Source organism: Salvelinus namaycush, chromosome 29 (genome assembly GCF_016432855.1).
Source record: "Salvelinus namaycush isolate Seneca chromosome 29, SaNama_1.0, whole genome shotgun sequence".
Lineage (NCBI taxonomy): Eukaryota > Metazoa > Chordata > Actinopteri > Salmoniformes > Salmonidae > Salvelinus > Salvelinus namaycush.
In genome coordinates, this window is record NC_052335.1 from 12,271,056 (window position 1) to 12,343,144 (window position 72,089).

At 43.2% G+C, this 72,089-nt stretch overlaps 1 protein-coding gene and 1 pseudogene across 1 annotated transcript in view; both read left to right on the forward strand.

Moving 5' to 3' along the window:
- Positions 1-873, forward strand: part of nrxn3b (neurexin 3b) — a 379,196-nt gene extending 378,323 nt beyond the window's left edge. The window contains exon 19 of the mRNA XM_038968054.1: positions 658-873. Coding sequence (XP_038823982.1) covers positions 658-873 — 216 coding nt within the window. The remainder of the gene's footprint in view (positions 1-657) is intronic.
- Positions 874-10,239: 9,366 nt separating this feature from the next.
- Positions 10,240-58,395, forward strand: LOC120023955 (annotated as a pseudogene).
- The last annotated feature ends 13,694 nt before the right edge of the window (positions 58,396-72,089 follow it).

The following is a 72,089-nucleotide window of genomic DNA, read 5'->3' on the forward strand; positions in this document are numbered from 1 at the left end:
ACCTACAGTAGAATACATGTCCAATAGATGGCTCCATTGTGATTAGTATTAGCTCAGGAAGAGGATAGGGGGAGACCTGGGTTAACAAAGTAATGTGTAACTCTGTTGTTCAACTGTTTCAGTTACTGTTGTATAGTCCAGGCTTTATAATGTTGGCCAAGCCTTATTGAATCAAACCCTGCAATCAGTTTACAGCTTCTGCAAACATCTCGATTCTTGGTCTTGGTATCACTGCATTACAAATGCCATGAAGATGATTTGATTGAAGCTCATCGTGGAATTGGTTCTAAGCCAGGAATTGAAGATGGTACGGTTCTGCACATCTCTGCTGTTGAATATGTGGCACATCATATTGAAATGTTTTACCAATGGGAAAATATCAATTATAAATCAACCTGAAGACTGCCTGTGGAAGGAAAGTGGTTGATACTGGTTAATAAATGCCTGTTTGTTGTGTGTGTTTGCAATCAGACTACACTGATCTACAAATCAACTTGCATCCCAAATATCTACTCATTATTATGTGATCAAGAGTAATGATTCTCCACCCTCTTCCTTAGACTGATCTCAAACCTGCTGCTTGTTCCTCTTCCGGGTTGCCTGCAAGTTGTTGATGTCTTTTAATACATTTCTGTTTCTTCTTCCCTTTTCTTTCAGACGGAAGGCAAGGTGGGCGTGACCTTCAACATTGGTACGTCAGACATCAGTGTGAAGGAGGTAACCATGACGATCAACGACGGGAAGTACCACCTGGTGCGCTTCACCAGGAATGGGGGCAACGCCACTCTGCAGGTGGACAACTGGCCAATCAACGAACACTTCCCCACAGGTACCCACCAATCACCATCTGGCGTCTGTTACACTCACGTTTGACCTAGGACCTCTGACCGTTGAACCTGTTGGCTTGTGTTGATGAGAAAGTCAGTCCCAATTCCCTCACTACCCTTTCCTCTTGGCCCAAACTCTTTGATGTTTGAAGATCTGAAGGTTCTGAATAGGTTTAAGCAGTGTTGGTGGAGATTCCACCATATTGCGTATACCTTACAGACCTGCAAATATCACAGGGTTAGAGCCAATGAGAAGGGGTAGGGAGTGAATTGGGAATGGGTGGTAATGTGAAGGGTAGACCTCTGTTAGACCCACTGGACATCACCTGTTTACAAAGGCCAACTGACAAGGATGTTAAGTCAGAATAACAGCATGAGTATGCAGGCCAAGCAAGCCTCCCCCTCGGGGGGCCGATGGACACTTTACTATCCTGCCAAGCACTACAATTTACTGAAGTGTGAACAGATGTGAACTGTTTATTCGCTCTGCCCCTTGCTCCAGTCTATTTCCCCAGTCTTAAGGGTATGCACCACACATGCATGCACACACACTCACACACCATGCACGCATACCAGTGGTGGTTGGTGAGGGAGGACGATTATTATTATTTATGAGCAGGGTCTTATTTATCTTATAGCATATTGGATGACTGTCATTCATATTCCATTCACCCAGCTCAATGTAACATTGATCTGATACAGGGTGTAATCATTAGTTCAACCGCTGCAAACGAGAGTTTCTATTGGACAAATTCAGGTATGATTATCCCCTTTTCGTTCAGGTTGCTTCTGTTTAAGAAACTTTTTTAACAGAATCGGCGGAATGAATACACCCCTGATCACACGCAAACACAGTTCACTTTCATAGCAGCCACATACAAATAGCATGATCCCTTTGATCGTTGTATAATTACTCTCCTCCTCTCACCTTTTCCCTTTGCTTGTGGACTTCAGTTCACAACACAGCAGCTGTCTGTGACCAGGCGAAAAAACCTTTTCAAGCCAAATCTTCATATCATAACCGTTAACCGCTACACGCAGCCTACATCATTGTCACCATATTAACATCATAATTAACATAGCTACTAGAACTATCGCATTAGTAAACCCGCTAAACCTACAATAATGCAATACAGTCAGCAGCAAGCAGTTTAGCAGCGATTATAGATTAAATAAATCAAAAACTAACCCTGACTTCGAAGAGTTCCAGTGTCGGATAGCCATAGCCAGCTAGCTAACATAGCATCTGTCTTTGTTTGAGCCAGGTGTTTGCGTAGGCTAAACTAGCTAGCGGCATTCTCTTGCTAAGTGAAAGTGATAAAAGATACTATGAACGAAATATAGCTCTCTCTCTCTCCTTCATTTTTGAAAAAATGTATTTGTTCAAAACTGTTCAACTATTCAACTATTGTCCTTCTCTCTCGTTGAGTCAACTACTCACCAAGGTTAATGCACTGCAGTTCTAGCTAGCTGTAGCTTATGCTTTCAGTAGTAGATTCATTCTCTGATCTTTTGCTTGAGTAGACAACAGTCAGTTCATGCTGCAAGAGGTCTGATAGGTTGGAGGATGTCCTCCGGAAGTTGTCATAATTACTGTGTCGTCAATGGAAGGGGATGAGAACCACGAGCCTCTTAGGTTTTGTATTAAAGTCAATGTACCCAGAGGAGGACGGAAGCTAGCTGTCCTCCGGCTACACCATGGTGCTACCCTACGGAGTGCTGTGGAAGTTACTGTAGACCTTCTTTGCAAAACAGTGTGTTTTAATAAATTATTTGGTGACGTGAATATATTAGGATGGCTTTTTCTAAAAAGGATAACTTGTTTAATGTTTCACTATTTTGATTCTGCTGAAATTCACTGAGGAGGATGGTCCTCCCCTTCCTCCTGAGGAGCCTCCACTGATGCATACACACACAGACACACTCACACACCTCGGAATAAAACACCTCTGAAACTGAGACTGGACGAGAGCTAAGCCAGCAATCAACCACAACCACAATCAACCCTAATCGTCCTCTGAAAGTCCGCTGACCACCACAGCCATGGTACTTCACTGGGCATATGAATGAATGAAAACAACCTTCCAATCGAGCGCAGACACCTAGGCCGTGGGTGAGAAAGTGGGCCAAGCCGAGTCTGCCGGCAGCCTTTTTGTCTTATGAGGGACATTAGCTGTGAGTGTGACATCTGGTTAGCTCATTTTAGGAGGGGAATGAAAGTCAAGGTAGAAGGGGGTGGGCAGGAGGTGAATGAGGGAGGATGGAGAGGTGGGAGGGGAAAATTGAGGTGGTGGTGAGAGAGAGAGACAGATTCTGTCAGACCTGGACCCTGACGGTAAATCTCAGTAAGACAAAAATAATGGTGTTCCAAAAAAGGTCCAGTTCCCAGGACCACGAAAACAAATTCCATCTAGACACCGTTGCCCTAGAGCACACACAAAACTATTCATACCTCGGTCTAAACATCAGCGCCACAGGTAACTTCCACAAAGATGTGAAGGATCTGAGAGACAAGGCAAGAAGTGCCTTCTATGCCATCAAAAGGAAACTAACATTTGACATAACAATTTTTTTCCCCTTTATTTAACTAGGCAAGTCAGTTAAGAACAAATTCTTATTTTCAGTGACGGCCTAGGAACAGTGGGTTAACTGCCTTGTTCAGAATTAGGCCGATACCGGCTAATTATCAAAATCCAGAAAGAGCCATTAAATTCTACAACCACGTAAAAGGAAGCAATTCCCAAACCTTCCATAACAAAGCCATCACTTACAGAGAAATAAACCTGGAGAAGAGCCCCCTAAGCAAGCTGGTCCTGAGGCTCTGTTCAGAAACACAAACAGACCCCACAGAGCCCCAGGACAGCAACACAATTAGACCCAACCAAATCTTGAGAAAACAAAAAGATAATTACTTGACACATTGGAAAGAATTTACCAAAAAATAGAGCAAACTAGAATGCTTGACCACTGTGACTGACCCAAAATGAAGGAAAGCTTTGACTATGTACAGACTCAGTGAGCATAGCTGTAACGATTCTCGTCCTCTTCGTCTGAGGAGTATGAAGGATCGGACCAATATGCAGCGTGGTAAGTGTTCGTCATATTTTAATAATAAACTGAACACTACAAAATACAAAAATAACAAAGTGAATGATAATGAAAACCGAAACAGTCCTGAATGGTGACACAAAAACAGGAAACAACCACCCACAACACACAATGGAAAACAGGCTACCTAAATATGGCTCCCAATCAGAGTCAACGATAAACAGCTGCCTCTGATTGGGAATCACACCAGGCCAAACACATAGAAAACAAACAACCTAGAAAAAAGAACATAGACTGCCCACCCCAACTCACGCCCTGACCAACCTAACACAAAGACATAAAAAGAAACTAAGGTCAGAACGTGACAATAGCTTTGCTATTGAGAAAGGCCACAGAAGGCAGACCTGGCTCTCAAGAGAAGACAGGCTATGTGCACACTGCCCACAAAACGAGGTAGAAACTGAGCTGCACTTCCTAACCTCCTGCCAAGTGTATGACCATATTAGAGAGACATATTTCACTCATATTACACAGATCCAAAAAGAATTTGAAAACAAATCCCATTTTAATAAACTCCCATATCTATTGAGTGAAATACCACAGTGTGCCATCACATCAGTAAGATTTGTGACCTGTTACCACAAGAAAAGGGCAACCAGTGAAGAACAAACACCATTGTAAATACAACCTATATTTATGTTTATTTATTTTCCCTTTCGTACTTCAACTATTTGCACATCATTACAACACTGTATATATCCATAATATGACATTTGTAATGTCTTTATTCTTTTGGAACTTTTGTGAGTGTAATGTTTATTGTTAATTTTGATAGTTTATTTCACTTTTGTATATTATCTACTTCACTTGCTTAGGCAATGTTAACATATGTGTTCGAGAGAGAGAGAGAGAGAGAGAGAGAGAGAGAGAGAGAGAGAGAGAGAGAGAGAGAGAGAGAGAGAGAGAGAGAGAGAGAGAGAGAGAGAGAGAGAGAGAGAGAGAGAGAGAGAGAGAGAGAGAGAGAGAGAGAGAGAGAGAGGCGGGATGGAGCGGTAAGGAGGTAAGGTGTTCAGTCCTCTGTCACATCAGCCTTCAAAGTTATCTGCCTGTCTGCCTGCTGCTGCCAGCCTAAGGAGAGCTGTGCTGCTGGGGAGATAGAGGATAGAGGTTCTGCCTCCCTGTATCTCTCTCTCCCAGGTCGAGGTGGAGGCTACACAGGCTGAATACAAATGAGGTCATCAAACACAGCCGGCTCCTTTTGGTGGATCAGGCCGTCACCTCATTTGGAACCTGGGGCGTGCTGGCGGTACCGAGCTGAGGGAGGGAGAGACGGAGAGATAGAGAGAGAGGGGGAGAGAAAGGGAGATTCAGAGAGAGAGAGAGAGAGGAAAAAATCCTCCACTGTGCTTCACACTCCATTCATTCGGGTTTGCTGTCCTCCCCTTTGATGTCTCTGTCCTGTCGCCTCCCGCCCGGGGCTGGCCTGGCCCTGATTCTCTCCCCTTATTAGCCACCAGGTGTGTGAGAGCAACGAATCACTCCTCTCACTCAGGTTAGCTAAGCAGAAAAGCCCTTAGGACCTGGACGAAGGCTAGAGGTTCAAAATGGCTGCGGTACCTGAAGACAGGCAGGCCTCGAATGATGACATATCTAGTGGTTTATTTGAAACAGCTTCCCCAAAGGTGTCTTAGACATTTTTATTAGACCTCTTCATTAAATCTCTTTCTCATCTCTGGTGAATTTTGACTGCGTTCATCATTTTGGATGTATAAAATATGCATTCAAGACAGCTGAATTAAAACAAATGTCTTATCTGATTGCCGATTAACAAGGATTTGACTTTCCTTCAGACACTTAAAACAAACCCACGTAACTCTCTACAGGGAATCAAAACGGAGAGGGTCACAATACAAAAAGGCCTAGTTGTCAGAACAGAGCTGGCTAATTTAGAGTTGGCCCAAGTCTCCTCAACCCTGTGAAATACATGCCCAGTGGCACGCTAGCTGATAGCGACCTCCCATCATTGAAGTAAGATTACTTCAGAACCCCAGAGAGCTCGGGGGACCATCATCCTCTTGTCTGCCCATTTGTTTGTGTCGGGGTCAGTGAAAGTGCAGGTCGAGTTAACCTTTTTCATCACTTTCTCGCTCTCTCTCTTCCCTTCTTTCTTTCTTTCCCTCCTTCTTTCTTTCCTCTTTTTCTTTCCTACCACCAGAAGCAAGGATGCGTTCAATTCTACCTCAGTAGCACCAAAAGCAATCCGTGTTCCACACCAACACAGTGAATGAAATGTTGTGTGATGCAGAGACTGCACCTTTATCTATCTTGCCTCGCACGAGTTTTTGTCATTTTCGTGCAGAATTAGGCTTTAGTAATTTGCACGTTGAGGACTTGTACTTGTAGAACAAGTGTACTCTCTTGTCCTCTCTTTGTTTTCCTTCCCAGTACCTCTTAATGACATCTGACCCATTAGACCCGTATAACAGGCACAGCATTATCAATACCAGCTGCAGTTTGTAGCAGTGCTCTCTCACCCTTCCTGAAGAGCTAGTTCCCATGCAGTCAATGCCTTTGATCAAGGCTAACCAGAAAAGTTGTTAAATGCTTGATTAAATACTTTTTGTGTTTGAACATAGTTACAAAACAGAGAGACTTTTCTAATTTAATCCATGAATTCTTCCAAGTGATAGAATCAAGTTATGTTCTATTCAGTGTGCATTCCTTTGTCCAGGTAAGAGATCGAATATGTGGTCATGTATTTTTCTTCTCCCGCTTGTAATTTGCAGGACACTCGGTGATAGTAATTCAACAATGATTGATTTTTTTTGCCCCCTCACTTGTAAAGGCATTGTCATTTCTCGGGTAATTACAGGTTAGGGTGCACCCTTATCGACTGCCTCCCTCGTACTCCGAATGCGTAACGGTGAAAGCCTGTGTGTGTGTGCGTGCGTGCATGCGTGCGTGTGTGAAAGGCTGTAGCTAGCTGCTCCTGGCTCTTGCTGCCCGTTCAATAAACAGTTACCAGATCCATGGCTGATGGTGAATAGGGAGTAGAAGATGTGTCTGTGATTTGACTAGTCAGTCAATGTACCTTACAGAGAACCTTAGGGCGTGAAAATCAGATGTCTGAACACCAACCTGTATTTGTGGTAGACGGCCAAAAGGCACACGTGACAGACCCAAAGGCTTTGAGGCAGAGCCATTGACTAGGAAGCTGGTGTGATTGTACATGGCACTAAACGTACCGTTCAACTGTTTACACGTTTACCACGATGATGATACACTGATACACGTATGAATAAATAAACATCACAACCTATTGTTGTCCTTTGATATCCTGAAAAGCCTTTTGTGTTTACACCCCCTCTACCTTTTTCTAAGAGGTTAAAACAGACAGAGTAAAAACGATCCCAATCAAGGTAAATGTTGACGGTCAAGAGGCAGTCGAAACCTCTCAGACCCCTGTCCCTGCCGTTAAACAGAGCGAGAGTTTTTGATCCAATGATCCCGTCTGAAATCCCATCATCCTTCGGTGTGCTGTGTCTAGCTCTGTACCGGTCGGTTTAGGGTGACATCCAGCCAGGCATGATGGACGCTGGAGCAGGGGCCAAGCACAGAGGGAGAGATGGGGGAAAAAAGGGAATGGGATGGAGGGATAGAGAGGGGAAGAGAGAGAAAGGGATGGAGGGAGATTAGATTTTATTGGCCCAATAGTTACATCATTAAAGGCACAATCTTTACTTCATCGTAACGGGCCTAAAAAGTTAAAACCAAGCCCTCCTCCTCGTCCACTGTACATAAAACCCCCTGACACCCCACACATTTGCCGACTCCCTCAGGCGGTTCACAAGTTTACAGTAGGTATGCTCCAGTGTCAGCCCAGCCCGTACCAACCCCAGCAGCATAGCTCTGGGGTCCATACATCTCGCCCCCAGCCAGGTATGATGTGCACTGGAGCAAGTCCAAACACAGAGAGAGTGAGAGAGAGAGAGTGGGAGAGAGAGAGTGAGAGAGAGAGAGTGAGAGAGAGAGTGAGAGAGAGGGAGCGATAGAGGGAGAGATAGAGGGAGAGATGGTGAAAGGGAGGGGAATGGAGGGATAGAGAGAGAGACAGAGAGAGAGAGAGAGAGAGAGAGAGAGAGACAGAGAGAGAGAGAGAGAGAGCAGAAGAAAGGTGTAAGTGCATCGCTCTTTATTAGCTAGTGTTCAGAGATGGTTAGACACTCCCTAATCCGTTTACCCAAAAGGCCTCAGTCAGCTGCTGCCTGCCGCCCACAAAGTCACTAGTTATTACAGGATGTGAAACCATTCATAATAGGGACGCAAAACATGTCACTGCACCTGTTTATCCCATTGGACACCAGTTATTACAGGGATACAACACGTGTCACAACACCTGACACCAGTTAAGACAGGGTGACAGAACCTTTCACTGGCTCACAGAGTCACTGCTGATCCCAGAGGAAACTAGTTATTACAGGGATGCAGAACATGTCACTCTACCTGAGTGATAACCTTGAAACACTGATCAGTGTTCACTCACGTAGAAAGAAAAGAGCAGCAACATGTGGAGCGATTCAGGTACAACCTCCATGTCTCAGTGGTCAAGTGTGGAAATGTGGAGTCCCTCACTCCCATAGGAGTGATCTGCTCTAACGCATTACAATGTAGGTCAAGGACAAGCACAGGCCCTGCTACACCTAGTCTGTTGTGGTCTGTTACAGTGCATTGGGCCATGCAGGAGTAGGAAGTAACATCATATGAATTTGATTGACTCTGCGGGAGTTGGTATTCAGAAAATAACATCAGCAATGACTTTTGCTGCAGGCCTACAGTAGCCCCTTATCCACCAGTGAGAAGAAGCCTTATAGCATTTTCTCCACTCAAGCTAGGCTACCCTTCTGGTGGTTCTGACATATCTAATCATATACATTTGATCTGTCAGCTCATTTACAGATTGATGTGAAACGATACTACAGCGTCAATGCTGTACTCACACACATTCACACACACAGCGTAAATGCTGCACACCCAGCCCAACGACCGACGCCCTGACATCAGGGGAGAGAGGGATCATGGTGGAGGAGAGGAGAGGGAGCTGTAGCTAATTTCACGCCCAGTATTTTCCTGTCATGCACTGCTAATTTCCCGTTCAGCCTTCGTGATGAAATATATGCCCTGTGATCCCTGGTGGCCGCCAAGGCCCAGATCACATCCCAAATGGCAACCTATCCCCTATATAGTGCACTACTACCATAGGGCCCTGGTCCAAATAAGTGCACTATATAGGGAATAGGGTCCCATTAGGGACGCACACACCCTGAGTGCTTGCTGAGCTATATCTTTATACGGGGAGGCCTTCCTCGCAAATCCATATTAGTGCCCTTTTCATACGGGCTTCCTAATTCATACAGAGCCAGATAAAACCATGCGGGAGACAGTGGTGGCAGTTTCATTTGCTCGCTCTCAATTTCTCCCTATCCCTGAGTGACACTGCGATGAAAATGGCTATAGCATCACATTCCCCAGCTCTGCTCTGCTCTGTTCTTCACCCAGTCTCCATGTGTAATTAAACACTTTTGAGAGGCTGCAGTGGTTTAATATTGTTCAATAAGTCCTGAAACACAGTATAGTACAGTACAGGATAGGATAGGATAGGATAGGATAGGGTAGGATAGGATAGGGTAGGATAGGCCAACAGATCCACGGACGATGACAGTTACACCTCTACTCACACGGCCGTAACACAGCTGGACAAGAGGAGCACCTATGTGCGTATGCTGTTCATTGACTACAGTTCAGCATTCAACAATATTGTTACCTCCAAGCTCGACACCAAGCTCAGAGCCCTGGGTCTGTACACCACCCTCTGCAACTGGATCCTGGACTTCCTGATGGGCAGACCACAGAATGTGAGGATTGGCAACAACACTTCCTCCACACTGACTTAACACAGGGCCCCCCCAGGGGTGTGTCCTCTGTCCTCTGCTGTACTCCCTGTTCACCCACGACTGTGTTGCTTTGCACGACACCAACTCCATTATCAAGTTTGCTGACGACACCACAGTTGTAGGCCTGATAACCAACAACAACGAGTCAGCCTATAGAGAGGAGGTAAGTGAACTGGCATTGTGGTGTCATGACAACATCCTCTCCCTCAACATCAGCAAAACAAAGGAGTTGATTGTTGACTTCAGGAAGCAGAGGAGGGAACATGCCCCCGAACCACATCAACTGGACTGCAGTAGTGAGAGTCACGAGATTTAAGTTCTTCAGCGTCCACTTCACCGTGGACTTGAAATGGACCAACAACACCACCACTCTTGTCAAGACGGCGTAACACCGTCTCTACTTCTTAAAGCGGATGAAGAAATTTGGCGTGCCACCCTGGGTCCTCTCCAAGTACTACCGCTGCACCATCGAGAGTGTCCTGACCAGTTGCATCATGGCCTGGTACGGGAATTGCTCCCTCCACGACCGCAAGGCCCTCCACCTGAGGAACGCCACGCATCATCAAGGACCCCACACACCCCAGCCACGAGCTGTTCTCTCCCTTACTGTCGGGCAGACAGTATCACAGCATGAGGTCTGATACCAACAGGCTCAGAGATAGTTTCTATCTACAGGACATCAGACTGCTGAACACTTGAACTGGACTGACCACCTGCTCTGATTCTCTGCTCCTTAGCACACATGCACTCACTCACACAAACACACAGACATACTGTACTTAAACACACATATACATTCATGCTACACACACATCACAACTGCTGCTACTAGACTCTTATTCCTGCTCAAATGAAACACTTGCCCCTAATCCCCCCTTCCCCAATACATGTGTAAATATTGGACTATAAATTGTGCCTTCCAGTATAATACTTATGCTAAAATGTTTTCTATTCTACTGAGCCATTGACTTTATTTTCATATTCTTATATTTTCTTATTGTTGTTGCGTTGAAGAGAAGGAACGTGCAAGTAAGCATTTCATTGGACGATGTACCCCATACATACGACTAATAATACTTGAAACTATATTACATACATGCGAAGCTACTTTTCAAAAAACCCAAATATCAAGTATTCGGGGATATATAACCTGCTTTTTGAAAATACAAGGTAGGACTACATATCAGTAATTGATGCTGCCAGGTACACAAACATGAAGTAGTGCAAGTGTGACATCTTTGTCCTCAGGGACAGAAAATAACAAAACATCCCAAGCCCTCCCAAACAACTAAACCTAAGCCGATGCGGTCACAGCTGTGCTCTCATCTCTTCCCCCTCCTCTCTCCTCTCCCCTCCTCACCTGTCAGAAGTAGTTACGGCGGAAGCAGCCCCCCTTCGCTTCGGTCAGTCCGACAGCTCCTCTAGTTGCCGTGGAGCCGAGCGATGTCCCCAGGTGAACCAATGGCAGCGGTCGCTATGAAGATGAGCTCCGTTTCAGAGAGGTGGGCGCCACGTGGGAGAAGGGTTGAGGGGGGATATAGGGAGAGGTGAGTGAGAATGAGGAGAGATGATGGGAAGGAGAGATGGTCCTGTGTGGCTCAGTTGGTAGATCACAGTGTTAGCAATGCCAGGGTTGTGGGTTTGATTCCTGGGGCCACCCATATCTAAAATATATTCATGCATGACTGTAAGTCACTTTGGATAAAAGTGTCTGCTAAATGGCATATATTATGGTAAAGAGGGGAGGTGTGAGGATGGTGAGGGAGTGCTGAACTCAAGTACTACAACACTGGTGCTGAGCTCCAGGAGCGAGGGGTGAGGAGGAGGTTAGGGAGGTTGATTGTGGGTGAGGAGGGGGTAAGCTCCAGGGGCCACCTCCACGCTATGCTTAAAGATGAAAGCAGAGAGGCTGTGCTGCTCCAACAAATCGATCAGACAGTGGTTAGCGGGGCTGGCTGGCTGGCTGGACTGTGTGTGCGTGCGTGCGTGCACGTGTCTGCATGTGCGCACTTGTGTACTTTTCCGTGCATACGCTTTCTAAGTATTCCTGTGTCTTCTCCTACATTACATTGCATGTACAGAACGTGTATGTGTGAACGTACGTGTGTGTGTGTGTGTGTGTGTGTGTGTGTGTGTGTGTGTGTGTGTGTGTGTGTGTGTGTGTGTGTGTGTGTGTGTGTGTGTGTGTGTGTGTGTGTGTGTGTGTGTGTGTGTGTGTGTCAGATCCTCCGCACACCCTCAAGTCAGTCTCAAGAGGTCCCCTGGAGAGGAGAGAAAATAGGTGAAATGAGAGAAGAGTTGAGACACAGAGAAGGAAGCACGGACAAATCAGATGTCTTCCAAAACAGGTTAAAGAGACACACTTTGAAACTGTTCCCTCATGACTGGATTCCATTAATACAGTTGGCATACTACCACTCGTCTTGTGTTTTGACATTCTGGAATGGATAGGTGTGCTCATTTTGCATCAGCGTTGTTTTGTAACTAAACTATTATCATGTATTTTGCAACGATAATTACACAGACATGAAACTATATGCACTGATGTTGACTATTGTGACATTTCCATGAAGATCGTTAAAAAAGTGTCACTGTCAGGTGTTACTTTTCTCGACTACATATACAAGGAGGGGATCCTCACGTCATTGCTTGAAGCCGTCCTGAGAAGGTTGCCCGCCCTAGATAATGCCCACAGTGCTCTCTCACACTATAGTTTTATGGGTGAGCGCTCTGAGCAGTGATGGAAAAGAGTTGGGGCTTATCTTTGCCTGTGTGAGTTCCTTAGGGAAGGACGAGAGGAGGAGAGGAGAAGAGAGAAGATTAGCTACTAAGGCTCTCTCTCTCTCTCTCTCTCTCTCTCTCTCTCTCTCTCTCTCTCTCTCTCTCTCTCTCTCTCTCTCTCTCTCTCTCTCTCTCTCTCTCTCTCTCTCTCTCTCTCTCTCTCTCTCTCTCTCTCTCTCTCTCTCTCTCTCTCTCTCTCTCTCTCTCTCTCTCTCTCTCTCTCTCTCTCTCTGCTACAACCGACACTGGGAAGAGAGAGAGAAAGAGAGAGAGAGACATAGAGAGAGAGAGAGAGAGACATAGAGAGAGAGAGAGACATAGAGAGAGAGAGAGAGACAGAGAGAGAGACAGAGAGAGAGACAGAGAGAGAGACAGAGAGAGAGACAGAGAGAGAGAGAGAGAGAGAGACAGAGAGAGACAGAGAGAGAGAGAGAGAGAGAGAGAGGAGTGCTCTCCTGCCAGAGGACAGTTTTAACTCCCACCGGGCTGGATATATCTGTTTATGGGGAAGTTGGAGGTGTTTCCAACAGTGATAGGCTACAGTACAACCATTCACTGTTTCAGCACAACATCCTCCACACTGTGAGTAAATAGGGAGCAGAACAGTGGTGCTATGTGATTCTGAGTACATCATGTCTTGTAACACTTGGGCTTCACTTACAAGCATCTGTAGTGAGCTATCGAGCGACCGACGCTAGTTGCTCATTCTCAGGCACTGCCAATGAACGACATGCTCCATAGATTAGCTACGTGCTGCCTCCTTGCTTGGCTGCCACGTGCACACACACACACACACACACACGCTCACACACACACACACACGGTCTGTCTTCTCAAGGTCAAAGCTCTATCAGCTCCACCACCACAAGCCCTACAGACGTGAAAGGAGGGAGGGAGGGAGGGATGAACATACGCAGCATGAAATGGGGTTATCAGAAGAGCAACTTTCTCTCTGTGACACCCCCTGCGTGTTTATGTGAACGCAAGCGGAGCAGTGGACTGAATAATTGCGTGGATGAGGGGAGGAAGAGGAGAGATGTCAATGTTTGCTGAGAGCATTCTAATTAGCCATCTCGTTTGCCTCTTAACGAGCTCTTGTTGGAGTGAAGAAACATTTTCAGTGTCGATTAGGAAAATGTGTGATTTCCTCCCCTAAGTGAGGGTCCTGTGTGTCGCACTGTGTGTGTGTGTGTGTGTGTGTGTGTGTGTGTGTGTGTGTGTGTGTGTGTGTGTGTGTGTGTGTGTGTGTGTGTGTGTGTGTGTGTGTGTGTGTGTGTGTGTGTGTGTGTGTGTGTGTGTGTGTGTGTCACAGCATGACTGTTGGTTGTTTCAGAGCCTCCCTACCTCCCTCCCTATGCCCTAGATGGGATTAGCATTAGGAAGACAGTGTGAGTGGAGACAGTCCAGACTTACAGATTGGAGAAACAGCAGTTTCATTTGAGTGCGTCCCAAATGTTACCCTATTCGCTATTTAATGTACTACTTTCTGATCAGAGCCCTATGGGCCTTGGTCAAAAGTAGTGCACTATATAGTGAATAGGATGCTATTTGGCCTCTCCTCATGAACTCTAGTGCTGTTTCTGGAACAGACAGACACGCACACACATACAGTGAATTTGGAAAGTAATCAGACCCCTTGACTTTATCCACATTTTGTTACGATACAACCTTATTCTAAAATTGATTCAACATTTTTTTTTTCAATCTACACACATACCCTATAATGACAAAGCGAAAACAGGTTTTTATAAATTTTTGCAAGTTTATTACAAATAAAAAACAGAAATACCTTATTTACATAAGTATTCAGACCCTTTGCTATGACTCTAAATTGAGCTCATTGATCATCCTTGAGATGTTTCAAACAACTTGATTGGAGTCCACCTGGGGTAAATTCAATTGATTGGAAAATTATTTGGAAAGGCACACACCTGTCTATATAAGGTCCCACAGTTGACAGTGCATTGAGGGTCTCCAAGAACACAGTGGCCTCCATCATTCTTAAATGGAAGAAGTTTGCAACCACTAAGACTGTTCAAAAGGCACCTAAAGGACTCTCAGACCATGAGAAACGCTTGAGTAAATTAGGGACACAAAGTATATTAAAAGCAGGTGCTTCCACACAGGTGTGATTCCTAAATTAATTTACAATTAACATCCCATCATGCTTATGTTAATATATACAAATGCTGGGTAGGCCATTATTTTGCCCCCATCCACAGGGCATGAGTGGTCACTGAATGTTTTGATAAGCATAAAACCAATGTAACCCATATGCCATGACTGTCTCAGTCACCAGATATCAACCCAATTGTCCACTTACGGGAGATTCTGGAGCGTTTTCCACCAAAATCAACAAAACACCAAATGATGGAATTTCTCGTGGAAGAATGGTGTCAGATCCCCCTGATAGAGTTTCAAACACTTGTAGAATCTACGCCAATGTGCATTTAAACTGTTCTGGCTCATGGTGGCCCAACACCCTATTAAGACACTTTATGTTGGTGTTTCCTTTATTTTGGTAGTTACCTGTATGCAGTGTTTACCATGGATGCAGTCTCCGCAATCAGGGAGGTGACCAAGAACCCGATGGTCACTCTGACAGAGCTCCAGAGTTCCTCTGTGGAGATGGGAGAGCCTTACAGAAGGACAACCATCACTGCAGCACTCCACCAATCAGGCCTTTATGGTAGAGTGGCCAAACGCAAGCCACTCCTCAGTAAAAGGCACATGACAACCCGCTTGGAGTGTGTCAAAAGGCACCTAAAGGACTCTCAGACCATGAGAAACAAGATTCTCTTGTCTGATGAAACCAAGATTGAACTCTTTGGCCTAAATGCCAAGCGTCACGTCTGGAGGAAACCTGTCACCATCCCTATGGTGAAGCATGGTGGGCATGTTTTTCAGCGGCATGGACTGGGAGACTAGTCAGGATCGAGGGAAAGATGAACGGAGCAAAGCACTGAGAGAATTTGATGAAAACCTGCTACAGAGTGCTCAGGACCTCAGACTGGGGCAAACAACCCTAAGCACTCAGCCAAGACAGTGCAGGCCAGTGGAGGCTCCTCAGAGGAGAAAGGGGAGGATCATCCTCAGTGAATTTCATTTGTTTTTAAATGGTAAAACATTACAAAAGTTATCCTTTTTAAATAAAACTAGACTAAATATATTCACGTGACCAAATAATTGATTAAAACACATTGTTTTGCAAGAAGGTCTACAGTAGCCTCAACAGCATTCTGTAGGGTAGCACCATGGTGTAGCCAGAGGACAGCTAGCTTCCGTCCTCCACTTGGTACATTGACTTCAATACAAAACCTAGGAGGCTCATGGTTCTCAACCCCTTCCATAGGCTTACACAGTAATTATGACAACTTCCGGGGGACGTCTTCCAATGTGTCAGAGCTCTTGCAGCATGAAATGACATGTTGTCCACCCAATCAAAGTATTTGAGAATGACTCTAGTACTGAAAGCATAAGCTACAGCTAGCTGACACTGCAGTGCATAAAATGTGGTGAGTAGTTGACTCAAAGAGAGAGGAGAAAGACAATAGTTGACAACAGTTTTCAACAAATTAATTTCTTCAAAAATTAAGGAGAAGCACAAGAGAGAGAGAGATTTTAGCAGGTTCACTAACGCATTTGTTCTATTAGCTATGTTGACTCTGATGTTACTTTACCTAATATGGTGACAACAATGTAGGCTGTGTGTAGCGGTTATGATATGGTTTGGCTTGAAAAGGTTTTTTCACCTGGTCATATACAGCTGATGTGTTGTGCATTGAAGTCCACAAACGAACAGAAAAGGTGAGAGGAGGAGAGTGCTGCTATGAAAGTAAACTATGTTTATGCGTGATCAGGGGTGAATTCATTCCGCCAATTCTGTTGGAAAAAGTTTCTTAAACGGAAGCAAATGAAACGGGGATAAAAATACCTCAATTTGTCCAATAGAAACTCTTGTTTGCAACTGTGATGATTACACCCTAGATAAGCTTGATGCAGGTAAGAGTGTGCAAGGCGGTATTGGATGTGTCACTGTCTGTCCATGTGTCACTGTCTGTCATCTAAAAATATTCTCTCAACCTGTGTGCACATATGCTGTAAACTTTCATTCATAAGCTAGGTTGTAGCAACCTCATGATGGGTATAGGAAAAATTGTAGTATCATGTAGTAGCCTAAACCTATCGATGTTACATTGAACTGTGCGAATGGAATATGAAAGTCCAACATCATCCAACATGCTGTAATACAAATAAGGCCATGCTCATTGAAAAAAATCAATCGTCCTCCCTCATCATAAACGGCACTGACCGCCACTGGCGCAGGCGTGACTTCGGGACAATTCTCTGAATGTCCTTGAGTGGCCCAGCCAGAGCCCGGACTTGAACCCGATCTACCATTTCTGGAGAGACCTGAAAATAGCTGTGCAGCGACGCTCCCCATCCAACCTGACAGAGCTTGAGAGGATCTGAATGGGAGAAACTCCCTAAATGCAGGTGTACCCAGCTTGTAGCGTCTGACTGGCGCATTGGTCTAAAGCACTGCATCTCAGTGCTAGAGGCGTCACTACAGACCTTGGTTCGATCCTGGGCTGTATCAGAAACGGCCATGATCGGGAGTCCCATAGAGCGGAACACAATTGGCCCAGCGTCGTCCAGGTTAGGGGAGGGTTTGGCCGGGGTAGGCCGTCATTATAAAATAAGAATTTGTACTTAACTGACTTGCCTAGTTAAATAAAAGTTTGAAATAAATAAATACCCAAGAAGACTCGAGACTGTAATCGCTGCCAAAGGTACTTGAACAAAATACTGAGTAAATGGTCTGAATACTTACATAAATGTGATTTCATGGTTGTTGTTTTTTTTGCAAAAATGTCCAAAACCTGTTTTTGCTTTGTCATTATGGGGTATTGTGTGTAGATTGATGAGGGGCAAAAAAAAACAATTTAATCCGTTTTAGAATAAGGCTGCAACGGAACAAAATGTGGAAAAGTCAAGGGGTCTCAATACTTTCCCGAATGCACTGTAAACACAGAGGAGCGAAGGCAGATATATCTGCACGTGTTTCTTAGACATTTACGAGCTCCACAGCACAATGAAAGCTTGCCAAAGGGGAGTGTGCATGCGTGCGTGCATGTGTGTGTGTTTGCGGTGTCTCTATGCTATGTACAGTATGTGTGAGTGTGTTAGTGCTGCCATCTACTGGCACATACATGAACTACTAACCGTTCCATGTCCTCCATCCCAGAATGAGCAGATGTATGGATTTGATTGGGTGATAAGCTGCTATGTGTTCTGCACTTATCGTTCTCTCCATCATGCTATGCTAATGCAACATGAAACTAGGCCACATGTTCGTGCTATGAAGACGCTGTCTGCGTCCCAAAGGGAAACCTATTCCCTATATACTCCCCTGCTTTTGACCGGAGCCCAATTGGCCCTGGTCAAAAGTAGCGCACTAAATAGGGAATAGGGTGCCATTTGGGACTCAGGCATTTGGTATTCCAATTAGTCTCTTTGCCCAGTAATTCATGCAGTGAAGATTCTGTAGTAATTTGCTTATTAAATGGTTCAATCTTTACATTACGATGCACAAAAGGGAATAGTTCACATCCATGTCTCTTTTTATCCTCTTTTTCATTGTTAATCCTGATGCTGAACATTCTGTAATTTCTGCGATATATGGAACACTATAAACTGGGTGGTTTGAGCCCTGAAAGCTGATTGGCTGACAGCCATGATATATCAGACCGTTTACCACGGGTATGACAAAACATGTATTTTTACTGCTCTAATTACATTGGTAACCAGCTTATAATAGCAATAAGATACCTCAGGGGTTTGTGGTACTCCGCTTTGCATTGTGCATAAGAACAGCCCTTAGCTGTGGTATATTGACCATATACCACCTTAGGGCCCATGAGTCAGACACTAGACTAAGACATTATGGGCTCAATTCAATCCGTAGCGTAGGTAATTTCCGATTGAGCCGACATACAGATTACTGTCAAAATAATGGAAACGCTTGAGTAAATTAGGGACACAAAGTATATTAAAAGCAGGTGCTTCCACACAGGTGTGATTCCTAAATTAATTTACAATTAACATCCCATCATGCTTATGTTAATATATACAAATGCTGGGTAGGCCATTATTTTGCCCCCATCCACAGGGCATGAGTGGTCACTGAATGTTTTGATAAGCATAAAACCAATGTAACCCATATGCCATGACTGTCTCAGTCACCAGATATCAACCCAATTGTCCACTTACGGGAGATTCTGGAGCGTTTTCCACCAAAATCAACAAAACACCAAATGATGGAATTTCTCGTGGAAGAATGGTGTCAGATCCCCCTGATAGAGTTTCAAACACTTGTAGAATCTACGCCAATGTGCATTTAAACTGTTCTGGCTCATGGTGGCCCAACACCCTATTAAGACACTTTATGTTGGTGTTTCCTTTATTTTGGTAGTTACCTGTATGCAGTGTTTACCATGGATGCAGTCTCCGCAAACGCATGAACATTGCCTTTAAATCTCATTGTAATGCGGATCTTCAGCGTTACAGATTGAATTGAGCCCTAGGATTCCCACAGTGACTTTACTATTTTTACTTGTAAAACCCCCATCCTCCATCTTCCGTCCCTGTTAACTGCTTTACTATACGTCCTCTTATAAAACCTTTTACAGGTCCATCTGGGTCCTTGTTCTCCCTCTCCAGGTTTATTTACTCCTATAAGCTGCTAAAGCCTTCCATTGACCTTGGCTGGCACTGCAGTCGTACTCTCTACACAGTCCTGAGTGGCCAGGCCGAGGTCCCCAGTGCTGTTTGAGCTGAAGGCCATGTTGTCTGCCCTCTGCTGAGGTCAATCATGGCCTGGCTGGCTTACTCAACTCTCCTATAATGGAGACACTAGGACTGTGGGTAAAGGTTTTAACTCTCTAAAGAGAGACAGAGTGGGTTTGGTATCCATTAAAACACACAGATATACACAGAAGCTAGACAAATATAACTGTGTATACAGTAAGACAGATGATTATCAGCTTTCTCTGCCTACCCTTGCCAGGTTCAGACAATAGAATGGGAGAGAAAGAGATGCGGAGGGAGAGAGAAAGAGAGAGAGACAAGATGAGAGAGCGAATGATATATTGAAAGAGAGAGAATGAGAGCCAGAGGAGAGAGAGAGCACTCCGTGTACCTGTCCTGTAGATTTATGGAGAGGAAAGGTGTGCTGGAGGTAGAAACACTCTGGGCAGACAGCAAACTCCCTGCTGTGTGTTTAAACCAGATTATACTGGATAGAGACACCACTAGAATAACCAAACCTGAGAATTACACCAACTCTAGTGAATATAGGTAGGAATACTGAATACGTGGCCAAAGTATACAACTATAGGGAATAGGAAGCTAAATCAAGAAATTATATAGTTTTTTTATTGCTTTGGTACTATTTTCACAAGTATGTGGTACAATGTCACAATTCTTAGTACAAAACTCAAAACAGATCATCAAAAATGCTGGGGTTGTTTTGTTGCTCGAAGCACATTTTCAATTGACTAAGTACAACACACAAAATCCCAGAGTAACTTTTAGTGATTCATCTAGAAATACACTATATATACAAAAGTATGGGGACACCCCTTCAAATTAATGGATTCGGCTATTTCAGCCACACCCTTTGCCAACAGGGGTATAAAATCGAACACAAAGCAATACAATCGCCATAGAAAAACAGTGGCAGTAGAATGGTCTTACTGAAGAGCTCAGTGACTTTCAACGTGGCACCGTCATAGGATGCAGAAGTCAGTTTGTCAAATTTCTGCCCTGCTAGAGCTTCCCTGGTCAACCGTGAGTGCTGTGATTGTGAAGTGGAAACGTCTAGGAGCAACAACGGCTCAGCTGCAAAGTGGTAGGCCACACAACCTCACAGAACGGGACCGCCGAGTGCTGAAGCACGTAGCGAGTAAAAATCGTCTGTCCTCGGTTGCAATACTCACTACCGAGTTCCAAACTTCCTCTGGAAGCAACATCAGCACAAGAACTGTGAAATGGGTCATGACATGGGTTTCCATAGTCGAGCAGCCGCACGCAAGCCTAAGATCACCATGCGCAATGCCAAGCGTTGGCTGGAGCGTTGTAAAGCTCGGCTCCATTGGACTCTGAAGCAGTAGAAACGCATTCTTTGGAGTGATGAATCCCGCTTCATCATCTGGCAGTCCGATGGACGGATCTGGGTTTGGCAGATGCCAGGAGAACGCTATCTGCCCCAATGCCTGGTGCCAACTGTAAAGTTTGTGGGAGGAATAATGGTCTGGGGCTATTTTTCATCGTTCGGGCTAGGCCCCATAAATCCTGTGAAGGGAAATCTTAACGCTACATTCTACATGATTCTGTGCTTCCAACTTTGTGGCAACAGTTTGGGGAAGACCCTTTTCTACACAAAGCGAGGTCCATACAGAAATGGTTTGTCGAGATCGGTGTGGAAGAACTTGACTGGCCTGCACAGAGCCCTGACCTCAATCCCATCAAACACCTTTGGGATGAATTGGAACGCCGACTGCAGATCAGGCCTACTCGCCAAATATCAGTGCAAGTCGTCACAGCAATGTTCCAACATTTAGTGGAAAGCCTTCCCAGAAGAATTGGAGGTGTTATATGTATATATGGATTTTAAGAACTAGAGAAATAGAATGTGTGTTTGTAAAGTATAAACATGTAAATGACATGTATGATATATGATAACCATACATAATGACTACTCGTTATTGCGAATTGATTTCACATAGTGGTAACCACAATTGGTCATCATATAGATGTGAAAGGGGGTGTGTGAACACTTGCAATTTCTTTTAACATGTAGCAGAATAGACAGCAAGGGAGAGGAAGAAATCAAAGAGCTCGTAGGACAAGGAGCCTGTCAGAGAGGTGGGCATGGGCCCCATCAAAGAGTTCAAAGAGGTAGGCATGGGCCCCATAAAAGAGGTCAAAGAGGTTGGCATTGGTGACGTCAATAGAGGTGGACATCAGAGAGAGCGAGGCAGAAGGCAAGGAACCGTTCTGTCTAATAAAGTCAGAGCCATCGTCGTTGACCATGTGGTAAACAGAGACCTTACCATGGCCGAGGCTGCCAGATTAGTTCACCCCAATCTGAAAAGATTCGCCAAGAAAACCTATAAGTCAGCAGGATATGCACTATGCTTTACCATTACATTTAAAGCAAATGACATATTGTAATGCATGTAAATTCACAAAACATGTTACAATATTCGTACAGTATGATCTATTGACAGTATACTCTGTTCTACCCTCAGAATTGACAGAAGACCCCATGGTGGTAGCCGTGTGCTGACCGACCAGCAGGAGTGGGCACTGGTGGAAATGGTGAGGTCCAGGAATGACATACGGCTGTCCGAAACAAAGCAGGCCATTGATTGAGAACAATGACACCTTTGCCAATGTGGCATTCATCATTCTACCAACAATCGGCCACCTTTTGAGAGAAACTACGACCGGGTGAAACAAATGCTGGCCGAGTATGTTCAGGTACAGCACTATATACTGTATTACTTTTACTGTTAATGCACATACTACTTCACAATATCATCCTGGAACTATACTGTAAAAATAACTAAGCAAAATATATTTTTAGAGGGGGATGGTGCTTGATGTTGCTGCGAACCATCACAAGTATATCTTTGTTAATGAAGCAGGCCAACCTGGCCAAAACTCGGCGCCGTGGGCGGAACCTCGTCGGCCGACGGGCGACCGTCCAAGGGCCTGGACAAGGTGGGGGAAACATCTCCATGTGCGCACCTATCTCTGAAGATGGTGTGGTAGAATGTAGGCCATTACTTGGATCCTGCAACGCTGCACACCTCATTGTGTTTCTCAATGAAGTTGAGAAGGCCTGTCAAGGTGAAGGGGTCACTTATGTCGTTGTGTGGGACAATGTCAGGTTCCACTCTGCAGAGGTGGTTCAGGCATGGTTTTGGGCCCTTCCCCGATTCGTGACCCTACAGCGCATTCAGAAAGTATTGAGACCCCTTGACTTTTCCCACATTTTGTTAATTACAACCTTATTCTAAAATTGATATTTTTTTTAAATCCTCATCAATCTACACACAATACCCCATACTGACAAAGCAAAACGTTTTTTAGACATTTTTTCAAATTGATACAAATTTTTCAATAGAAATACCTGATTTACGTAAGTATTCAGACCCTTTGCTATGAGATCCATTGATCATCCTTCAGATGTTTCTACAACTTGATTTGAGCCCACCTGTTGTAAATTCAATTGATTGGACTTGATTTGGAAAGGCACACACCTGTCTTTATAAGGTCCCACAGTTGAGAGTGAATGCCAGAGCAAAAACCAAGCCATGAGGTCAAAGAAATTATCCGTAGAGCTCCGAGACAGGATTGTGTCGAGTCACATATCTGGGGAAGGGTACCAAAACATTTATGCAGCATTGAAGGTCCCCAAGAACACATTGTCTTCCATAATTCTTCAATAGAAGAAGTATGGAACCACCAAGACTCTTCCTAGAGCTGGCCGCCTGGCCAAACTGAGCGATAGGGGGAGAAGGGCCTTGGTCAAGGAGGTGACCAAGAACCCGATGGTCACTGACAGAGCTCGTCTGTAGAGATGGGAGAACACTCCAGAAGAACAACCATCTCTGCAGCACTCCACCAATCAGGCCTTATTGGTAGTGGCCAGACGAAAGACTCCTTAGTAAAAGGCACATGACAGCCCGCTTGGAGTTTGCCAAGAGGCACCTAAAGGACTCTCAGACCATAAGAAACAAGATTATCTTGTCTGATGAAACCAAGATTGAACTCTTTGACCTGAATGCCAAGCGTCTGTCTAAAAAAAATTATAATCTAAAACCTGTTTTCTCTTTGTCATTATGGGATTATATAGATTGATGAGGGAAAAAAATAATTTAATCAATTTTAGAATAAGGCTGTAAGGTAACAAAATGTGGGAAAAGGGAAGGTGTCTGATTACCTTCCGAATGCACTGTAAATGTCATATTTCCGGATTTTTGTCATACATTTGCAAAAATGTTGAAACCTGTTTTTGCTTTGTCATTATGGGGTATTGTGTGTAGATTGATGAAGGGGAAAAACCATTGAATCCATTTTAGAATAAGGCTGTAGCGTATCAAAGTGTGGAAAAAGTCAAGGGGTCTCAATACTTTCCCGAATGCACTGTAAACACAGAGGAGCGAAGGCAGATATATCTGCACGTGTTTCTTAGACGTTTACGAGCTCCACAGCACAATAAAAGCTTGCCAAAGGGGAGTGTGCATGCGTGCGTGCATGTGTGTGTGTTTGCGGTGTGCACTGTATACCTGCACCATACTCTCCTTTCCTCAACCCTATTGAGAATATTTTTTCAGCATGGTGGTGGAAGGTGTGCTATCGCCATCCCCATGAGCGTGCAACCCTTCTAGCCATGGATGAGGCATGCGACAACATCAATGCAGACCAATGTCAAACTTGGATTCGCCATGCCAAAAGGTTTTTCCCGCTGTGCATGAACAATGGGGACATTCACTGTGATGTGAGAATTTATGGCCAAATGCTCAAGACGGTGATGATGCAAATTAAATGCATGATAAACAGTAGGTTTTATTTTCATTCATTTAATTTTTTCATTTAATTTCTTACATTTGATTACAGACAGTAGACCGATGTTGCTATTATATCTGAAAAATATGTATTCTTTGTATGAATGATTGTAGAGATGGTAGAGAATGTCTTCATTGATCACACCTTTGATTACACATTGTATAGATATTATGGAAATTATAGATTTTCTGTCAATTTTGTTGGATAATGTAAGTGTATTGCCTAATGTGAAAACTGTGTAATCTACTGTAATTTACAGTACTGTTGCATATTACTTTCAGTACTTCTAAGGGCGATTTGAAACACGTATCTTGCATTGTTTGCTATTGGATTTAACTGGTAGTTCAAACGACTACATTGAAGAAGATATCATTATGTTGTTTTGGTGATTAAACCAATGTTCTCATTACGTTTCACAATCAACTTATATCTTGAATCAATGGTTGCGTGGTGAAAGATGTTTACAATCCAAATGAATACACAATGACAGGTTTTGAATGAAAGACTGGCTGCGTTACAAGCGTGACCAGTATGGAATGTACCAAAGTCACAAAAAGAATATGTGGTATCAAACATGTTGTGGAGTCATTGAAGTTGTAAGTAGGATCATATGTGTGTGTGTGTGTGCGGCTGCTCCTGACCCACTTCAGCTTGTTTTCTTTCCTTTCATTCTGCCATGTCTAATTTACATGTAAATACAACAGGCTCTCTTTCTCTTTTGCTCTCTCCACCATGCTCTGTTTCTTCTCTCCCTCCATCTCTTTCTCTCTACCCCACTCTGCTTCTCCCACTCCATCACTGGTACATTGTTGCTGCTGTGGGAACTGGGCTCTCTCTCTCTCCTTCCCTCCCTCTCTCCTCCATACTCTACCCTCACTCCCTCTCTCTTTCTCTCTCTCTCCACCATTCCTTTTAAAACCTTTTATATTCAAGAGAATTAAACTTGAGATCTTATCAATAGATACTTTAGGCTGGGCGTCGGTTGATAATTGTCCTAATCCATCAATGTGATAGGTAAACACTGGTTGATTGATTGATCATTCTAACTCGATTCATCCACTGCAGCCTGAAAACATCCCGCAGCATGCACACACATACATACGCCAAGTGAGTGATCTCACTTCAGCCCTGAAATGATCGCTCTTTCAGCAGAGGAGGCACTCCTCAGAGTGTTGTGGGACTGGGAGTGAGAGAGAGAAAGAGAGAGAGGGAGGGAGAGAGAGAGAAGGCGGGGGAGATAGAGAGGAGAGGAAGAGAGAGAGAAGGAGGAGAAGACAGCTAAAAAATGCCAACTGCCACCTGTGGCCCAGAAGAAGGAGGCTGGCCGGTGCCCACAGATGATTGGGTCTATTAAAAGCGTCCGTCTGTACCGTGTCTCATTTCTGCCTCCCAAATGGCACCCTATTCCTTACACAGCGCACTACTTTTGACCAGAGCCCTATGGACCCTGGTGAAAAGTAGTGCACTATAAAGGGAATAGGGTACCATTTGGGAAGCAACCCTTGTCGTCCCCTGCCTGCCTGCCTGGGACCCAGTGATTGATCTCATCCGAACTGTCCTTTTACCCTCTGTCACATTAATAACTGCCTCTCCTACTCAGAGAGAGACTGACATACAGAGAGGGGGGATAAGGAGAGGCGAGAGAGAGAAGGTGAGAGGAGTGAGAGAAAGAGGGGGGTGGGAATAAAAGATGTGAGAGAGAGGAGAGAAAGAGAAATGAGGGAGGAGAGAGAGAGGGGTTGCGATAGAAGGGAGATAGGGAGAGAGAGAAAAGGGAGGACGAGAGCTGCATGATACTCAAGGTTACAGCTCTCTACTCATTAGAAACCAAGCAACCCTAGCTTGTGAGCTGCTTGGTGAGTCTTTCTGCTGACAGGTTCGGGGCTCAGAGCAATCACTCCAGCAGCAGTGTGGCTACTGTCAATGCAATCATCAGTCATTCACTACTGAATATGACATTCACATACAAATTGTTATATAATAATTATCTTTCTTCAACCCAAAACCCAATGTTTTCAGCAGCTTTGGCTGGCTTTCTAGCTCTGTTTGGTTAAACAGAAGTCCAATCTGATGGTTTAAACAGAGAGTCAGACACTGACAATGGCTAGAGGGCTCCCTCCGGGCGATTTTGCTTAGGGATAATGTCTTCTGTCCCTTCAGGTTAACCTGCCTCACTGCCCCCTGCTAACTCCTTGTTCAACAGACGAGCCAATCAGCACACTCAGAAACAACCTAAGGAGTCTGTGGAGGGAGAGAGGGATGGCGAGAGAAAGAGAAAGAGAGAGAAAGAAAGAAAGAAAGAAAGAAAGAAAGAAAGAAAGAAAGAAAGAGAGGGAGAGGAGGGGGGTAGCAGCTGAGCACTAAGCAGGGGACCAGAAAATATCGTTTTTTACATCCTCCATGCATGGCGACACACACACACACACGCACACGCACACACACACACGCACACACACCGTGGCGGCCTCAATATGTGGTCACGGTTACATAACCCATAGTTTCACACCCTTTCAGAAACGTCCGTTACTGGAATAGGAACACTCAGAGAGGGGAAGAGGAAGGAAAACTGTGGAAAAACTTACCTCTTCATTGCCCACAGCTCAGGCATTGAAGAGAAGATATTTTACACTTTACTGTAGAGGTTACTACTAGTACTGACTGAGTGGTAAGGAAGGGGGGCACTTATTAACCTTATGAATTGAAATGATCTCGTCTTGTTTTCTTGAGCAGGTGTAGGTTAGTTCGAATCAGGTGGCTGAAACAGTTTGACAATTTTTTGGGGGGGGTTATTTTATTCATGCTTGTACTCAACAAGACTGAATTATGCAGAAAAACAATCTTAGTTTTTTGGTTATTATCTTGCTTGCCCTTTTCTGTACCCTATCCAGTGCAACGTAATACGTCTTTGTGCAGCCCACCAGCAACACACGGGCATACTCTAGGCATACTTGGTGGTGTAGAGTTCCACGAGGTCATCAGTGGGAAGGCTATTTCTTGCGTTCACAAGCAAGAAAATAATATGCGCATTTTCCCGCCAGAGATGAGTTACCATCAATTGACTTGTTGTGGATAAAAGGCTGTGTGTGATGACGTAGTGCACATCAAAATACCTCTTGCAGTTAAATTTACATGTACTAAATAAAGAATACAAGTGAAATGGGTTTCCACTGCATTTTCAACTCGACTGAAGGTTTTCTCACAACAAAAACTCTGGTATTTATTGGAAAGGAGCATCAAGCTCATCACCTTGCACTTACACAACCCTTTGAAGTTCATCATGATTTATTTAATCTGTAGCCTAATAAACTGCATGCTTTCCAGACGAGTCGTAGTGGGAGGACCACACACCGTATCTGTAACGGCTGTCTAATGCCTCCTCCTCGGATGAGGAGGAGGAGTAAGGGTCGGACCAAAATGCAGCGTTGAATGTAGACATAATGAATTTATTTGACAAGACGAACACTGACACGAACTACACTTGATAATTACCAAAATAACAAACCAACAACGTAGACTGACCTGAACATAAGAACTTACATATAGACACGAAGAACGCACGAACAGGAAAGACTAGCCAAACGAATGAACAAACGAAACAGTCCCGTGTGGTGCAACGGACACAGACACAGGAACAATCACCCACAAACAAACAGTGAGAACAGCCTACCTTAATATGGTTCTCAATCAGAGGAAACGTCAAACACCTGCCTCTAATTGAGAACCATATCAGGCAACACATTTAACCCCACATAGAAACACATAACATAGACTACCCACCCAGCTCACGTCCTGACCAACTAAACAAAGTTAAACAAAGGAAAATAAGGTCAGGAACGTGACAATATCATACGCCATATTATCGCATGACTCCAAGTCCACTTCGATATTTGGTATTTTTTTATTTATTAGGATCCCTATTAGTTGTTGCAAAAGCAGCAGCTACTCTTCCTGGGGTCCACACAGAACATGACATAATGCAGAACATTACTAGACAAGGACAGCTCAAGGACAGAACTACATTTAAAAATAAAAAGGCACATGTAGCCTACATACCAAAACCAATACATACACACAAACTATCTAGGTCAAATAGGGGAGAAACGTTGTGCTGTCAGGTGTTGCTTTATCGTTTTTTAAAACCAGGTTTGCTGTTCATTTGAGCAATATAAGATGGAACGAAGTTCCATGCAATAATGGTGCTATATAATACTGTACGGTTTCTTTAATTTGTTCTGGATATGCGGACTGTAAAAAGACATCTAGTGGCATGTCTGGTGGGGTAAGTGTGTGTGTCAGAGCTGTGTGTAAGTTGACTATGCAAACAATTTGGCATTTTCAACACATTAATGTTTCTCATGAAAAGAAGAAGTGATGCAGTCAGTCTCTCCTCAACTCTTAGACAAGAGAGACTGGTATGCATAGTATTTATATCAGCCCTCTGATTGCAATGAAGAGCAAGACGTGCCGCTCTGTTCTGGGCACGCTGCAGCTTAACTAGGTCTTTCCTTGCAGCACTCGACCACACGACTGGACAATAATCAAGATAAGACAAAACTAGAGCCTGCAGGACTTGCTTTGTGGAGTGCGGTGTCAAAAAAGCAAAGCATCTCTTTATTATGGACAGACCTCTCCCATCTTTACAACCATTGAATCTATATGTTTTGACCATTAGTGTTTACAATCTAAAGTAACGCGAAGTAATTTAGTCCCCTCAACTTGTTCAACAGCCACACCATTCATTACCAGATTCAGCTGAGGCCGAGAACTTAGCTCTTACTTTTAGAAATGTTCAGGGCCAGTTTATTACTGGCCACCCATTCCAAAACAGACTGCAACTCTTTGTTAAGGGTTTGAGGGACCTTATTAGCTGTGGTTGATGATGGGTATATGGTTGAATCATCAGCATACATGGATACACATGCTTTGTTTAATGCCAGTGGCAGGTCATTGGTAAAAATAGAAAAGAGTAGAGGGCCTAGAGAGCTGCCCTGTGGTACACCACACTTTACATGTTTGATATTAGAGAAGCTTCCATTAAAGAAACCCCTTTGAGTTCTATTAGATAGTTGGCTCTGAATCCATGATATGGCAGATGTTGAAAAGCTATAACACGTGTGTTTTTTCAACAATAGATTATGGTCAACAATATCAAAGGCTGCACTGATATCTAACAGTACAGCTCCCACAATCTTCTTATTATCAATTTCTTTCAACCAATCGTCAGTCATTTGTGTCAGTGCAGTACAGTACATGTTTACATCTCTATAAGCATGCTGAAAGTCTGTTCTTAATTTGTTTACAGAGAAATATAATTGTATTTGGTCAAACACAATTCTTTCCAACAGTTTGCTAAGAGCTGGCAGCAAGCTCATAGGTCTGCTGTTAGGACCAGTAAAGGCCGCTTTACCACTCTTGGGTAGCGGAATTACTTTGGCTTCCCTCCAGGCATGAGGACAAATACTTTCCTCTAGGCTCAGATTAAAGATATGACAGATAGGAGTGGCTATAGAGTCAGCTACCATCCTCAGTTGATTTCCATCTACGTTGTCAATGCCAAGGGGTTTGTCATTATTGATCGTTAATAATACTTTTTCCACCTCTCCCACACTATCTTTACAAAATTCAAACTTGCAATGCTTTTCTTTCATTATTAGTTTTTTTATGCATAAATAAGATGGCTCACTGTTCATTGTTGGCATTTCCTGACTAAGTTGGTCATACAGTTTTTCAATTTCTCAATTCCTCATCAATCCATGGAGCCTTAACAGTTCTTAACAGGTCTAACAGTCAGTTTCTTAAGAGGAGCATGTTTATCAATAATTGGAAGAAGCAATTTCATAAACTCATCAAGTGCAGCGTCTGGATGCTCCTTATTAATTACATCAGACCAACAAATACTTTTTACACCATCCACATAAGAGGCACAGCAAAATATTTTGTATGATCTCTTATATACTATTTTAGGCCCAGCATTTGTAACTTAGGCGTTCCTGGATATAGACACTATATTTTGATCACTGCATCCAATGGGTACAGATACAGCTTTAGAACAACGTTCTACAGTATTAGTAGAAATGTGATCGATACATGTGGATGATCTTGTTCCTGTAGTGTTTGTTAACACTCTGGTAGATTAATAACCTGAACCAGATTACAGGCACTGGTTACAGTGAGAAGCTTTCTTGGGGACCTCAATATTCAGGTTCCCAAGAAAGTAGACCTCTCTGTTTACATCACATACACTATCAAGCATTTTACATATAATATTTAGATACTGACTGTTAGCACTTGGTGGCCTACAGCAAGACCCCAAAAGAAAAAGGCTTTAGATGTGCCAAGTGAACCTGCAACACTTAAATAACACTTCACATAAGATCATCTCTAAGCATTACAGCGATATGGCTCTGAATATATACAGCAACACCTCCCCCGTAAGCGTTTCTGTCTCTTCTATAGATGTTATATCCTTGTATAGCTCTGTATCATCAAATGAATTATTTAAGTGACTCTCAGAAATGGCTAATATATGAATGTTATCTGATGTTAGCAAGTTATTGATGTCATGAACCTTATTTCTAAGGCTACATATATTAATATGGGCTATTTTCAGCCCTTTCCTGGGGAAATTATCAAAGATAGACATAATATGGAAAAGAGCAAACAAAGCAAGAGAAAAAAATATATACATTCAGCAGTCCATTAATCAATTGGTGTGTGTGTGTGTGTGTGTGTGTGTGTGTGCGCTGTGGGGTTGAAGCTACAAACACATAGGCTTGGTTCTCTCATCCCTTCCAGGCTTCTGGGAGGGAGGGTGGACAATGAGCCTGTCATAGGGGATGTAAGCAATGTCCCCACGGGCTCTGGCAGCTTTCATGGCTGGGATCAGTTATTTCCTCTTCTGGCGCACAGGTTCAGGATAGTCCTCGTTGAGGAAGATATACGTTCCTCTCAAACTCTTGGCTCTTTCCAGAACAGCTACCTTGTTCTTGAACCTCAGGAACTTGACCACTATCAGCCTGGGCCTGGGAAGCCAAGATATGATGGTTATTATATCAATATGTGCGCATAAAAGCGTTTCCACCAACATTTCTCACACTATTCATTTTACTGACACAAATAGATCCCACTTTGTCTAGCGTATTTTGTTTTGTCGACATTTGGAAAGTTTACAGACAAATGTTCTGTTTCTATCAGGCCTGTCATAACATGTTTTATGCGACATGTACTTTACTCGCATAAAAAGGTTGAATGGAAACTTGGTTATTCTCAAAAAATGGAGACACTTTGAAGCCTTTTCCACTGCTTGTGGGGACCAATGTGTTGGTTGTCCAAGTAGAAGCCAATGTATTTTGTGCTTGTTACAACTGGAACAGTCCACAAAGAATTAGCGGAGCTGGTTGGGGAGGATTTTTGGAGAAGCAGATTCTTAGTTTGACAGACTTCCCACTGGGCACAGACGTCAGTTCAAAGTCTAGTTTTGATTTATATTTGATTGAGTTGTTTTGATTTACATTTGGTTGAGTTGTCAACTCATCTGAATTCAATGTGAAATCAACAAAAAATGTCACCGTTAATTGGATTTGTGGGTAGTGAGGGTAGGCAACAACACATTCGCCACGCTGACTCTCAACACGGGGGTCTCTCAGCGGTGTGTGCTTAGTCCCCTCCTGTACACCCTGTTCACCCACGACTGCGTGGCTGCGTAAGACTACAATACCATCATCAAGTTTGCAGACGACATGATGGTGGTAGGCTTGATCACCGAAAACGATGAAGCAGCCAATAGGGATGAGGTCAGAGACCTGGCAGTGTGGTTCCAGGACAACAACCTCTCCCGCAACGTCAGCAAGACAAAGAAGCTAATCATGGACTACAGGAAACGGAGGGCCAAGCACACCCCCATTCACGTTGACAGGGCTATAGTGGAGCGGGTCGAGAGCTTCAAGTTCACCTGTGTCCACATCACTAAGCATGTGACAAATACAATTGGATTTGATTTGATTTAGGTTAAAAGTTGGGTAAAAAAAATACAATTACTTTTTCCTAATCTAATCAGTTTTCCACGTTGATTCAATGTCATCACATTCATTTTTGGGGTTGAGAGGACATAGAAACTTTGTGGATTCAACCAGTTTTTGCCCACTGCCCAGTGAGTTCTTTCCATTAAGAAGCATGTTGTTCCTCTAGTTGGTTATCCCCGAGCTGACAAGGTACAAATCTGTCGTTTTGCCGCTGAACAAGGCAGTTAACCCACTGTTCCCCGGTAGGCCGTCATTGTAAATAAGAATTTGTTCTTAACTGACTAAAGGTTAAAGGTTAGATTTATAAAGGTTAAATTTAAAAAGGTGCCATTTTTTATGTTTGCTAGCCTTATAGCATGGGACACCCCAATGTTGTCGGCGTAGCCAGTGTCATCACATATGTCTCTCCGAGTGGACATGTGGAGCTGGAAGAAGTAAGGTGAGACAATCCCACCCTGTGGCACCCCAGTTATGTCTGTCCGTTATGATTGTTAATTTGATTCACACAAAAGGACTTCACCACCGCTTGTTTTAAATCTTTATTACATGAGCTTGATGCCGCGTATGGTGACTTGATTCTCCACTCTTGCGTAAGGTGGTTGAGTCGCGGGAAAGTACTGCAGCGATTTGTTGACTTGCTGCCCGAGATCAAATAATTTCTGGAGTCACGAAATGAGGAGCATGAGGAACTGTCTGATGATGCATGGCTGCTAGACTGAGGTTTCCTCACGGACAGCCACTGAACCAGCTCAACTATGAGCTTCAGGGAAAAGACAAAGACGTGGTACACATGATCAGCGCGGTCAATGCCTTTAAGGCCAAGGTGGGTGTGTGGGCCTCTCATCTGAGGAATAGAAGGCTGGTGCACTTCCCAAACCTGGAGAAAATGTCACAACACATAGGAAACAAAGATGCTTTTCTCCTGCAAGAATTCTGTTCCCACCTGGAGAAACTGGCATCCGAATTCAACAGGCGTTTTCAGGAGTTAAGTGACATAGGGGAGGTTTTTGCATTTATCTCAAACCCTTTCCTCCCCATTGAGATTGAGGAGGTGTCCACTAGATTCCAGCAGGTATTTGCTTTACCAATTGGAGTTGACATGGAGATAATTGAATTGCAATATGGCATCGAGTTGAAAGCAAGATAGAGCAAGATAAAGCAAGAGAACAAGTACATTAGAGTGTCTAGTTTGAGAAACAGACATCTCACAAGTCCTCAACTGGCAGCTTCAAATTTAATCAAAGCCTATTGGATGACAACTTGTTTTTAACCAAGACAGAAGAATTCATAACTTACTTTTTCAGACATAACATAGGTACAGCTGATCCCCTTATTGTATGGGACACTTTTAAATGTGCCTTTCGAGGCCATGCAATCCAATACTCATCTTTAAAACAAAAGCAATTTATGTCAAAAGAGTTCATATTATCAAAGGAAATAGAGAGACTAACAGTACATAACGATAGGGCTGGATGCATACCAGTTGAGGTACACCAAACATTTTTTGATGTACTCAGAGGACCGCTATTATGTTTTGACTACTCCTATAAAAATGGTATATTATTAGATACTCAACAAGGTGGTCTGATGTATATCATGACACTAGGTGAGACCCAAATGCAGACAGGAGGTAGATGGTTGGAGTTTAAGATGTTTAATAAATCCAAAGGGAATAGGCAAGAGAATGGTCGTGGACAGGCAAAAGGTCATAACCAGATCAGAGTCCAGGAGGTACAGAGTGGCAGGCAGGCTGGAGGTCAGGGCAGGCAGAATGGTCAGGCAGAGTCCAGAACAGACAAGGGTCAAAACCGTGAGGACTAGAAAAGGAGAAAAGGCAAGGCAGAAAAAACAGGAAAAGACACTGGTAGGCTTGGACATACAAGCCAAACTGGCACAGAGAGACAGGAAACACAGGGATAAATACACTGGGGAAAACAAGCGACACCTGGAGGGGGTGGAGACAATAACGAGGACAGGTGAAACAGATCAGGGTGTGACAGATTTAATTATTACTGAAACAGGACCCAAGGGGTAAATATAAAGATCCAGTTCATTTAAAAAAAATGGAGACCCCTTACACTTCAGTGTTGTGACGCAAACTTATAGGAAAATGCATAGCATAAATAATTAAAAAGGGATTGTCAGATATTATTCATCCTAATCAGACAGTTTTTTAAAAATGGATGGAGATAATATAAATGGATGGAGATGATATAATACAAGTCCTGGAAACAATAGAACACTATAACAAATCTGGGAAACCAGGCCTGGTATTCATGGCTGACTTTGAAAATACTTTTGATTAAGTACGACTGGAATTTCTACATAAATGCCTGGAATATTTCAACGTTGGAGAATCTCTTTATTTAAAGTTATGTATAGTAACCTGTCATGACTCTCCTGTGAAGATCCGAAGGATCAGGTTACAGTGGGTCAGCTCTACAGCACCATCTCTCTCCCGCAGAGGGGAAGAGGGGTGAAGTTGGCTGTTTTATGACGGTCGTAAATACCTGAAGGAGCTCTCTCTCCCACACAATGAAAGGGAAGTGAAACATCCCTTTGTTACAACAGAGAGAGATTTTGTAGTACTGTGACATCAAAAGGTTGAATAATGAAACAATATTTCTGTAATCCAAACAGTTGGAATGGTCCGTGGGTACTTAAAAACTTCTTATGGCTGCAGCCCGACACCGGTACACTTATGACAACAGCCAGCTCAAAGTGCAGGGCGCGAAATTCAAAAGATATTTTTTTTAAATATTTAACTTTCACACATTAACAAGTCCAATACAGCATATGAAAGGTACACATCTTGTGAATCCAGCCAACATGTCCGATTTTTTAAATGTTTTACATGGAAGACACAATATGTAAATCTATTAGCTAACCACGTTCGCAAAAGACACCACTTTTATTACTCCATCAGTTTTTTACTCCATCAGTAGCTATCACAAATTCGACCAAATAAAGATATAAATAGCCACTAACCAAGAAACAACTTCATCAGATGACAGTCTGATAACATATTTATTGTATAGCATATGTTTTGTTAGAAAAATGTGCATATTTCAGGTATAAATCATAGTTTACATTGCAGCTACAATCAGAAATTGCACCGAAAGCAGACAGAATAATTACAGACACCAACGCCAAATAACTAAATACTCATCATAAAACATTTCTGAAAAATACATAGTGTACAGCAATTGAAAGACAGGCATCTTGTGATTCCAGACAATATTTCCGATTTATCAAGTGTTTTACAGCGAAAACACAATAGAGCGTTATATTAGCTTACCACAATAGCCAAAAACACAAGCAATTTCCCAGTAGCAAAAGTTAGCGATCGTAACAAACAAGCAAAAGATATATAATTTTTGACTAACCTTGATTTTCTTCATCAGATGACAGTCCTATAACATCAGGTTATACATACACTTATGTTTTGTTCGAAAATGTGCATATTTAGAGCTGAAATCAGTGGTTACACATTGTGCTAACGTAGCATCTTTTTCCCACAACGTCTAAACAGCAACGATATTTTTCTGACACGTTTTCTGACACACATATTCTGACCAAATAGCTATTCATAAACATAAGTAAAAAATACATGTTGTATAGGAAATGATAGATCCATTAGTTCTTAATGAAATCGCAGTGTTAGAATTCTAAAAAATAACTTCATTACGACATCCAGCTTCGGTATAGCTGAGTACCCCAAAGTTGGGCGCCCACGACTAATTCACATGCACGACAGATATATGAATTAGCATCATAAAATGTTTCTTACTTTTGGTGATCTTCCATCAGAATGTTGTAGAAGGTGTCCTTTGTCAAGAACAGTCGTTGTTTGGATTTAAAACGTTCATTTTCCCTCTCGATTTAGCACGCGCACTTGCCAAGTGGCACAAAGCTCTCCAAGTCAACAAACGGAAGAGAACGGAACACGGCAAAACTCCCAAAAAATTTTCAATAATCTGATGAAACTATATTGAAAAAACATACTTTACGATGATATGGTCACATGTATCAAATAAAATCATAGCCGGAGATATTAGTCGTCCATAACGACAGCTAAACAGAAGGCAAATCCATGTCCCCTTTCGCGCGCTCCAGAAAACAGAAAATGGACGGTCACGTCATACAAAGAGCTTTTATTCCACCTCAGACCAAGATAAACACGAAATTTCTTCTCTCACCGCCTCTTGACATCCAGGGGAAGGTGTATGAAGTGCACGTAGACTCTTACGTATCATGCCCATGTATAGGCAGGGAGTAGAACAGAGCATCGATTTCAGATTTTCCACTTCCTGGTCAGGAAGTTTGTGCCAAATTAGTTCTGTTTGACTCACAGATATAATTCAAACGGTTTTAGAAACTAGAGAGTGTTTTCTATCCAATAGTAATAATAATATGCATATTGTACGAGCAAGAATTGAGTACGAGGCCGTTTGAAATGGGCACCTTTTATCTGGCTACTCAATACTCCCCCTGCAGCCCAAACAGGTTAAAGAACAATCCTGTCGAATTTGTTACTAATTTGTGATGTAACTAAGGACAGTGTAACAACATAACTGTGTCTCTGAATGTGTATATTTCCCAGCTGTCAGGTTCACATCCAAGTGTTGGGGAACTTTAATGATTAAATATGAAACTATTTGTGAGAAGATGAAATGTGATAGCCTTCTAAATGAAAGAATTGTTTTTCATATAAAGTCTTTACCAGTCAGTGACCACACCCACATGAGCACAGACATTATGTTGGCATCATGGAATGCCCCCTTTTTCCAGAGTGCGTAAAAGGACCCGTGACGAAATTTACATTAGACCAACAGGACCGACAGCGTGAGCTGGAAGGTACGAAATGTTTAGACACTCTGAAACTTTCAATAGAGAAGAAGAAAATCTCTATAAACCAGACAGCGTGAAGCGGTGGCTACATGGCTGAGAAATGGTTTAAAACTAGAGACCAAGCAGGCGGAGTGAGCCGGGCGTCATGAATGGTTAGACTCTACAAGACCAGTACACGGACAGCATGAGCTGAAAGGTACAAAATGGTTAGAAACTCTGAAACTTTCTCGAGTGAAGAAGATGAAGACTACACAGGAACATTCAGTCTGCAGCTGTTTAATTACTTTAGTCGACCAAGAACCACCGGGTGGTACTCTGAAAGATCCATTCTAAAGACAATTTTCCTATCAAACGGCCATTGGTATGTCTGACGTATTAACAATTCCATGAGCAAAGTTACCAACTGTATGTAGTGGGTCCATTCTGTCTTTCCCGCTCTTTATCTGTCCCCAGCCCTTTCCATTGTCTATCAAGCCGTCATATCGGGTTAGTCCACTAGGGACTTTTCATTGCATTGTGTAGTAATCAAAGTGTAAGCTATCCTGTTTGTGTGTTTATGTCATTCTGTGTGATTATTTAGTTAGTTAGTAAATAAATAATTAAGCCAATTTGTATATCGCTGAGTCATCATTTAAGCTAGGGTTCGTGCGGATATCCAAGAGTTTTGCGACATTCAGAATGAGACTGATAGAAGGTAACAATGAATTAATGAAATGTAAGAGATCTTTATATATTTTAGAGTTAATTATGAAAAAGGTAACTCGTTAACTTCACTAGGGTAGGGGGCAGCATTCGGAATTTTGGATGAAAAGCGTGCCCAAATTAAACTGCCTGCTACTCAGGCCCAAAAGCTAGGATATGCATATAATTAGTCCGGTTGAAATATTATTGATTATTTATGACAAAAACAACCGGAGGATTGATTTTAAACATCGTTTGGCATGTTTCTACTAACTTTTATTGCACATTTAAAAACTTTTTGTCTGGACTTAGGTCACGCGCCTTGTGCATTCGGATTACTGGACAAAACGCGCGAACAAAAAGGAGGTTTTTGGTCATAAAGAGGGACATTATCGAACAAAACGAACATTATTGTCGAACATGGAGACCTGGGAGTGCCACCAGATGAAGTTCATCAAAGGTAAGTAATTAATTTTAATGCTATTTCTGACTTTTGTGACACCTCTCCTTGAAAATGGCTGTATGGTTTTCTGTGACTAGGCGCTGACCTAACATAATCGTTTGGTGTGCTTTTTGCCATAAAGCCTATTTGAAATCGGACACTGTGGTTGGATTTACAAGAAGTTTATCTTTAAAATGGTGTATAATACTTGTATGTTTGAGGAATTTTAATTATGGGATTTCTGTTGTTTTGAATTTGGCGCCCTGCACTTTCACTGGCTGTTGTCGAGGTGGGACGCTCCCACTTGTACCAGAGAGGTTAAATAAACCTCTCTGGTACAGAGAGTGATGCCCCAAGATTACTACTTACTACTTAATAAACTATGCACTTTTATGTTTACATACCCTACATTACTCATCTCATATGTATATACTGTACTCGATACCATCTACTGCATCTTGCCTATGCCGTTCTGTACCATCACGCATTCATATATCTTTATGTACATATTCTTTATCCCTTTACACTTGTGTGTATAAGGTAGTAGTTGTGGAATTGTTAGGTTAGATTACTCGTTGGTTATTACTGCATTGTCGGAACTAGAAGCACAAGCATTTCGCTACACTCGCATTAACATCTGCTAACCATGTGTATGTGACAAATACAATTTGATTTGATTTGATTTTAATTAATTGTTATATGATTAATTGTATTTTGAAATAATTAAATGTAGTTAAATTGATTTCATAAAATAATCATCATCACATTAATGACAGCAAAGACACGACAAACCCTAGGTGTAAAATAGTAAATAATGGCTACTTCTCAGATGGTATTAAACCGTCAAGAGGAGTAAAACAAGGTTGTCCACTATTTGCATATCTATTTATTAAGCCCATTGAAATGTAAGCTATTAAATTTAGATCCAACAATAATATCAAGGGGCTAGAAATCGACGGCTTAAAAACAAAGGTGTCATTGTACGCTGATGATTCATGTTTTCTTTTAAATACATAATTTGGATCCCTCCACCGCCTTATAGAGGATCTATAAGAGATGGTGCTGTAGAGCTGACCCACTGTAACCTGATCCTTCGGATCTTCACAGGAGAGTCATGACAGGTTACTATACATAGCTTTAAATAAAGAGATTCTCCAACGTTGAAATATTCCAGGCATTTATGTAGAAATTCCAGTCGTACTTAATCAAAAGCATTTTCAAAGTCAGCCATGAATACCAGGCCTGGTTTCCCAGATTTGTTATAGTGTTCTATTGTTTCCAGGACTTGTATTATATTATCTCCATCCATTTATATTATCTCCATCCATTTAAAAAAAACTGTCTGATTAAGATGAATAATATCTGACAATCCCTTTTTAATTATTTGCACTATGCATTTTCCTATAAGTTTGCGTCACAACACTGAAGTGTAAGGGGTCTCCATTTTTTTAAATGGACTGGATCTTTATATTTACCCCTTGAAAGTTAACATTATGTTTCCGAATTACATCACCAAGAGGTAAAATATATAGTGAAAACAATAGTGGTCCTAAAACAGAGCCTTGAGGAACACCAAAATGTACAGTTGATTTGTCAAAGGACAAACCATCTACAGAGATAAACAGATATCTTTCCGACAGATAAGATCTAAACCAGGGCAGAACTTGTCCGTGTAGACCAATTTGGGTTTCCAGTCTCTCCAATAGAATGTGGTGATCGATGGTATCAAAAGCAGCACTAAGGTCTAGGAGCACGAGGACAGATGCAGAGCCTCGGTCTGACGCCATTAAATGGTCATTTACCAGTTCTATGATGGGGTCTAAAACCAGACTGAAGCATTTAATATACATTGTTTGTCTTCAGGAAGGCAGTGAGTTGCTGCGTAACAGCTTTTTCAACATTTTTTAGAGGAATGGGACATTCAATATAGGCCAATAGTTTTTTATATTTTCTGGGTCAAGGTTTGGCTTTTTCAAGAGAGGCTATATTACTGCCACTTTCAGTAAGTTTGGTACACATCCGGTGGATAGAGAGCCGTTTATTATGTTCAACATAGGAGGGCCAAGCACAGGAAGCAGCTCTTTCAGGAGTTTAGTTGGAATAGGGTCCAACTATGCAGCTTGAAGGTATAGAGACCATGATTATTTTCATCAATGTGTCAAGAGATATAGTATTAAAAAATAGGTTTGGGGACCGATCCATTATGATAGGATGATAAATAAACTATATGTACATCCCATTCCTGCACAAAATTGAAAGCTCTCTACAGTATGTCAGAACTCCTGCTCGCAGACACACGTGGGCTCTGGCATTTGCAACCATTTTCATTTTTCACTCACTTAAATGCAACATTGGACAAATAAAACAGGAGTTTTCTCCTTCCCCAACAGGTCTAGGAAGAGGAAAAACAGTGAAGCATGTACAGTGCATTCGAAAAGTATTCAGACCTCTTTACTTTTTCCAAATGTTGTTACGTTACAGCCTTATTCAAAAATGGATTAAGCCTTTCCAAAAATTATTTGAGCCTTTCCAAATCATGTCCAATCAATTGAATTTACCACAGGTTGACTCCAAACAAGTTGAAGAAACATCTCAAGGATGATCAATGGAAACAGGTTGCACCTGAGCTGAATTTAGAGTCTCATAGCAAAGGGTATGAATACTTATGTAAATAAGTTTTTTAATAAATTTACAAACATTCCCAAAAACCTATTTTTCCTTTATTATTATGTGGTATTGTATGTATTTTTCTGAGGAAATTGTTATATTTAATCCATTTTAGAATAAGGCTGGAACATAACAAAATTTGGAAAAAGTCAAGGGGTCTGAATAATTTCCGAAGGCACTGTATGTGTTAACATATACAGTACATGTATGTGGTAAAACACATTTGAATACATGATTGAGGTCATTTTCCTACATAGATATGGTATTTGAAACTTTAGAAGGATTAGTTTACATGTCTCTTGTATGTTTTTTATACAATACATGCAACATATAAGTTGGATATTACAAGAATCTTCAATGAATCGTGTAAGTGTATTTGCTGCCATGTGTATCACTTACAAGTTCCAGATAGAACACTTAAAAACTTCTTGTCAATATGGGGGCGCTGTTTTCACTTTGTAAAAAATCGTGCCCAAATTAAACTGCCTCGTACTCTATTCTAGATCGTACAATATGCATATTATCATTACTATTGGATAGAAAACACTCTCAAGTTTCTAAAACCGTTTGAATTATATCTGTGAGTAAAACAGAACTCATTTAGCAGCATACTTCCTGACAGGAAGTGAAAAATCTGAAATCGAGGCTCTGTTCCAGGGCCTTCCTATTCATTTGCTTGAAATCTATGGATATACATGCACTTCATACGCCTTCCACTAGATGTCAACAGGCAGTGGGAGGTGGAATGAGGTGTCTAGCTTGATCTGAGGTCGAACAAGAGCTCTTGGAATGACGTGACCACTATTTCCTTTGTCTACCAAGGCGCGGGAAGGACATCAGCATTGGCTTCTGAAAAGCGTTCAGTATAGACGGCTAATATCTCCGGCTTTGATTTTATTTGATACATGTGATAATATCATAGTTTTTTCAATATAGTTTTATCAGATTATTCAACGTTTATCGGGAGTTTTGGAGTTTTCCGTTCTCTGCGTTAGGTGAAGATGGACATCTTCGCGCCACTTGGCTAGCTAAGGTTGCTAATTCGACAGGAGAAGAGGACATTCTAAAACCAAACAATGATTTATTCTGGACAAAGGACTCCTTGTACAAGATTCTGATGGGAGCTCAGCAAAAGTAAGAACCATTTATGATGTTATTTCGTATTTCTGTGGAAAATGTTTAGTCGTATTTTCCTTCCTTTTTGCGGGTGCTGTCTCGCTATAACGTAAGGTGTTTGTTATGGTAAAGTTATTTTTAAAAATCTAACACGGCGATTGCATTAAGAACTAGTGTATCTTTCATTTGCTGTCCAACATGTATTTTTTAGTAAAGTTTATGATGAGTTCTTTGATTAGATTAGGTGACTGTCCAAAATTTCTCCGGAGATTCTGGTGAATCGATGCTACATATTCACAATGTATAACCACGGTTTGCAGCTCAAAATATGCACATTTTCGAACAAAACATAAGTGTATTGTATAACCTGATGTTATAGGACTGTCATCTGATGAAGTTGGTCAAGGTTAGTGATTAATTTTATATATTTTGCTGTTTTTTTGCGATCGCTACCTTTGCGGTGAATGAATGCGGTTGTGTGTTTGGCTATTGTGGTAAGCTAATATAATGCTATATTGTGTTTTCGCTGTAAAACACTTAAAAAATCTGAAATATTGGCTGGATTCACAAGATGTTTATCTTTCATTTGCTGTACACCATGTATTTTTCATAAATGTTTTATGATGAGTATTTAGGTATTTCACGTTGCTCTCTGTAATTATTCTTGCTGCTTCGGTGCTATTTGTGATTGTAGCTGCAATTTAAAACTATGATTTATACCTCAAATATGCACATTTTCGAACAAAACATAGATTTATTGTATAACATGTTATAAGACTGTCATCTGATGAAGTTGTTTCTTGGTTAGAGACTAATTATATCTCTATTTGGTCGGTTTTGTGATAGCTACCTATGCGGTAAAAAAATGGTGAAAATATGCGGTTGAGTCTTTTGCTATTGTGGTTAGCTAATAGAAATACATATTGTGTTTTCGCTGTAAAACATTTTAAAAATCGGACATGATGGCTGGATTCACAAGATGTGTATCTTTCATTTGCTGTATTGGACTTGTGATTTCATGATATTTATATGCTAGTATTTACTTGTGGCGCTATGCTAGGCTATGCTAGTCAGCTTTTTTACTGATGAGGATGCTCCCGGATCAGGGATGGTGATGAAGTAGAGGTTAAGAACCTTGTTAATACATTATTCTATATATTTTCCACATGGGATGTGACCCACTGTTATGTATTAATACAATACATATCTTATAGAAGAAAGTCTGAAGGAGGGATTTCCATTCGGTGGAAGTATTAGAAAAGGCCTACACAAAGGTCAACAGTATTGAAGAGGCACTTAGGCTATTGCTATTTTGGTCTTTATTGTGTCTTCCTATTGGCGAATGGACACCTAATGAAGTTTGATCTGATGTGGAAATGCTGTGATGGATGTGAGCTGACAGGGTTTGGAGAAATAACACTGTCAGAGGATAGAGGATGAGTGACAGGGAGATGAATGAGACAAGGCAGCATTTATCTTTTGGGTCATCAATGCTCTTTCTGCCATCTTCTCAATAGCCTAATTCGGGTCATTTTGAGGCAGTTACAACAATGTGGAAAGCTAGGCCTAAAAAAAGGAGGTTCCTCTTTTTCTGACTTCACCCTATATATTTTACATCTAATAGCCTATCGATAGATTTCATAAGCAAAATGGCTATTTCACCTTGGACATCCTTGGTGATCACAGATTAATGTGCTAGCTAGTCTTAAATGTTTGGTGCGAGTTGCTTTGCTGCTTTGGTGCAGGGGCTCCTCACCTGAATTGTCTTTGCTGGGCCATTAGCAGTGGAGTAGCATTTTTCCCTCCCATGATTTTATTTCAAGTAGGATAGCAGCCTACACCAAAAAAATAACCCCATATTGATAACCATACTGTAGATGTAACCTTGATACAAACATACAGTCTACTACTCAATGGGGAAGGCATGGATGGCAACAACACTGTGCCCTTCGCTCCCGCTTGACAAGTTACCGAGTAGCCAAGTCATTGTAAGCACACGCATAAAACGCATGAAGAAGCAACACTGCAGCCATCATCAAATCAACTTGTGAAATGCTTGCTTACAAGCCCTTAACCAACAATGCTTTAAGAAGTTAAGGGGAAAAAAGTGTTGAGTAAAAAATAGATAAGTAGAAAATAGAAAATAAAAGTAACAAATAATTAAACAGCAGCAGTAAAATAACATTTTTATATACAGGGGGTACCGGTACAGAGTCAATGGGCACCGGTTAGTCGAGGTAATTGAGGTAATATGTACATGTAGGTAGAGTTACATCAGCACTTTTAATAAAAAATAAAACATATAACTATATAACTGAAAATATACAGTGAAATACGTCTCAGACTCATCCTCTGGCAGAGTCATCCTCAGACTCATCCTCTGGTAGCTCAACGTAAAAGAAAAAAACAGCTCAATCAAAACCATCTAATCTATAGCAGAGCGCATTCAACACAACCACTCCTTTCCACACGCCCACTATTTTCCTTTCGACACATCCACTCCTTTCCACACACCCCTACTCTCCCATACAACATTTTCCACTAACATTTTACACATTTTACAGCCACAAAGTCAAAATTGGCTTTATCCAAGTGTATATGTATAATGACGAGATGCTCAAGTCTCCGCCCTAACAACGGGAGTCATTGTCCCAAAGGTGGGAAGGCAGGTGGCAAGCTTAGGTCCAAAATAAGCACATATTTTGGATAGATTTTGGCGATGCTGTTTGATGGCTATGACCTCCGGCGAGCCATCAAACAGGCAAAGCGTTAATACAGGACTAAGATTGAACCCTACTACGCCGGCTCTGACAGGATGGATGTGGCATGGCTTGCAAACTGTCATGGATTACAAAGAAACCAGCCACGAGCTGCCCAGTGGCGTGAGCCTAACAGACAAGCTAAATGCTCACTTCGAGGCAAGCAACACTGAACCATGCATGAGAGTACCAGATGTTGCGGACGACTGTGTGATCTTGCTCTCTGTAGCCGATGTGTGTAAGACCCCACTCAGGGGTGTGTGCTTAGTCCCCTTCTTTACTCTCTGTTCACCCACGACTGTGTGGCCGCGCACGACTCCAACACCATCATCAAGTTTGCTGACGACACAACGGTGGTAGGACTGATCACCGACGATGATGAAGCAGTCTAGAGGGAAGTGGCCACAGACCTGGCAGTATGGTTCAAGAACAACAACCTCTTCCTCAATGTCAACAAGACAAAGGAGCTGATCGTGGACTACAGAAAACTAATGGGCAAGCACGCCCCCATCCACATCGATGGGGCTGTACTGAAGCGGGTCAAGAGCTTCAAGTTCATGTGTGTCCACATAACTAAGGAATTAACATGGTCCATACCCACACAGTTGTGAAGAGGGCACGACTCTTTATCGTTATTCTTTATTCACTGTATATGTATTCCTTGTGTCACTATTTGTATTCTTATTTTATCTTTATCTTAAACTCTGCATTGTTGGAAAAGGACCCTTGAGTAAGCGTTTCACTGTTAGTCTACACCTGCTGTTTACGAAGCAGGTGACAAATACAATGTGATTTGAGAGTGAAACCTCTCACTTCGACCCTCTTCCTCGCCCTTTTCAGAAAAATGTCGAAGCCAACATCGCAAGACCATAGACATTGTGGAATAAACAAGAATGTCGCTTATGAGGTGAGTGTTGTGGAAAGGCCAGATTTATTTTACAGAATGTAAAACAATTCCAATCAGACGTTTAAGTGATAAAATGTCATGTTAAACCTTCTTATGGCTGCAATCCCGTTAACGGGATCGATATGACAACAGCCAGTGAAAGTGCAGGGCGCCAAATTCAAACAACAGAAATCTCATAATTAAAATTCCTCAAGCATACAAGTATTTCACACCATTTTAAAGATACACTTCTTGTTAATCCCCCCACAGTGTCCGTTTTCAAAAAGGCTTTACAGCGAAAGCACCACAAACGATTATGTTAGTTCACCGCAAAATCACAGAAAAACACAGCCATTTTTCCAGCCAAAGACAGGAGTCACAAAGAGCAGAAATAGAGATAAAATGAATCACTAACCTTTGATGATCTTCATCAGATGACACTCATATGACTTGATGTTACACAATACATATATGTTTTTTACGATAAAGTTCATATTTATATCCAAAAACCTCAATTTACATTGGCGCCATGTTCAGAAATGCCTCCAAAATATCCTGAGAAATTGCAGAGAGCCACATCAAATAACAGAAATACTCATCATAAACTTTGATGAAAGATACATGTTTTACATAGAATTAAAGATAAACTTGTTCTTAATGAAACCGCTGTGTCAGATTTCAAAAAAGCTTTACGGCAAAAGCACAATATTCAATCATCTGAGAACAGCGTTCAGCCACAAAAGGAAGCCATACAGTTACCCGCCAAATTGTGGCGTCAACAAAGGTCATATATAGCATTATAAATCTTCACTTAGCTTTGCTGATCTTCGTCGAGATGCACTCCCAGGACTCCCACTTCCACAAGAAATGTTCATTTTGTTCGGTAATGTCCATCATTTATTTCCAAAGAGCTACTTTGTTAGCGTGTTTGGTAAACAAATCCAAAGTCACGAAGCGCGTTCACTAAAAGCAGACGAAATGTCAAAAAGTTCCGTAACAGTCAGTAGAAACATGTCAAACGATGTATTGAATCAATCTTTAGGATGTTTTTAACATAAATCTTCAATAATGTTCCATCCGGAGAATTCCATTGTCTTCAGAAGTGCGATGGAACAGAGCTCCCTCTCATGTGAACACGCATGGTCAGACTGTTGACATCTAGTGGAAGCCGTAGGAAGTGCAAACTGACCCATATCCCACTGTGTATTCGATAGGCGATGAGTTGAAAACCTACAAACCTCAGATTTCCCACTTCCTGGTTGGATTTTTTTCTCAGGTTTTTGCCTGCCATATGAGTTATGTTATACTCACAGACATCATTCAAACAGTTTTAAAAACTTCAGAGTGTTTTCTATCCAATACTAATAATAATATGCATATATTAGCAATTGGGACTGAGGAGCAGGCAGTTTACTCTGGGCACCTCTGGGCACCTTTTCATCCAAGCTACTCAATACTGCCCCTGCAGCCATAAGAAGTTAAGATTATGTAACGTTACTAAGGTTTTACTGCCATATTATTGCTTTGAAATCGATGTTTTGTTCGTTAGCTTATAGCTAGCTATGGCTAACTCCTGAGACGAGTCCTGGCCTAGCCCTAACGTTAGTTAGTTACTCACTTAGCTAGCAAGCTAACCTTAGCTGGTCTCCTTCACCAGTTTCTTGTTTTGGTGTTTAGCTAGGTATTGTATCGAGGTCAGGTTTATTAGTACCTGTACGTTACTACTGCGAACACAAAAGCTTATGTTGTGTTTCAAAACAAGCATTTGCAGCTAGCACATGCACCGCCCACGTACGCTACTGTAACTACGTAAGTAAGGTTAACTACGTTATCCTAAGGTTAGATGGCCTTGTTTACAGTCGAGATGTTGGAAGTGGAAATCCTAGCTAATGGTGCAAGAAGAATTACAATTTTGTTTTTTGCCTGCAGCTCCCTACCGGCGCCGATTCAGTTGTCCCAGGACCAGCTGGAGTCCGAGGAGAGGGGCCGGGCACAGAGGTTCCACTCCACCGCCCTCGTCTCCTCCCGCAGAGAACCCCCTCCCTACGGCTACAGGAAGAGCTGGGTGCCCCGCTCTCTGGAAGTACTAAGCTTTACTCCCTACCCAGTTTAATTGATTCAATGAAGCTGTGTTACTGTTGGTGTTGTGTTAGAAATGACGCCCTGAATGTTCAGAGAGGCGATATCATGGGATATAGCTTTTTCCTCTCAGTTTGTGTGTTGGACTCCCCTGTGTTGTAGAACAGTGGAAACGGGTACATCTGCACATTGCTTCTTACTACTAGTCTCTCAGTGATAACAACCTTCCTTGTGTTGTCGGACATTTGAGATGGCGTTGCGTTCCCTGAGATCCACGTGGCCCAGTTCCCTCTGGAGATGGGAAGGAAGAAGAAACGCTCCAACGCCCTGGCTGTACAGGTGGACGGTGAGGGCAAGATCAAATACGACGCCATCGCCGGACAGGGCAAGGTAAGAATATTAATAGATATCCAGCTGGTCTGCCTAAATCTACAATGTAGTTGTACGTACGAGACATTCTCATATGAGTCTAATGTAAATCCATGGGTCCTTTTCATGTGGATTTATTTTACATTATTTACATTACAGTACTGAGTGCATACATTTTCATACCTTTTTCGTACTGGTCCCCCGTGGGAATTGAACCCACAACCCTGGCATTGCAAGCGTCATGCATTACCAACTGAGCCACACGGGACCATGAAATTGCCTATGAATCGCTGTGCCCACATGTTTATTTTATAGAGCAGTGGTCTCCAGACTCTTTCCTGTGCTGTGACCCACCATAGTTATGTTTTTGTTATTGTCATCTAGATACCAAGTAAACAAAGCTGTTTCTTGCCACGATCCTGTATTAAACAGAGAGCCATCATTTGAATAACTACTGTCACGGAGGACCTGTGTACAGTTCAGTTTCTATATATTCAGCTGTCTCCTCTGTTCTCCCTGTGCAGGTGATTTTCAGTAAGTACTCAGACCTGCTTCCTAAGGAAGTGCTGAGCGACTATGCCCCAGAGTTGCAGAAGCCTGACGAGGAGGCTGTCAAAGAGCTGACGGAGAAGACCCGCGATGCTCTGATGAAGCAGGTCTCTCAGAAGATAGCTGCAGCTATGCCTGTGAGGGCAGCTGACAAACGGGCCCCGGCACAGTACATCAGGTACGGTTTTTGAATGTGATGGATGATGCCAACTGTTGTTTATGAGTTTCTCCCTTTTCAAAATGGAAGATAATATAGGGTGTTCACCCATAAAATGCTTAATTCATTCAAGCTTTATACAAATATGTCCATTCAATAGAACATTTTGTTAGAAAAACAATAGTCCAAACCCCATGTCTCTACATTATATGGTTCCAAACGTTACCAACGATTTACTCTTTGAATTTAGCAGGTTTAGAGTGAATGGAATGTCATCACGTGCATGATCAAAAAGTGGTCAATGCTCAATAGAACTCTGGCACTGCTCCGCAGCAGAACAGCACTAACGTCAACTGAAAAGCTAACTAGTGACTGCCGGTTCGTGAGTTAAAATATGGGCTTTTTCTAAATGAAATCCGCTGAATACAATACTAAATATATATTTACACTACATGACCAAAAGTATGTGGACATGTGCTCGTCGAACGTCGCATTCCAAAATCATGGGCATTAATATGGAGTTGGTCCCCCTTTTTCTGCTATAACAGCTTCCTCTCATCTGGGAAGGCTTTCCACTAGATGTTGGAACATTGCTGCAGGGACAACTCCACAAGAGTATTAGTGAGGTCAGGCACTGATGTTGGTGATTAGGCCTGGCTCACAGTTGGCGTTCCAATTCATCCCAAAGGTGTTCGATGGGGTTGAGGTCAGGGCTCTGTGCAGGCCAGTCAAGTTCTTCCACACCGATCTCGACAAACCATTTCTGTATGGATTTCTCTTTGTGCATGGGGGCATTGTTATGCTGAAACAGGAAAGGGACTTCCCCAAACTGTTGCCACAAAGTTGGAAGCACAGAATGGTCTAGATTGTCATTGTATGCTGTAGCGTTAAGATTTCCCTTCACTGGAACTAAGGTGCCTAGCCTGAACCATGAAAAACAGCCCCAGACCATTATTCCTCCTCCACCAAACTTTCCTGGCATCCGCCAAACCCAGATTAGTCCGTTGCACTGCCAGATGGTGAAGCGTGATTCATCACTCCATAGAACGTGTTTCCACTGCTCCAGAGTCCAATGGCGGCAAGCTTCACACCACTCCAGCCGATGCTAGGCATTGAGCAGGCTTGTGTACTACGGCTGCTCGGCCATGGAAACCCATTTCATGAAGCTCCCGACGAACAGTACTTGTGCTGACGTTGCTTCCAGAGGCAGTTTGGAACTCGGTAGTGAGTGTTGCAACCAAGGACAGAGGATTTTTACGCGCTTCAGCACTCGGCAGTCCCGTTCTGTGAACTTGTGTGGCTTACGACTTTGTGGCTGAGCCGTTGTTGCTCCTAGAAGTTTCCACTTCACAATAACAGTACTTACATTTGACCGGGGAAGCTCTAGCAAGGCAGAAATTTGGCGAACTGACATGTTGGAAAGGTGGCATACTATGACGGTGCCACGTTGAAAGTCTGAGTTCTTTATTAAGGCCATTTTACTGCTAATGTTTGTATATGGAGATTGCATGGCTGTGTGCTTGATTTTATACACCTACACCTTTATTTGAAGCTACTCATTCAAGGGTTTTTCTTTATTTTCAACTATTTTCTACATTTTAAGCAGTTTAAGTCCAGTGAATAACCTGAAATGGTACAAAGGTAAGCGGTAAACTGCCAGGGGTTTAAAAAAAAGTTTAGGTTACCGAAAACTGAAAGATTATGTAGATTCCAGAGTTGTGAAAAAGGGCCTTTTTCAGGAAACAAGTAATGGGTCAACAACTTACCGCTGTTCTGCAGCAATGGAAGTAAATTAAGCCTTGAAAGTTGATGCTAACAGTTCCTACGGGTGTCCCAACTTTTGTTGATTACTTACAAACCCTCTGTCTGTATAAAAGCAGTGTTGGAACAGACTGTGTTACTACACCCTCTTAAGCATTATTTGGACAGTATTGTACTGCAGGAAGTAGTATATTGCTATCATAATGGCAAGGGGAAAAAGCAATTAACAGAGGAAGACAGACCATTATAACCCTTAAAAGTGTAGGTCTTTCCTTTAGAGAAATTGCCAAGGTGTCAGTGAGTACAGTTTCCTACACCATCAAAAGGCAGACCCAAAGCCACAACAGAATCGGAAGACAAGATTCTGAGAGTCAACAGCTTGCGTGATAGGTGGCTCACAGGACAACCGCTTCAAGCACAGCTTAACACTGGTCAACTTAAGCAAGTCTGTTTCAACTGTGAAGAGAAGACTTCGAGCTGTAGGTTTGAGAGGTCGAGTGGCAGTAAGAAAGCCATTGCTAAGATGGCAAAATAAGAAAGAGACTTGCCTGGGCCATGAAGCACCGCCAGCGGACAACTGAAGGCCTAAAGGAGGTCTTTTGGACTGATGAATCAAAATGTGAAATCTTCGGTTCATCGTGCAGGGTTTTTGTACGCCATCAAGTAGGCGAATGATTTTGATTGGTCCAACCAGCGGAAATGCCTCCAAATGGTACCACCTCACAACACCATATATGGAAGAGACGCAACCAGGAGCGGCGCAGTCTAAACTAGCAACGGTCGCAGCAAATGAACGTTCTTATTTCATCAACACTGTCAAATACGTTAAGGTTATAATATTGTATAGAACAATCTAAAGATGAATTCGATGTCATTTTAAAATGACAATGTTTTGACATCAGTTTCGTAGCACCCTCTTGAATTGCCCCGTTTTTCTCTACATTGTACAGCAGTGAGTGAATGCCCTAGATAATAAGACTAGGCTATATAAATCCTGTCATCATGGGCGGTATAGAAAGCATCAGGAGCACTAGGGCATACTTAGAAAATACATCCTCCACACACTGTGCTGTAATGTATGCATGCATTTCCCCAGGTACACTCTGTCCCAGCAGGGCGTGGCCTTCAACTCGGGGGCCAAACAAAGGGCCATCCGTATGGTGGAGATGCAGAAGGACCCCATGGAGTCTCCACGTGTCAAGTAAGTACATTCCCACCAGCGTCGCTGACTAAACTCATAACTGACTAAACTTTAAAACGTATGTGCTTGTCACTTTCACTATCTTGCTATAGACCGGTTAGCTGACAACGTCACGGAAACGATGCGCACGCTTCAATGGGGCAGAAGGCAGTGTGTTATGTGATTCTGGATGGCCAGATAGCTAGCAACAATGACAAGAAGCTGCCATGTGGAGATCATAGGTGGCTCATTTCAGCTAGTTTTATCTTGTACTTGATACCATGTCTTGTTTTGACTGAAAATTCGCTGGCTAGCTAACAAGCAACTGTAACAATGTATTTGAGAGACGACACGTGGTTATTGTGCAAATGTATTTGTTTTTGTGAATAAACATTGAAGACAAAACATAGCTTACATGTTGTCAACCGTCTAAGCCAACCTCGTCTGTTTTGTCCTATAGTTGTGCACTCGTCCATTTTGTTGCTAAACAGCCAACCTGCCTATGTGCTAGGATAACTTGAGTCATGCACATCCCCTAAATAAAGCTAGAAGCACACTCGCTTATTTTGTCATCTAGGATGTGATGTGTCAAGGTTGCTATTCCAGGATCAATAAGAAGATTCCTGGTGGACCTCCCTCCCCTCCTGCACCTGTCATGCACTCACCAAGCAGAAAGGTACCTTTTGGGGTTCAGACAGACTTAACTGATCTCAAGATTTGAAGTTGCCAATAGTGTTTTTATGACTTTAATAATGTGTAAAAGGATCCGCTCAACTCAACACCTTTTCCTTGTGTCAAAATGAAATGTACTTTCTTCTCTAGCTGTGCAAATGTTGAGCGAAAGATGTGATGCGTTTTCTCTCTCTGTCCTACCAGATGACAGTCAAGGAAGATTCCTCCCTGCATCTCAAACTGGAAGAATGCAAGGGTATACCAACTCTGCTCTCTCCCTCTGGAGACACTGACTCAATGGGAGGTTGTGTTTGTTTGAGGTCAGGATTGCTGACATTGTAAGTACACTCCTGTGTTCTATGACTAGTGGTTTTTATGACTGCCTAAAGCAAAGTTGTGTAATGCACTATATTTTTATTATAAGGCATTATACAGCTGGTTGGTCTAATCCTGAATGTTGATTGGTTAAAAGCGCATTCCAGCCTTTGTCTATTCCACAAATTACCACTGGCTAAGTCCTATGAAGTTAAAATGCCTATTTACTCTGTTCCATCTGACTGATCAATCCTCTGTCTCATCAGCCCACCAGGCACTTCATTAACTTAACAGTTTCGGGGGATGAGACAGACAGGCAGCGTTTCTCAGCCAATCGAAATTATGAATCAGCTGCCATCATTTTATGGATATATATATTTTTTAAATGTATTTTTAAAAAATGCAAAAAAAGTGAAACGAAGTGCAGCTAGTTTGAAGTCTTTCCAGCTCAGTTTGAAGTGATTGTGTTAGCTGTGTTGTTGGCTAGCTCCTCTGAACAACAGTGTCCTGATGAGTGAGCACATTCTCTGTGCCAGGCGAAATAGCGCCTCATTAGCTCATTGTTATGGATGTATCCAAATAAATGTCACTAGAAAACAGCTTATGCAAACGCGGCGACTTTGCTGTTATTCTGGCTGCACTTTTTGACGTGACTAAGTTAGCTGTAGTTGGTTAGCTAGCAAGCAAGGGATAAGAACGTTGCCAAGCCAGTATGGCAATGGAACATTTAGAACGAACGACTGGGTCACATCCATAGACGCAGAACAAAAAGACTGAACGTCTGGGTCGCATCTCTAGCAACCGAACCGATAGAACGAACATCCAGCCGGCATTGGTAGCAACCCTAGATTTGTGTCGGGACTATATCTTGAGGAAGGATGAAATGGTATGAAAAATGTAAATATGTCTGTCATTATTTGAATATGTTGGTAACCTGTTGTTTAAAAGTGACAATGCCCTCGACGCCGGTGTTTGGGGGATATCTTGGCACGGTTCGCCGGTCCGAGATAAAGCCTAACAAGACCTTTGCCAGTATATCCTCCAAACACCGGCTTCTCTGGCATTACCACTTAATTATGTGTGAGTGTGTGTTTCATAGAAAGTGTTCCCAAAGTTGAGTCCTATGTTCTGGGTTTGTCTTCTAGAGTTACACCACCCCTCTGGACAAGCATCTGGCAGCTGACGGTAGAGGACTGCAGACCGTTCACATCAATGAGAGCTTTGCCAAACTGGCCGAGGCGCTCTACATTGCTGACAGAAAGGTACACTGTTTGTGGTTTTGAGAACCGATGTTTGTCCTGTGATTAGCGACTTCTTCTCCGAGCCTCTCTGAAATATATATATATATATTTTTTGGGGTGAATGGTCATCTCTTTGTGTCAATTTCAAAGCCGACTACTTTTCTGTATGATATTGGCTCGAGCCTTTAGAATGATTCTCTCATCCTAAAATTAAGATTCTGTGTTTTCTTTCTCTTCGTTGTGCTGTGTCTAAGCCGATATGCCTCCAAGCCACATATATGATTGTAGCCTAAAGTTTATAATGTGATGTTGATTTAAATGAATGTAAACTAACTCTGTGTCTACTGCATCCAGGCCAGAGAGGCTGTGGAGAAGAAGATGGCCCAGAAAGAGAAGGAGGAAAAGCTCCGAGAGCTGGCTCAGATGGCGCGAGAACGCAGGGCAGGGATCAAAGGTCACAGAGGGGACAAAGGTCAGTCCACAACCTCTTCCTGCTTGACCCTAACCACAGATCTAGGATCAGGTCACCTGTTTGTGATGTCATGTTTTCCTGTACAAGGACTGCCCGTGTAAAGTGTTGTAAAGTTGTGTGGGTGGTCTGTGACAAATCAATCAATATATTTGAAATGAAATATACTGACGGTGTTTAACCAAATGCGGCATTGAGGAACACAAACCCCGAGACCTTTCTCAGAATCTTGTCCAAGTAGCTCTGTGCATGCAGAGAGCAGACTACTCAGCTGTCAGTCCTGATTATGTGTGAGTGAGCCGCTTGGTAACACCCTTGCTCCTTCTCTCTCGCACGCTCTCACCCTCCATACCTCCCCTCTTTCTGTCGTCACTCTGTAACTCTCTCTCCCCTCTCTCCATCCTCTATCCTCTTTCTTCTACGCCACCTCTCCCTCCCGCTCTCCCTCCTGTGGCAGGTGGCGAGGACGGTGAGGCCAGAGAGCGTGACGAGATCCGCCATGACAGGAGGAAAGAGAGACAGCACAACAGGAACATCTCCCGAGCCGCCCCCGATAAGAGGTACATACATCCACACACACACACCCTGCTGAATCATTCATGGTTCATCAGGAACGCTGAAGGAACGCAGCTGGCCACAGCAGCACCCAGCCCAGACCTCCTGACCGTCCTGTCTGCTACAGCTGCAGTGCTTCAGAGAGCAAGAGGGAGACAGGCCGAGAGGGAGACAGGCCGAGAGGGAGACAGGCAAAGAAAATGAGAGAGGAAATTGGTGAGAGACAGACATAGAGATTAGGCTACTCTGCTCCAGTTGTCTGTCTCTACAGTGGAGCTGTCAGAGGATGGCAGGGGGAAGGGGGGAGAGCAGTAGGAAGAAAGGATAGGGAGACGGCCACTGATTACAACGACAGGCCTGACTGCTGGTTGTAAATGGCCTCATTATGAAGAGCCGGTTAGCCCAGAGCGTCTACTTAACCTTGCAGTCGCTTCTGCTGGATGTGATTATCTGCAGATATGTTGGGATTGTGATAATGTTAGCAGACAGTGATGTGCCATGTGAGCGGTTTGGTGCAGCAACTAATTTCACACACAAAGCTACAGAGGTGGGGTGCTCTACTAAAAACCAAGCTCTCCCGTATCCATATGTTGTCTCTCTCTCTCTCGCCTTCTTCCTTAACTAACCGTCTGGTTTGATTTATTCCCATCGTCAGGGCGAAGCTGCAGAGAGACCAGGACAGGGACGTCAGTGAGCTCATTGCTCAACCCTAGAGCCTCCAGTGAGGCTCAGTACGACCAGAGACTATTCAACCAGACCAAGGTGACACACACACACACACACCTGCTGTGCTGTCAGAGGTTCTCCTGTAGTGGTGTTTCTACTAGAGTGACTTAAGATCTCACATGTTACACTGGCTGACGTTCTTTGTTTAACCACTGCCCCCCCCCCCCCCCCCCCCCTCAAGGGTATGAACAGCGGTTTTGCAGGCGGGGAGGATGAGATGTACAATGTGTACGACCAACCGTTCAGGAGTGGCAGAGACATGGCCCAGAACATCTACCGGCCCACCAAGAGCTCTGACAAGGACATGTATGGAGACGACCTGGACACCTCTGTAGTATCCCTTCATCTGTAGTATCCCTCCTCTAAGGTCCATTATGTCTACTGAAATCCACTCTCAGTTCGTTCGGATTCTTTATTGGGTTTTCTACAGATAACCCGGTCACTAACAGGGACTGGTGCTGGAATGCGATACTAACTATAGCCTTCTAAACACTACAGAACAGTATTTATTATCTGACAGATTGCCGTCACTGATACATTCTACCTGTTTCGATCACATTTCTAATGGGGAAAATGATACACCGAGAAAGTTCAATGGACAGCATTCTAAACAGTACACATCAATGCATACAGGTAATTGCCAAAATAAAGGAAACACCAATATGGTGTCTTAACCCCCTAGTGTCAATGTCCCCGTGGAAATCTAATTATATTAACCTAGAATATCTATCTAGATATCACATTTTTGCATGGGCTGCGTCTCAAACCTCTGCATCTGCCGATGTCGCCCTTCCGCATATGCGTGAAAGGCGGCAGAGCTAGAGCAGTGTTTGTCAAACCATGAGACAACCCCGGAAATCGGTCTTCTCACTAAATTCTCTGTAGCGTCCCAACAGTTTGGCCAACAAACTAGTATGAACCCCCTATGGAGAGATGAGAGTCTCACGAACACGATGGCATTGGTTTTACTCTAGGACGCCAACAAGCCTCACAAGACTATTCTGAAGGTAGCAGGGTACCAGTTGAAAAACTGAGTTTAGTGCCTAAAATAAAGAGTTAAACCCCCTATGCTCCTTTTTGAGACCTCTCTTTCAAAGTCAACGAGATCTCCTCCTCTAAACATGGTATCCAAAATAATGGGCAACTAGGACTTTTTATTCATGACCCATAGAGATGGACAGAGGACTCAACTTGGATCTAACCCATTTTAGCATGGACATTTCCATTGAGGGCTTCCACCATTTTTTAAGTAGTCATCGGTGGGGATTCCTATGGGTTGGGAACCAACAGCCAATGATCAGAGCATTGTCTTCTTCCAATTGGGTCCAATGGTTTGTAAATGGCTTTAACATCGCCATCTAGTGGCTACAATAAATGAATGACGCAATATTTGGTTCAGGATTCAGGCACTGCAGGCTGTGGATCACCAACATAAGCTTTATACTTTTTTCACAAAATAAGAAAATGTACTACTTTAAAATTGAGGGCCTCAATGGCGCTGCCCATGCTGTCACTTTCGCCATAGTGGTACGGATACAATGATGAGATGAGGCCTCTTTCCATCTCTATGACATTGATGGGATGATAATTGGACCTGCTTTCAATATACTTTGTATCCCTTATTACTAAAGTGTGTCCTTTATCAAATCACATTTTATTTGTCACATGTGCCGAATACAACAGGTGTAGGTAAACCTTACAGTGAAATGCTTACTTACAAGCCCTTAACCAACAATGCAGTTTTTAAAAGGTCCTTAACAAACTAAAGGATGATATAAAATGACAATAATAAGGATATATACAAGGAGTACCGGGTCAATGTGCAGGGGTACAGGTTAATTGAGGTAATATACATCAGTTGAGGCTGCTTAGGGGAGGCAGGCTCATAATATTGTCTGGAATGGAGTACACGGAATGGCATGTGTTTGATGGATTTGATACCACTCCACCTATTACCACGAGCCCATCCTCCCCAATTAAGGTGCCACCAACCTCCTGTGATGGACATATAGGTAGGGGTAGAGTGACTATGCATAAATAATAAAAAGAGAGTTGTGTGTGTGTGGTTAGGGTCCAGTGAGTGTACATCCAGCCTGTGCAAGAGTCGGTGCAAAAAATGATAATAAATACAAATAAAATTAGGGGGTTGACGCAAATAGTCCAGGTAGCCATTTGATGAACTGTTCAGCAGTCCTATGGCTTGGGGGGTAGAAGCTCATTTATTTATCTAGTTAGCTGTATATTTACATATACCTGTATAAATAAACCATTCAAGAAAATATTCCCTGCATATACTTTCTATGGGTCATTACTACAAGGATCCAAAACACAAAGATTTTTTTTTGCAGCAGCATTTTGTCTACTGTTTCAGAAACAGTAAAACATATCCTAACGCTCTCCTTCCCCTCTCCCAGGTTTGTTCCTGACCGTGAGTTCTCTGGTACGGACCATGGTCCTCGTCGTGACGGCCCCGTCCAGTTTGAGGAGGATCCCTTCGGTCTGGACACGTTTTTGGAGGAGGCTAAGCAGCACGGGGGCTCCAAGAGCCCCTCCACCAGCAGAGGCTCCAAGGACTATGACCATGACAAGAAACACAGGAAGGAGTGTTTGGAACAAGACCGAGACCCTCGGTCTGATGGGAAGGGAGGATAGCGTTCAGTATGCAATGTTTCAAAACGTTGAGAAGTCACTGTATGTGTTTTTCTCACCTGAACGTAGGCGTCGCCTGAATGTGTCCAATAAGAATGGGCCTTTTTTATTTTAGTTTTGAAGCTGTTTTCTCCTTTCTGTACCTAGTGAATGTAACCCTGGGTTTTTGGGAGGATGAGGGGGGGAGAGTTGGGTCAGAACCCTGACTGGAACTATAGACATTCTGTTTGTGTGTGTTGTATGGCTGAACCCCCCCAGGAGCTAGCAGGGATTATTTGTTGATAATGACCTTTTTCTTTACAGCATCCCTTTTTCTTTACGTACAGCACCATCCTGCCTGTAACGTGAGTTTAAGTAAAGCCCCCTAGTTTTGTAAGGAATATTATTATGCCTTTTTGATATATGGTCTTTGATCTAGCAGCATTCCTGTGATTGAATTCCCCTTTCAGGTCTTACGTGATCTACTCTATGGCATCTTGACAATAACTATACAACCTCTGTTACTGGTGGGATACAATGTAAAGCTACTCTAATTTATTGTACTGTACTAACACTGAATACATGTCATATAATGGAATAAACGTGTCTCTGTATTTACCCCAGAGAAGTCTGTGCTAGTAGAAAGTGTTAAACCTTTGTGATCAGATTTTACAGTGCTATGGTGTCATACAAAATGCACTAACAGAATGCAATCGTCGTGGTTCTTCAACACCAACCAGAAGAGAACCGACTGCAACTGGGAGGGACTACCTGACTCATCCAATAAGTATCTGTTCTGTTTCTAAACATTTTCTATTTGCATGCCGTAATGAACATGACCCAGATGCATTCTCCTCGGTCAATGAATGCAGACCCTCTGTTAGGTCTATTCTTGTTGTAATCGTTTTATTTAGAGTGCCACAGTTTCCCCTGATTCTTATTTTTATCACATCTTGAATAATGCCTCACATTTACATAAGATGAAAGACCCGAAGTGGTGGAGGACCCATCAATTCCCAAGCGTTACCAACGGAAATATGAGGCACATCCCAAATGGCACCCTATTACCTCCATCAGGGTATCCCAAAGTCGGTCCTGCACCACCGTGTTGTTACAACAAAACGTGCACCCCTTGGGGTCCACAGGACTGAGTTTGGGAAACACTGCCCTACATAGTGCACTACTTTTGTCCCAGTATAAGGCTCTAGTCCAGTATAAAGTCGTGCACTGAATAGGGTGCCATTTGGGCCACAGTCCAAACTGTATGGGAGATTTGAGTTGATTAGATCAAAACTGGTTCCATAATTATAATTCTTAATGATTTATGGAGCTACATCCAGGCCTCAAAGAAATAATCAACACGACATGATACAGTCCAGCAGACTGGGGATTTCTCAGTATTACGCTGTGTCATCCGGCCCTCATGCTTGAATAGGGGGGTAGCTTAGCAGAGGGTTTATTCTATAGATGTATTTAGTTCAATTGAAATTAAGTTATGGATTTCTACATTTAGCACAGGCTTTTGTATACTCTGTCAGAGGTAGGTCATTATCAGTCCAATAGCGCAATCTTAAATACTGTTGTAGAGACAAATACTGTAGGGTTGTCAAGTGCAGAATATAATAAAACGCCAAAATCAAAGCAGCGACATGTCTTCATTTCAACTTTATATCAATGTCTTACTCTTTCACATAACTGTTTACCTTGCTATTTTTCTACCTCCCAGGTGTACTGTAATTCTATTTGCGGTTGAACTACATTTTCTCCTCCCAAACACTACAATCTGGCCCCTAGAGTTCCTACTCAGACAGAAAAGACTAGACTGATACCAGGGCAAATCAATAACTACAGCATCATCACAGGATGCCAAGTATAGCAGCTTAGATGGTAGACGGTTCTCTGACTTTATTTAGGCCCCCGTGCCGATTCTCCGATAGACAGTTTTCACACTCCACTTCACCAGTGTGTCTCTTCAAGGCTTCGCTGCCTGTCTCCAGTCACAGCTCTTATGTTGCCATCAGAATTAATTTCCTCCCCCAGTGAGAGGTCGGACTGAACGTGACTGTTTGTTTACAGGCTTCACAGGGATGACATGGTGTGTGCCTGCGTGTCCTCTTGTCTCCACAGCCCTCTGAGAAACATTAAAGCGTGACTAGCTTCATTGTAAAGTGGTGCGTTTTATTGTGTTGACCTTTAGCATGTGGAGAGGAGCGGAATCGGTGATTGTCATCTGATAGCCTCTCAGCGGGAGATGCTTTTCAGACCACGGTGGAGACAATGGACTCGCTGTGGAGGTGTGAGACAAGCCGTGGAGTCAGAGAATCAGGCCACAGCCAGAGGAATCAATAAACAAAGTTATTACTGGTCTGATGTAAGGCTGCGTCTACTGGTTCATGGTGGTGGCAAAGTCTGCAGTGCGCGTAACTGTTATTGCTGGTCAAATGTATTTATTGTGGGTTGTTCAGACACAAATGTGCACCCTTGACTGATCTAATCTGTAATGTTGATGTGTTGACATCATAGGTGACAGGACTAAGAGATATCCTGACAAAGTGACCTTGACCTCTGAGCCTTTGTATTGTGCTACAACTACGGCCCAGTGTTTCCTAGTCAGGCTGTATGGTCAGGGAAAGACTCCTGGCACAAATGATGGTTTAAAATGATATCTACCTGTAGTATTATAATGGGACTGGCCAAGCCCTTTACACAACAATATCAGGAACATCTCAGCCTTTATGATGATGCTATAGTCTACAAATTCAATTTAGCTTTTTAAGCATCCCACTGGGGGAAAAACTGGTTGAATCAATGTTGTTTCTGTCATTTCAACAACAAAAATCTATGTGATGACGTTGAATATGGAAAACTTGTGTTTTCCATATCAATGAGCTGAATCAATATGGAAAACTGATTGGGTTTGGAAAATAGTCATCAACATAATGGAATTGATCTGAAATCCAATGGCATGGTGAATTTGTTGTTGAATTCAGGTTAGTTGACAAATCAACCAAATGTACATCAAAACTAGATGTTGAACTGACATCTGTGTCTGGTGGGTTAGCCCTACCACAGACACCCTCAGTGTACAGTATTCCTTCAATTCTCAGTTGAGCTTTGACCATTATTGTTGAGACTGTGAGGTGTAGTTAATTTTCTCAGACAGCTTGATAATGGCTCTTCACTACTCTGTTGTTTGGGTTGTGAATGTGGAACAGCGGAGGATGAATGGGTTTCTTATTCATGAAGGTAACAAAGAGGAAATTGGTTCTTTGGCCAGCTTTTGTTTGGCTTTGCACATAAACAGCCAAATACTATTGTGTCCTTCCACAATGGAATCTTCAATGTGCAGACAGAACACATACACGATTGATAGGTTCTTATCCTTGCTCCAAAATGGAGCAAAATCCAGAAAGAAACAATATTGAGTTGTAAAGGAAAAATGTATTTCTTTCGCTGTGGTCACTTAAAGGGTGGTTTATAGTTATTTGCAATGTGTTTCTGTGATATTTTCCTTTCCTGTTAATGGTGGGTAGGCGAAAGCGATTGGGTTTAGTGATAAATGGGTGTGCTCCATGATCATTTTGACCTGTCTAAAGTTCTGGACAAAGATCTTACTCTGTAGATTTGTTTTCCCACTGCTTATAAGGTCATGCTGAAATCCCTCTCTTTGTCCCTTGCTCTTTCCATATAATTACCACCTCTGTTTTATGGTTTTGAGTCAGTCTGAGTGTGGACAATTTGATTCTACTGTCAATGTAAATGATAAACAGAAGGACATTCTCATTCAGTCCCCATATAACCTACCATCTAAGGAATCCTGTCATCTTCAACCAGTCACGTTCTTTTCATTAGGTCTTCCATGTTGCCTGAATTGCATCATTCACTCATCACATTGCCAGACTAGCCTGGTAGTCTGGGTTCTGAGCTTTAAACTCATTGGATTAGTCTCACTTGACTGACATTCATGTGGCTTGTGATTTGGCTATTGCTCGCGAGACTAGTCATTTGATGACTGAGCAGTCAGTCAGGGAGTGGGTATATAGCTGAGGCTACCCTCTGAACCCTGGAGAGCTGCAGAGAGAGTCTCCGCTCCTCAGCAGTGGCCCATGTCTCCTCTGCGCCACAAGACTGTCTTAGCCCACTGAGTTAAAGCCTAATCATTAAGCAAGACCTCAGGCAAGGTTACTCATCAAGCAAGTGTGGTTACGAACCACCTCTGTTGCACTGGGACAACCCTGGGAATCCTGGAGAGCTGAACAGGGCCTCTCCCCTCATCTCCAGTCCTCTCATTTCTGCTTTTCAGTATTATACTTATGCTAAAATCTTTTCTATTCTACTGAGCCATTTACTTAATTTTCATATTCTTATATTTTCTTATTGTTGTTGCATTGTCGAGAAGGAATCTCCAAGAAGCATTTGGTTGGATGGTGTATACCATGTGTATCCCGTACATACGACTAATAAAGCTTGGTACTTCAAACTCTCTTCCCCTCCCTTTTCCTCCCCTCTCCTCTCTTCCCCTCTCCTCTCCCATTCCCAGGGAGGATAATCCATTATAAGAAGAAGGTTTAGACAGCCGTAAAAACGCTCTAATGGTTGTGTCAGTCAGAGACAACCCTCCCTCCAACACACACACACACACAGTGGCTGAGAGAGAGGCATGGCTGCCTGGAATTCAGTGTTTAGCAGACTGACAGCTCTGGAATGTGTTGTGAAGTGTGATTGAGTGATGGCTGGGACAAAGTCTTCATTTAATAAAAGACCAGCTGTGTTATTGTCGGGCCTAATGGCTAATAGTAGTGTCCCTTTGGATTTTAGATGGTGGCGACGTCTACGATGATGATTTCTTCCACGTTTCACTTGCTCCTCTTTGCTTCCCCTCCCTATCTTCTAACATTCACTGGTAAATTATAATAGGCAATGATTCTAAAATCTTCTAAAATCATCATCCCCCATTAACCATACACATACAGTAAATTGAAATGTCACATTGTTAGATATAGTTGATATAGGGCATTTTTGTCCTCTGCCATGTATTAACCGACAATAACATTGAGATGAATTCATCCATCTCCTGGTTGGGAGGACCTTAGCCGGTGCCGACAATGTAATTTGTAATGCTTAGGTTTATAAATAAATGGACTGCCAGGTGGTCATCTATTGTCTTTCATCAGCCTGTATATTAGAGCTTATTTCATCATTTCATCCGTTATTTGTTCATTTATTATTAAGTGCATGGCGTTAAAGTATGACAAATGACGTTGAATTATGCGTGTGTGTGTTGGTGTGTGTGTGTGTGTGTGTGTGTGTGTGTGTGTGTGTGTGTGTGTGTGTGTGTGTGTGTGTGTGTGTGTGTGTGTGTGTGTGTGTGTGTGTGTGTGTGTGTGTGTGTGTGTGTGTGTGTGTGTATAGTTATTTTGTCGAAACTTCGGTCTCTAATAGGCTGTCTAGGGTGTATAGGGAGAGATTGATGCCCCTTGATGATTTCATTAGATCACATCAACATAGGGAAATGACTACAAAGGCTGTGAATATATCATCTAGGCATTAGCCTAGATCATCAATCAATCGGCAGGTAGCATAGCAGTTAGAGCGTTGGACCAGTAATCGAAAAGTCGCTGGTTCGAATACTCGAGCCGACAAGGTGATAAATGTCGATGTGCCCTTGAGCAGGGCACTTAACCTTAATTTGCTCCAGGGGTGCCACACTACTATGGCTGACCCTGTAAAACAACACATTTCACTGCACCTATCCAGTGTATGTGACAATACTATTGAGTTTTATCTACAGTAAAGGAACGCATCAAATGAATGTAAAACACAGCCAACAACATGCAGTACATTACCAAGGACGTGTTTACCTGTTAGAGGAGACACACAATAATTAAGTGGTTGTTCCTATGTGGATATTTAATTTAGGGTTGATGCATGTTTACGATTACAGACACATGTAGTCTAATCTGTCATATTGTGGAGATTGTTTTGCAGGGATTTAACTTAGCAGGAAATGAATTGGGTAATGTATATCTACTGGTCTCTTACCGAAGTGCCTCATCTGCAACAACAACACTATCTATGCATCTCTACATTTGCATACATGAGTAGCGATAACAGATCAGGGAAAGTGTTTTACCACAGGCAAATTAAATGCTGATACAATAGTGGCTGTGTATATTTGACGGCTACATATCCGATCACAAAAATCGTACCGAAAATGCAGACCTCTAAATAACATTGAAAGGTAATTGATCAATGTGTGTTGCCAATAGTTCGTTATTAATTCTATTCCATGAATAGTCTACTGGAGAAGCTTATATTGCCAACGAAAATACCCAATTAATCAGAATTGATTATATTCTAATCACTACTAAATCTACTCACTGTAACAACACTGTGGCAAAACTGTAACAACTCTGTGGCAACACTGTAACAACACTGTGGCAAAACTGTAACAACTCTGTGGCAACACTGTAACAACACTGTGGCAAAACTGTAACAACTCTGTGGCAACACTGTAACAACTCTGTGGCAACACTGGAACAACTCTGTGGCAACACTGGAACAACTCTGTGGCAACACTGGAACAACTCTGTGGCAACACTGTAACAACACTGTGACAATGTAGTGCGTCGTCTATTAGATCCACAGCCTCCTCCCACTTAACCCTGTCCTTGATCTTATTAAATCTTTACAGTGTTATCTCCACTCTCAATTTAGGAATAGCTCTACTCCCAAATGGCACCCTATTCCCTTTATGCACTTCTTTTGACCTGGGCCCATAGGGCTCTGGTCAAAAGTTGTGCACTTTGGAAGGAATGGGGTGTCATTTGGGACGCACACTACTGGTCTTAACGACCTCTATGCAGGTTGGCAGGGCCAGACTAGATCATTTATTATAGCACAGTGAATGGTATATAACCTTGTATAGAGTACAAACTCTCCCGTTGAAAATCAATCGGACAGAGAATAAATTGGTTTGATGTTATCAGTAAATAAAATGTCTTAATCTCAGAGTTCACATTGTGTAAGAACATTGCTGTCGTATATTGAGGTATACAACAGTGATATTAAACCAAAGAAAGACTTCAATATTTGGTGATATGAGGGTAAGTTTCCTTTATACTATGTCCATGGTTCCACAGTGCCATCTAGTAGGGTAAGAAGTGAAATACTATTCAATCAAACTCTTACCAATTGATATATTCCCAACCAAGTTACTGGTTGTTATTGTATTGATCCCACCGTGTAGTGTGTTCAGAGTTGTGTTTGATGATTCTATTTAGCCTTTGGCTAACCCCATAATCCACTTTAGTTTACTGTGCCAAGAGAACACACACTTACCAAGTGTGTTGTTGTTTATAGCATCTGAAAGACAGACTTTAATAATGCATCAAGGAGAAGCACGGTTTATCTTCCAGCACTATTTATATGTATCTAGAAGACCTCAAGGCTGTTGTAGCGAGATTTGTATTGTTTTTGTGTGTGTGTGTGTGTGTGTGTGTGTGTGTGTGTGTGTGTGTGTGTGTGTGTGTGTGTGTGTGTGTGTGTGTGTGTGTGTGTGTGTGTGTGTGTGTGTGTGTGTGTGTGTGTGTGTGCTGAAACATATGTACAGTACGTATGTGGTGTGCTAAAACATATTGACCAAACAGGAAAAGATGTTGTAACATGACCTGGAAGGCTTTTAAAGCTCTACTTCAGAGTCCTGCACTTGACTTCAGGAGGAAAAGTCCATTGTTTTAAATTCACTATCTGACATTCCACTGATTCCACAGATCAGGCGTGTTTGTTTTCTGTTCCAGGAATATCTTAGCTGGCAACACTAAGCAAAACAGGCTATGACTACTGAGCTCGTAATGTTCCACCTTGTACTGGTGTAATGTTTATGAATGATCTTACCATTTTAACCAACAAATGTTATCTGTTTAATTAATGATCTATAGTGTCTCCATTGATGGCCAATAAACAAATGATGAACCCTTTATGATCCCTATTCTAAAGAGTTACCAAGAAGGGATACTTTATAGGTAGAAAATATGCCCATTGATAGAGGAGCGGATAAGGATCAGGTCACACAGGCATGTCATTGTGGCAGTATGTTGCTAGCTATATGTTTGTGTGTTCAAGAGTTGGCTTCTAATATGGTCAATCATAACAAGTCAATTGTGATATGTACTTGACTCACTTTGTCTAAGTCCCAATTAATATCCCTTTCCCTATATAGTGACCTACTTTTGGCCAGAGCACAATGGGCCTGGTTAAAAGTATTGCACTACAAAGGGAATAGGGTCCTATTTGGGACACACTCTTTATTGTGGGTAAGCTAGGTCTTATGGTGACTGAGTGGGTGAGAAAACATATCCTGTGATCAGCGATTGTGACTGTATCTATTAAAGGGATAATCTACTCCAGAAAGGACAGTGATGAAACTCCTGCCAGTGATAGTCTATGTTCTATGAGTGAATAAAATTTGCCTGGCTACCCGTCCACACGCCAGGCCCACTAACATTTGCTCTCCACGATGAGTCTGGATTTGATCTCCTCCCCGAATGCGAACACATTCAAACCGTTCTGATTGGTCCCAGAAACCAATAGGTTGGGCCAGAGTCTGAAAACACATGGGTTTTATTGTCACATACAGTAATACCAGATAGATGCAGTGAGATGTGTTGTTTTACAGGGTCAGCCATAGTAGTACAGCACCCCTGGAGCAAATTAAGGTTAAGTGCCTTGCTCAAGGGCACATCGATAGATTTTTCCACCTTGTCAGCTTGGGTATTCAAACTAGCGACCTTTCGGTTACTGTCCCTACGCTCTAACTGCTATGCTACCTTCCAGTCATTGGCTTTGTACAACGTCCTTCACTTTGACGTCAACAGAAACGACTTCTACAATGCCAGTCTTAGACTGAATATATCTAGCGATCGATAGAGCAACTGAATTAAACTCTGTATGAGCCGTCAGGAAATGGTAAAATAACAATTTTTACTATAATTTAACTTCTAAGTGACCCATCTGGGAAATCAGGGCTGCATTCAGTATGACAAAAACAGTGTGCAACATTGAATTAAACAGATGTCCCACCAGACACGAGCAAACGTACCTCAAAGGCTGTTGAGGATCAGTGCGCACCGTTTTGGGGAAACATGTCGTTCAGTACAAACCATCACGCAATGTAGCAAATGTTGAATGGAATTGAATGCACCCCTGGAAATCATGTTGTGCTGCGTCATCACGACAAGGTTCTCGTCACTAGAGATAATTTAGAGTTCAGAACAACTGTGACCTAGGAAATCTCAGACTTCCAACTTCAGTGCATTCAAGACAACTGGGAACTTGAAAACAACTAGCCCTGACTGGGAAAAATAGTTTTGAATGCTCCCCAGCTAGCGCATAATGTTCTCAGAACCAAATGTGTCTTGGTGAGAGTGTGGTTGTCATATTGTTATTTTCAGGGGCATCACTTTCACTGGGGACGGGGGGGACATGACCCCCCCCACATTCTGAAATTGCATTTTTGTCCCCAACAATTTTATAATTGCACTGTGATATAAAACGCAGCACCAGTGTGCTTTAGGACCATGTGAACTCCTCAGAGCGGTCAGGTGGGCTGTTTGCCTTAACTGGCTTCCTGTTAAGGCAAGGGCTGATTTCAAGGTTTTACTGATAACCTATAAAGCGTTACATTGGCTTGCTCCTACCTATCTTTCCGAGTTGGTCCTGCCGTACATACCTACACGTACGCTACGGTCACAAGACGCAGGCCTCCTAATTGTTCCTAGAATTTCTAAGCAAACAGCTGGAGGCAGGGCTTTCTCCTATAGATCTCCATTTTTATGGAATGGTCTGCCTACCCATGTGAGAGACGCAGACTCGGTCTCAACCTTTAAGTCTTTACTGAAGACTTATCTCTTCAGTAGGTCATATGATTGAGTGTAGTCTGGCCCAGGAGTGTGAAGGTGAACGGAAAGGCTCTGGAGCAACGAACCGCCCTTGCTGTCTCTGCATGGCCGGTTTCCCTCTCTCCACTGGGATTCTCTGCCTCTAACCCTATTACAGGGGCTGAGTCACTGGCTTACTGGTGCTCTTTCATGCCGTCCCTAGGAGGGGTGCGTCACTTGAGTGGGTTGAGTTACTGACGTGATCTTCCTGTCTGGGTTGGCGCCCCCCCTTGGTTTGTGCTGTGGTGGAGATCTTTGTGGGCTATACTCGGCCTTGTCTAAGGATTGTAAGTTGGTGGTTGAAGATATCCCTCTAGTGCTTTGGCAAAGTGGGTGGGGTTATATCCTTCCTGTTTGGCCCTGTCCGGGGGTATCATCGGATGGGGCCACAGTGTCTCCTGACCCCTCCTGTCTCAGCCTCCAGTATTTATGCTGCAGTAGTTTATGTGTCGGGGGGCTAGGGTCAGTTGGTAATATCTGGAGTACTTCTCCTGTCTTATCCGGTGTCCTGTGTGAATTTAAGTATGCTCTCTCTAATTCTCTCCTTCTCTCTTTCTTTCTCTCTCTCGGAGGACCTGAGCCCTAGGACCATGCGTCAAGACTACCGGGCATGATGACTCCTTGCTGTCCCCAGTCCACCTGGCCTTGCTGCTGTTCCAGTTTCAACTGTTCTGCCTGCGGCTATGGAACCCTGACCTGTCCACCGGATGTGCTACCTGTCCCAGACCTGCTGTTTTCAACTCTCTAGAGACTGCAGGAGCGGTAGAGATACTCTTAATGATCGGCTATGAAAAGCCAACTGACATTTACTCCTGAGGTGCTGACTTGCTACACCCTCGATAACTACTGTAATTATTATTATTTGACCATGCTGGTCATCTATGAACATTTGAACATCTTGGCCATGTTCTGTTATAATCTCCACCCGGCACAGCCAGAAGAGGACTGGCCACCCCTCATAGCCTGGTTCCTCTCTAGGTTTCTTCCTAGGTTTTGACCTTTCTAGGGAGTTTTTCCTAGCCACCGTGCTTCTACACCTGCATTGCTTGCTGTTTGGGGTTTTAGGCTGGGTTTCTGTACAGCACTTCGAGATATTAGCTGATGTACGAAGGGCTATATAAAATAAACTTGATTTGATTTGATTTTGCCGGTTTGAGCAGGCTGGATTTAGGACTGCAAAGACACCACAGAGCTTGCGGAGAGGCTGTGTGAAGACAAAGCTTCTGAAAGGCTGGCGTATAGGACCAGCACGGGAAAGTTGAATAGAGGCAGCTGCTGTCTGTGGTGCACTTTTTTCGAGTTGTAAAAGCAAGCAGAGCAGAAACTGGCTACTCTTTAGTTGACTGATCTAGCTAATTTCCCTTTCTAACTGCTGTTTGACAGAAAAAAATATATACAGTTTGTAACGACCTGGGTGTCGGGGGGGTGCGAAGTCAGACGCAGGAACAGCAGAGCTTCAATATGTTGAGTCTTTAAATACCCAACTGGCAAACAAAATGTCCAACACGGACGTACTGGGTGTCATACACAACGGTCCAACGACACGAGAAACAAACCCAGTCCACAATAACCATATCCACTCCCGAAATCCAAAAGCTACAATGTAACAATCCCGCACAAAGAAGCGTCCGGGCTGGCTGACTAATAAAGCCACACTAATTAACGACTAACTGAACACAGGTGATACAAATAAACACATAAGGAGGGGGAGGAAAAAGAGTCAGTGGCAGCTAGTAGGCCGGTGACGACGACCGCCGAGCGCCACCCGAACGGGAAGGAGAGCCTGCCTCGGTTGAAGTCGTGACAGTACCCCCCCTCTGACGCGCGGCTCCCGCAGCGCGCCGACACCGGCCTCGAGGTCGACCCGGAGGACGAGGCGCGGGGCGATCCGGATGGAGGCGATGGAAATCCCTTAACATAGATGGATCCAACATGTCCTCCACCGGTACCCAGCACCTCTCCTCCGGACCGTACCCCTCCCAGTCCACGAGGTACTGCAGGCCCCTCACCCGGCGTCTCGAGTCCAGAATGGCCCGTATCGTGTACGCCGGGGACCCCTCGATGTCCAGAGGGGGGGGAGGGACCTCCGGCACCTCACCGTCCTGCAGGGGACCAGCTACCACCGGCCTGAGGAGAGACACATGAAACGAGGGGTTAATACGATAATAGGAAGGGAGTTTTAATCGATAACACACCTCGTTTATTCTCCTCAGGACTTTGAAGGGCCCTACACACTGCGGCCTCAGCTTCCGGCAGGGCAAGCGGAGGGGTAGGTTTCGGGTCGAGAGCCAGACCCTTTCCCCCGGTACAAACACGGGAGCCTCACTGCGGTGGCGGTCAGCGCTCCTCTTCTGCCTACTAGTAGCTTGTTGAAGGGACTCCTGGACGGCCCTCCAGGTCTCTTTGGAGCGCTGTACCCACTCCTCCACCGCAGGAGCCTCGGTCTGGCTCGGATGCCATGGTGCCAGGACCGGCTGGTACCCCAACACACACTGAAAGGGGGACACATTAGTAGAGGAGTGGCGTAGTGAGTTCTGGGCCATCTCGGCCCAGGGAATGTATCTCGCCCACTCCCCTGGCCGGTCCTGGCAATACGACCGCAGAAACCTACCCACCTCCTGGTTCACTCTCTCCACCTGCCCATTACTCTCGGGGTGAAAACCGGAAGTCAAGCTGACCGTGACCCCCAGACGCTCCATGAACGCCCTCCATACTCGGGACGTGAACTGGGGGCCCCGATCAGAAACGATGTCCTCCGGCACCCCGTAGTGCCGGAAGACGTGGGTGAATAAGGCCTCCGCAGTCTGTAGGGCAGTAGGGATACCGGGCAACGGGAGGAGACGGCAGAACTTAGAAAACCGATCCACAATTACCAGAACCGTAGTGTTTCCCTGAGAAGGGGGGAGATCGGTCAGGAAGTCCACGGACAGATGAGACCATGGCCGTTGTGGAACGGGGAGGGGTTGCAACTTCCCTCTAGGAAGGTGCCTAGGAGCCTTACTCTGAGCGCATACCGAACAGGAGGAGACATAAACCCTAACGTCCCGAGCTAAGGTAGGCCACCAATACCTTCCCCGAAGGCTCCCCACTGTCCTCGTCACCCCAGGGTGACCCGAGGAGGGTAGGACATGAGCCCACCGAATCAGTCGGTCCCGAACACCAAGCGGTACGTACTTACGGCCCGCCGGACACTGAGGAGGCGCAGGTTCCGCCCGTAGCGCCCGCTCGATGTCCGAGTCCACCTCCCATACCACTGGCGCTATCAGCCTCGAGGCGGGGATGATGGGAGTGGGTTCGGTGGTCCTATCCTCCGTGTCGTAAAGGCGGGACAGTGCGTCAGCCTTTACGTTTTGGGAGCCGGGTCTGTAGGACAACGTGAACCTAAACCGGGTGAAAAACATGGCCCACCTTGCCTGACGCGGGTTCAGTCTCCGAGCTGCCCGAATATACTCCAGATTCTGGTGGTCGGTCCAGATGAGAAAGGGGTACTTAGCCCCCTCAAGCCAGTGTCTCCACACCTTCAGAGCCCTGACCACCGCTAACAACTCCCGATCCCCCACATCATAGTTACGCTCCGCTGCACTGAGCTTACTAGAGAAGAAAGCGCAGGGGCGGAGTTTTGGTGGCGTACCCGAGCGCTGTGATAGCACGGCACCCACCCCAGCCTCGGACGCGTCCACCTCCACTATGAATGCTAAAGAGGGATCCGGATGCGCCAACACGGGAGCATCCGTGAACAGAGCCTTCAACCTGTTGAAAGCTCCGTCCGCCGCCGCTGAC